Source organism: Calonectris borealis, chromosome 3 (genome assembly GCF_964195595.1).
Source record: "Calonectris borealis chromosome 3, bCalBor7.hap1.2, whole genome shotgun sequence".
NCBI classification, from domain to species: Eukaryota; Metazoa; Chordata; class Aves; order Procellariiformes; family Procellariidae; genus Calonectris; species Calonectris borealis.
Window position 1 is genome coordinate 52,942,098 of NC_134314.1, and position 51,684 is coordinate 52,993,781.

At 40.0% G+C, this 51,684-nt stretch overlaps 2 protein-coding genes across 5 annotated transcripts; both read left to right on the plus strand.

Annotated features, from left to right (window-relative positions):
- Positions 1-2,202: 2,202 nt before the first annotated feature.
- Positions 2,203-10,668, plus strand: GTF3C6 (general transcription factor IIIC subunit 6). 2 transcript variants are annotated; one of them, XM_075145673.1, is made up of 6 exons: positions 2,203-2,388; positions 3,621-3,701; positions 6,571-6,634; positions 7,211-7,255; positions 7,387-7,500; positions 10,017-10,668. In XM_075145673.1, the coding sequence occupies exons 1-6, from the start codon at positions 2,323-2,325 to the stop codon at positions 10,310-10,312; spliced, it is 666 nt and encodes a 221-aa protein (XP_075001774.1). In that variant the 5' UTR covers positions 2,203-2,322; the 3' UTR covers positions 10,313-10,668. The 2 variants fall into 2 exon arrangements, with proteins under 2 accessions (XP_075001774.1, XP_075001775.1); XM_075145674.1 differs by having other exon boundaries at positions 2,204-2,388; positions 7,390-7,500.
- RPF2 (ribosome production factor 2 homolog) lies at positions 10,036-27,731 on the plus strand. 3 transcript variants are annotated; one of them, XM_075145671.1, is made up of 10 exons: positions 10,036-10,159; positions 14,987-15,119; positions 15,986-16,023; positions 16,740-16,779; positions 19,810-19,891; positions 19,984-20,060; positions 21,259-21,358; positions 25,737-25,839; positions 26,836-26,980; positions 27,340-27,731. In XM_075145671.1, the coding sequence occupies exons 2-10, from the start codon at positions 15,063-15,065 to the stop codon at positions 27,517-27,519; spliced, it is 822 nt and encodes a 273-aa protein (XP_075001772.1). In that variant the 5' UTR covers positions 10,036-10,159; positions 14,987-15,062; the 3' UTR covers positions 27,520-27,731. The 3 variants fall into 3 exon arrangements, with proteins under 3 accessions (XP_075001772.1, XP_075001771.1, XP_075001773.1); XM_075145670.1 differs by lacking the exon at positions 10,036-10,159 and adding an exon at positions 13,789-14,012; XM_075145672.1 differs by lacking the exon at positions 10,036-10,159 and adding an exon at positions 14,083-14,240.
- The last annotated feature ends 23,953 nt before the right edge of the window (positions 27,732-51,684 follow it).

The following is a 51,684-nucleotide window of genomic DNA, read 5'->3' on the forward strand; positions in this document are numbered from 1 at the left end:
TCCCATCATCCAACTGCACACCCTGACTCATGATAACTAGGAGACTGAGATGACCCTGGATACTTCATGACACTTAGGCTGGTATAAAAGCAAAGAAATGTACTGGCTCTTTCATCAGCAGTTCATGGCAGTCTATGATTTACACAGGCTGATCTGGCACACATTTATGTTCTTGTAAGGGCTTTCTGTAGTTTTAAGTAAGTCACGTAACCTCCTCCCATCTATAAAAAGAGAATGATGGTATTGATGTAACGATACAGTAGCACTGTCAGTTCTGACAATTAATTTTAAAATATATATTTAGAATAGAGAGTTTATTCTGCTTTATTCAGGCAGAACTTTGTTAAAACAACAAAAATGTTATCTAAAGACAGGAAAACCTGGTGGAAAAATGTAATTGCCAAATACAGCGATTTAATAAATAGAAACCAGTAGTTAAGAACTATTAGAAGACTGGGTTTACTACACATATACTCATATTATACAGCATAAGATCAACTAGCTAAAGTTACCAACGTTTACATACAGCTTTAAAAGTTAGAAGCTCATTGAAAACATCTATCAGAAATGTTGAACAAGCTCTCAGAGCATAATTTCATTTATCTATCTCCTTCTAGTGGCAGAACATGAAATCAAATACTCAAAAACTTATTTTTCTTATTTTCTAAAACCATGAAATACAGCAGCCCACCCTAAGCAAATGATACAGACTATTATTTTAGAATATCTGATAATTAACACTTGTAATATACCAAACATCTATTCCACAGCTATTATCCCCTGCAGTCAAAATTCAAGCCTTTGCAATTTGCCTGACTAAAAGGTAACATACCCCAGCATGTTTTTTCTGTATTTAGAACTAATCCAAATTTAGAGGCTGTTCTTACCATAGCAGTATGCAATATTCTAAAACAAGCTCTAAGAAAAGAATAATTAAAAACATGAAGCTTAACAGAAAATGACATGAAGCCTAATGCTGGCTTCCCAAAGAAAAATCCTACTAAACTTACTTGATATGTTTAAAATCAGTGATTTTTCTAGGAAAAGGAGAAACACATTAGATTACACATATCTGGACATTGTTAAACACTTGATTTGGTGCTATACTGTCATTTATGTTTATCTTATATAAGATGGAGTATAGTAGTAGTATATAAGTAGAGGCTGGAAGAAAATCTACAGTGAACTCCCTTGGGATCAGTTTTTATTTAACATTTTAATTAATGACTTTGACACAATGAGCAGGAAGACACTTTTGGCACAAAATCAGAAACATAGCATACAGAAGGAAAACAAGGGACAATTACATTACAAAAAACAGTATGAGGATTATGGAGTGCAACGTCCTGCACTTATAAAGAAGCAAATTAATACGTTATCTCAGAAATCCTTATAAGGTGGAAATCAGACAGGAGAGTATTTGAACCTGACAAGATAACCAGAAAGCATCAGGCACAGGCCACAAAAATAGCAAATACAATTTAACCACACACAAAGCAAAACATTTCCCTTTTTTCCACTAAAGAAGGGTCTGGCAAGATTTAATCTGCAATGGTGCATACAAGGCTAGCACATAAGAAGGGAGATGACTGGAACAGGTGCAGAGATGGACTCTTAGGATGAAGAGGGAAACCAGGACTCTGCCTAGCAGTGATGATGCGCCTTGTTCAACCTGGAAAACGAGGACTGAGCAATGGGGCGTGACTCCACTCTGGCAAACTGCCGGGGCTGTGGAAAACTTCTGAGGTGCAAAGCTTCGGGGACACGAAGCCCGTTTGAAAGAGAGCTGCTCAGGCCCTCAAGGCGCTTCCTGACCCAGCCGCCCCGCCCCAGCCTAGCCCTCCCGGTGAGCCCTCCTCCCCGCGGGCCGCCACTCCTCCTTTCCCCCACCCCTCTGTCGCTGCCCCTCCCTCCTCCCGCTCCCACATCCCCGCATCTTACCCCCGACGCGCGCCCCGGCCTCGCGCTCCTCCTTGGCCGAGCTTCACCCTCTTCCCCAGGGCCCTGCGCGCCGCCGCGCACCCCGGCACCGCCAGACTCCGGCCTCTCCCCGCAACCCCCGGGACCGCTCCTCACGTCCCACCGCTTAACGGTCGCTCAGGCACGCGCCTCACTCCCGCCTCCTGCTGGGGGCGGCTGGCGCGAGCGGCAGCTCGCGGGCGGGGGCGGGGCCGCCGCTGCTGTTGGCGCCGTTTCCAGCCGCCGCCGCAGGGAAGGGAGAGAAGCAGCGCGGGCGGGACCGGTCGCCCTCTAAGATGGCGGCGCCGGGGCCACGTGGTGCGCGCTGAGGCGAGGGGGGGAAGCGGGGCCTTCGCTGGCGACATGGCGGCGGCAGAGGGCATGGAGGAGGGCGAGAGGAAAGATGAAGCAGAGGAAGAGGAGGTGGAGGTTGGTGGATGCCGACATCGGGACGTGCTCCCCGGGCGTTCCCCTTCCTTGGAGCAGCGTTAGGGGAAGGGACGCAGCCCCGCCGGCCCGGCCCCCCTCGGGGCGTGTCCCGCCTGTGGACCCGGCCCGGCCCCCGCTGCGGGGCCCGGGTCAGGCTGCCTGCCGGGTGGCAGCGAAGGGTGCTGCGCCCGGTCTCCTGTGAGCTGCCAGGGCCAAGCACGCGCTCCAGAGCACCGGCTCTAGGGCCCCAGTGAAGGAGGGGGTGGCCTTTCTCCTTTCACCGTATCTCTGTAAGGCCTCCCCCGGGAACCGGTGCCTGCGGTCCGGTGCTTGCAGGAGGGCCGGCGGGACAGGCCGGACGCGAGGAGAGGCGGGCGCGGGGGCCGCCACGGCTGCCCCCGGGCCGCCGGTGGGGTCGGGCGCAGAGCGAGGGCGTTTCCCGGGGCCTGTCGGGTTTCTCTGCCCCCGCAGCGGTCGTGTCCCGAAAGCTGTATCGGTTTGGCTGTTCTGCTTCAGGTTTTCTGGAAAACGGCGTTGTCAGAAAGCACTCTTCCAGTTTTAGTTGCTTCCTACCCCCATAACATCCGAAAACACAAACTATGACTCTTCTGTTATCATGGATGCTTAGTAGGTGGTGATTCTTGAAAACTCTTCTTTTCCTTGAATAAAAGTTTTTTCAAGGTGGCTGTTTTTTGTTTTTGCATTTTCCTCACCCAGAGTTGTAAGGAATTGCAAACAGGAATTGATTTTGAAGCAGTATGTTTTAAAGAGTTGAAAGTTAACCATTTCAAGCAACATGTTGCTTAACTTAACCTCTCGCTATGGTGTCTTATTTAAGTAGGTACTAAAGCTTTGGAAAAATGTATTTTGGAATATGTGGTCATATTGTTATAATTCAGAAATCATTTACCCATATCGATCCTTCAAGGGTGAAAAAAGAGCTCCCTTCCTAGCTAGGAAGAAAAGGCCTGGAAATTCAGGTGTGAAACAGGTGTCTGATGGAGTAGTGGGTCACTGCATTTCCCTGGGTATTGCAATATCTGTCTGCCATTTTCTCTGGACAAAATGCAGAATAAGTCAGATTTGGGTTCTGTTTATTCTGAAGGTCTGGGTCTTTGTATGCTGTTCTTTTTGTTTTGGGTTGGTTGTTGAGGTTTGGGAGGGGGGCTTTTTTTTTCCCCCTGAGTTCAGATATATCAATTACAGATGTACATGATAAACTTATCTTGTAGGAGCAACTGGTCATGGTGGAACTATCAGGAATTATTGATTCAGACTTCTTAGAAAAATGTGAAAACAAATGCAAGATTTTGGTGAGTGATTACAGCACAATAGGAAAGGGGTAAGTCAGTACACGTGTGAACAAGGGACTGAGGCTGTTTCTAAATTCCTTGAAGTCAATAACATTTAGATTAAATCTTTGATAGAGAATTAATGTGCACTGTCTTGGCCGTATTTGGCTGCATGTTGTGGGCTCCCTCTATTTCAGAAAAGGCATATGGTCTTTGAACATAGTAGTATGTAAATATAAGGAAGTATTTTTAGAAGTATTTATAAGCTAGGACCATTATCCCCTCTGATTTCAAGCTCTAAGTTCATTTTTTTAAGTGACGTATTTTATACATTCAACAAAAATATTGTTAAGCACACTTCTTCAAATAACTTGAATACAGCTGACAGGTAAAGCCAAAATCTTTCTGAATTGCATTGTATTTACAACGTTTTTTTTCCAGATACTGCCTGGCAAGTTCAAGTGTTGCAAGTGTAAAGGATAACTGGGTATTAAGCATTTGGTAAACAGTTTCGGATGTTGTTTGGTGCACTGTGAGGTTATTGTAAGAATCTGGCTTACCTGTCCTTTTCCTTTTGAGTTGTTTAATCACTTTTTCTGTATGGGACAAATTTTACTTGCCCTTCAAAACCTACGTGGACTATGAGAACGGTATAGATAGTACAAGTACTATTGATTTGCAAATACTTTCTGAAACTAGACCTTTATTATAAACTGAAAAGATGGAAGAGAACGTCTCAGAGTATGCCACAGATCAGAATATATGTGAGGTGGTAAAGTCAATTCTGAAAATCTCAAACGTAGAAATGCAATTAAAATTCATAAATTATCCATCACAGGATGGATATATGCTTTTATAAGGAGATTTGCTTCCTGGATCTGACCTAAGTCGCTTGAAATGTATTACACAGATGATTCATTACTGGTGGCTGAATGGCTACATATTTTTCAATAGTCTTAATGGAATTCTTTTAAATTTTGTGCTTTGAGATTCTCTTGTAATGTTACTAGAAAAACTTTTAAGTATCTGTACTGTATCCTACTCATATCCAAATCTACCTGTGCTCACTCCACAGAGTAAGCATTCCTTGAGATTTTTCGTAATGGACAACTGTTGTTAAAACTCCAATAAAAGATTCTGCTTTGTGTAACTCTGTTTAGCAAGTTTTCTGTGATGCTAGTCACATAAGGGGAAGACAGTCTCCATTTTTGCATAGTCCAAAAAGGAATGCAAGTCAGCCAAAGAAATAAAGTTTTGAATATTAAAAACCTTAATGCTGTTGCCTAGTACTGATGTGTTCATTTTTTTATTAATTTCCTGTAATAAAAAACAACCAAAAATGTGTTCTGTGTTAGCTTAATGCTACTGATGTTCTCAACTTATGCAGCAGAAAGAGAATCCCAGAGCTTAAATCTTGCTGATCTTAGATACTTTTGTTCTAAAAAAGTACGAGACGAAAATTGCACAAATTCCTATTAACCTGTGTGATATTCTGTATTTTCCGCAATTTACCACAGTGCCTCATCTTCAAAACTTTTAGTATGTGCTTATCTTCATGTCCTGAATAATTTTGATGTTCACGATGTACTATTAAAAGACATTTTGTCTTAATTAGTGTATTCTGTTCAGGCATTAATTTTTATCAAAATTCAGTTTATAGGTATATCTTATATTAAGAATAATGGGATCCTGGCCTGTGTATTTGGAAAAGCTCTGCTGTAGAGGAAGGGAATGAGCTGATAGAACTGCTGCCTTATTCTCCCACTCCTTGTTTAAAAAAATAAAATTAAATAACAACAATTTCCAACTCCTTCACAATGTAGACACACCGTAATCACAGAAGCTTCTGTGACCCTGCAGTTGCACTTCCGGTGCTAGTGTAATGCTTTATGCCGGACTTCATCCCCTTGTGTATTTTCCAAAGACTTTTGAAAGTTATTCCACTTTATAGAACTTGTAATAATTGGAGCTTAGAAAATAACATCTTTTTTCATGCAAATATATATATTTTTATTTGTTAATTTAAAATGGAGGTTAAATTAATTTCCTAGAGGAAATAATTTAAAGCACTTTAAAGTTATGTACTGTAACCTAAATAGACCGTTGGCTGCAGTTTGATCTAAATTTCTTTGATCGTTTTTAACATACTAGAGCATTTGCTGTACCAGTTCAGCATTGTTGGTTTTGTTGTGATTACGAGAACAGTATTATCTGGTATATTCTTTGTATTTAATATACTTAAAGCAACGTGTATGATGATAGACTGAAAAATTGTCATTACTCTTTTTTTTTTTTTTTTTTAACAGTACACTGATTCTACAGTAAGATTAGCTAAACCCTTTGTAACCGCTGTTACCACTGCTTAACTAAGCGGCCTACAAAAATGGAAAGAAAACTCCTTCTCCCCCTGCCCCCAATGTTTAACACTGCAGGAGGCCTCAGGGTCAATTGTAAAGACTAAAACTACTTTTATTATGTGTTTTGAAAACTAATAAATATTAATTTAATTGCATGTCTTGACATTTTTTCAGGAGTCTGCTAGCTTCTGTAAAATCATATCCTCTGCAGAACTCTCTTATCCACTTCCATAAATCCTATTTTAAAGATGTACTTTTCTTCATATGAAGCTGACAGTTTGAGAAAGCTTTATAGTCTGGCATCCATTCCTTTTCTTTAATACCAAAAGAAACTTTTTATTTCACATTTACCATGTTATGGAATACTTATTTTACTGTTGTTACCTTATGTTGGTTTTTTTAACTATTTATCTTTTCAAGGAATTTATGTAATCTGGACTCTGCTATACCTATCTTCTCTGGTCTTACAGCAAGAAATTTGCCTGGGCTAATAAAGACCTAACATCTGTGCAATTTTGTCCCTCTTTTTGTAGGGAATAGAGACAGAGAGGCCCATTTTACAAGTGGACAGATATGTATTTGCAGGAGAATATGAAGGTAGGAAAAATGACGTGGATACAATCTCTCCTTTTTCATGTGACCCAAAGAACTTTCTTAACATCAGTTAATTGCACTGTGAATGGAGAACATGGTCTTCTGAGGTGCTGAAGTTCTGGGTGGTGTTTGTATAACACCATATAGAGCAGCACCAGTCTGAGTTCACTGCTAAACTAGCCATGCATCCATGTTACTTACTGGAAAGAATACCTGGAAGCCGACTTTGGGGTGCACCAGCTGGTTTTTCTGCAGAGAAAAATGTGGGACATAAAATGCTTTAAAGTAAGGGCTTGTTGTCTCCTGTATAAGCAAGACTGACATGTGCAATCTGTAGTTTTCCCATTTGCCTTACGGTGACAACATTGGTCTCGAAGAAAATTATCTGGAATCCTCCCTTGGAGTGACTTTCAATGACCGTGATACTCCTGTCTGTTCCTGAGTTGGCAGTGTGGTTACCAGTGCTGGGTCTTTGCGAGGGGCTGGAAATCAGAACGTTCCCAGAGCTGTGCCAGTGGGTGCAGTATCTACAGTTGATATACATTAGTCTCTAAGACATTTTTGCTTTGTTTTCCGTAGATACCTTGGGAACCTGTGTGGTTTTTGAAGAAAACACAGAGCATGGTAATTGTCATTTGATGTCCTGTTTGTTGTGGTAGCCTGGGAGGTTAAAAATACTTACCTTGTTTCAGTTTATAGTGGAATTCACTATAATGATTGGGGTTTGGGTATTGTTTTTTCTCCTCTTTTCATAGTAGATGCAGAAGGCAACCAAAAAGTACAGCTGAAATACAAGTGCCACACAATGAAGAAGTTGAACATGACACGGACACTTTTGACAGAAAAGAAGGAAGGAGAAGAGAATGTTGGTTAGTGCCTCTGCTCTTATGCATAGGGACATGGATGGATTATGCTTAGGAGTGTCAGCCTTGATTAAGTGTTTGATTCAAGAGCATGCAGGAAGTTAGAGGAACTTTCTTTTTTAGACAACAAATGTGTATATTTAAATACCAAAATACAAAACAAAACACACAAAAAAAAGAGAGAGAGATTCCTTCTGACCAGTGCTGCCTCCAAAAGTGGCTAATAGGAGATTCCTACAGAAGAGTGTCAGAGCAGGGCAAACATATGCTGATGTTCCCTGGTATGTTTTTCTGTCATCTAAAAGTTTTGGCACTAGTTCTGAAATCAGAGGTGCTGTTTAGTAGTTCTTAATTGATTTTTTTTTTTTTTTTTACTTCCATCAATTTTTCTGATGACTTTTTAAGTCTCTGTAATTGTTGAAAATCTATAATATCCTTAGTAAGAAGTTCCATGTTGTATGTACTACAACTGAATTGTTCTTATGAATTTACAGTTAACTGTAAATGAATTTAAGTTACTTGCAAAGACACACCTAGCAGACCATTCATATTGATTTTCATTCTGTAGGCAGAACTCAGTGCTCGTATGTTTGCTTTATTTCAGTGGTATTTTTTCGTACGGAAGTCAATGCTTTTACATAGTCAGCTATTGAGTATTTTACTGTATATAGTAGTATTCATTAGCAGTATCCTATTTCCTATTGCTTTTAGATGCTATTTTTCACTCAAATCAGTGTTACTGCTTCATATTTTCAGAATATGTAGCCATTTTACATTAGATATGTCAGCTGGACATTGGTCATAGGAGGTGCAACATGAAATGTCATCTGGAATCTAACCAAACATCAGCATTCTTATCAACACTATGTATCATTTCTTCTCTCCATATAATTAAGTAGGTAATACTAAACAGAAACTATTATTTTTAAAGTACAATAGAATATGTTGCTTAATACAAAGGCCTATTTTGTTCTGGAGGAACAAAAATGATGATACCTGCTGAAAAACAGTTTGTTTCTGTACCCTGACAGAAGTTTAATGTTGTGCATACAAAGTAACTGCAACATCTTGTGAATTGGCAATATGTACTGCCTAAAAATCTAAGTGGGAGAGGAATCCCAGTTCTATTTGTAGTCCGTTCGATACGTGTTGTAAGAGCTTGATATACTTGAGTTCAGGAGATGACACAAATTCTTACACTATCTCTGATGTCATTCCCTATCAGATGTTCTAAGATTTAGGTGAACAAACATTTTTTTCTCTTTATTGCATTTGTAAAGTATTTTCTCAGCATTTTGAATTATATTTAAATTATTTTAAGAGTCTAAGGGTGGTGTCTGACACCTAAATACAACAGGAACTGCCATACTGGATTGGACCAAAGGTGTTTTAGTCCTGTATTGTATTTCTGACTATGGACAGCAGTAAATGGGTATGTGGAAAGTAGGAGGAGGGGGACATATACATGAGTAATCTTTTCTTTTGGCTATCCTTCTGGTGTTCAGCAGTTCATTAATGTCCTGACAAGAGATTTCATCTGGACTACTATGCCTTTAGTCCATAAAGGCTCTGTCATCCTCACTTGCTTTTTGAACTTGTCTATACTTTTGACTTCTACCACTTTTTATGGCAGTTACTTTTCAAATCACATTTCTGTTGTATGGAAAAAGTACAACTTTACTGTGGGTTTTCTTGATAGATTGCTTTTGTGGTTGTTACAGATGTAATATCTGGGGCTTCTAATGAGTGCGAGTTACTTCGTTTGTTATCAGAATTAGGAGATAAGTCAATCCCTACTTGTTTTCCCAGTACAGCCTTATAAACATCTGCCCCCTCTAAGCTGTCTCCTCCAAGTAGAATTCCTGTCTCTGTCGGGTTTTTGTTGCTTTTTGTTTTTGTGGTTTTTGTTGTTGGTGGTTGGTTGGTTGTTTTTCAAGTCTCTTCCCATGTAGAGCTAACTTTACTTTCACCCATTCTTGTTTCTTTTTTCTAGTTTTACAGTATGGATTGAGCAGGACATAGTACTCGTGACACTGAAGGAGCATAGTTTTGTATCTTGACATTCCTGCTTTTCATTACTTTCCTAATAATTTTATCTCCATTGTGGCTGCTCTTTAGAGACCAAGCTGGTGACGTCACTGAACCACACACAGTGCCTCCAGTATCTGGATAAAAACCTGTAGCTATATGTCTCGGTTAAGTTATTTTAGCCTATGCATGTTGTTGTTAATTTATCAACAGTTAACTTTCTCTTAATTTTAAGCTGGTCTTTCTTTATCAAATGCCTTTCTGTTACTCATAGCCTTATTTTTCAAGGAAAATTAACGGTTTAAGCCCCATGGTGAGACTCACCACAAAAATTAGTGTTGGTCTAAATTCTTGAAAGACATCTTTCTATCCCAAGTGGTTCTTTTACTTAAATTTTGGTCAGGCTCAGCCTTAGTAACAGTGAACTAAGAAAAAACTGCTGTTAACTCTCAACTCCTTTTGTCACCAATATAAATTTTCCTTCTTTGCATCAGGTGGAGTGGAGTGGTTACAGATCAAGGACAGAGATTTTTCCTACAGCAGGCCTAATATGATTTGCAGCTTTCTGCGTGAAAAAGAAGATTCTGAGGAGTCAGCTCAGGCCCAAGACAAATTGACTGAGGAGTCAGAGGGAGAGGTGAGTGGCGGAGGAAATTCTGACGTGAATTGTGATCTGGAGAAGCAGCACAGCTTGGAAATAGATGCCTCTATTCCTCTGCCTGACAGCCCTGCTTCTGGGGCAGAGGATTCTCCTTCTGCAAGTGTTGCCTTAGATGATGCCCCTCCATGATATCAGCTGTGATCTTTTCAGGATTTCTTCATGGAGTTAATGGGCCAACTTCTAAATGCCAACTTTTATAGGCCATGACATGCTTTCCAATTTGTCTGAGCAATTAATAGTGGAAAAACGGACATTGTGTTCTTGTGCATTGCTTTTATGTTTGGATTATAGTGGGGAGGGCTTAAGTGTTTTTTAAAAATACTGATAGAAAATGTGTGTATCTCTACCTCAAAATTGAAGACGAGGAAATCGTTACATAATTTAAAAAAACCTACCTTAGAAAAATGTTGATGTATTGCAGAGTCTGGAACATTTTGTAAAAAGGAAAAAAAAAATTGTTTAAAATAAAGTCCTGAATTTTTCAAGTATAGTTTCACCTTGTGTGTCATATTCAGCCATATACTATGTCTGGTCTTGTACTGCAGTTATTGAAAGAAAAATTCAAGTAAGTGTGGCTTTTATTACTTGTTTGATTACTCATCAAATTGCTTAGTTTGGATTTTCTCTGGATCCTTTGTCCCCTTGACAGATTTTAGAAATCCTTCATGTGGGAAGGGACTTCAGGAGGTGTCTCGTCCAGCTTCCTACTTAGAATAGGGTCAAGACTGAATTTGGGCCCAGTTACTCAGGGCTTTGTCCGGTCAAATCTTGAAAACCCCTGTGGCCTAGTCAACAACTGAAATCTAGGTCTTAATGAGACATCTGTCACTCTTCCTTCCCCCATTTGGTATATAATATAATGTATGTTATAGAAAAGGAAGTATCTTCCCCTCTCTCCCCCCCGTAACTTCTTGGCTCTGATCTTCTCCTCTGGCATTTTTCTGAAGGTTTTTATGCCTATGTTCCTGTAACCGTGTGTCAGTGGTTCCCAAATGGATCCACCTGGCTGTATTTGTAGCTAGTCTGTGGGTTGATACTACATACTGCTACATCATTTATATCGTCACGTAGTATTTTGTATAAAAGTTGAGTATATGGTGCATTCATGGTAATGTTTTTAGAAGCACAGTGTTTTTTTAAACATAAAACGGTCTCTTCCTGACCTTTCTTCCTTCCTACCTTTCTCTGCTTCCCTTAAAATAGTTTAATTGCAACAATGCAGGGAGGATGGGAATGCCTAATTAATTCCAGTATAATTATGTAATACTTTAATTAGTATGATCAGAAGAGAAGTTTACCCCCAGCATTGTTCACAGCACAGGACCAGTGAAGAGAAGTCATCAAAACAGTGCAACAGTTTCAGACCATCAATCCCACTATTCTGTTTTCCTATGTAGCAGCAAGCAACTTGAATCATGGGGAGAGGGGAGGCAGGGAGAGGAAGGTGAGGAAGAAGAGAGATCATGTTCTGTAACGCCTCCAGCCTGGGTACGGATCTTTCACATGGTAGTGTCTGTGCTTCGGCTTTCAGGGAGACCGCTCAGCCTTCCCTCTGGATTTAACTGCAATCGTGGAAGTTTAAAAGCATTGTTGAAACTTGATTTGTGTGGTGTTGATAGACAGAGGATAATTATATCTGGAATAACAATCTTGGGAATATTATGAACTGGTATAATGTAAGCTCTTGTCTGCAGTGGGGAGCATTTGCGGTGCTGGGCTGCACTTGCTGACAGCTGAACCTCCTGCTAGAGAGACGGGGTGTGCTGTAGACAAAGCGCTCGCTATCGTAGCTTCTGCCGCTGAGAATGGAGAGGTGCCTCCAAGAGTTTATTCTCTGTCAGCGTGCGAACGTAGCAGCTCTCTCTTATGTTTTGTTAACCAATTGCTAAATCTGTCACTATATATGTGTAAATTTTTTTATTATGTGCGAGGAGTATTCTAGCAGAATTGGTTTCTGACCTTTTTCAGCTTTTTTTTTTTCAGTAGTATACTGAAGCTGTTTCTTTGTTCTAGTTTACCTGGGAATCAGGGTTTTTTTTAAATGTTTTACGTATATCATAAACTATGAGTACCTTCATAATAATGTTTTTTAGATTTTAAATGTTATTTGTAATGCTCAAACTTTTGTTTCTATCATTATTAGCCCTGACTTTTGCAACCATACTCACTCTTTACCCATCTTTTCCCCCTTCCTCCTAGAAAGCAGATACTATGAGTCCACTGCTACTGATAGCAAATTCTTCAGCTTTACTGATTTTTGCCCAAAAAAGCCCAACAAGTGTTTACTTCAAGTACAATTCAAAATTGGTGGGTGGGGGTGTGTGGAGTAAAAAGGGTATTGGGTGAGTATGATAGCTGGACTAGGATTACTGCCGTAAGCATCCTTGCCTGGTTATTAGTATGGTTCATGTCCTTGTGCCTAGACACTAGACCATCTCGGTAGTTCCTTGCCATGTCTGGTATTCAACACTTTTTCTTTGCGCATTGTGACAGTTACCAGAGTATATGATGTTCAGACTACTGATAAAATAAGAGTTCATTTTCAGTGTTAGCACTTAAAAAAAAAAAGATTTTAAAAAAACTTTGGAAAAGATTCAGAGACAAGCGGACTCACAGCAGCAGAGTGCAGCACATGAAGTGTTTAGCTTACAGGAAGGCTGGGAGGTGGGCATATTCCGAATTAGATGTAGGCAGGCAGGGGATGATTTTTCTTCTTTAGGTCTTTGGATTTTGATGGGTAGTTTGGCTTTCTTGTACCTTCAATTTTCAAGTCGCGATCAAATGACTTGTCTTCTTTAGAGAGGTTACAGAAAAGCTCTTTGTCTAATTAAAATCAAAGGCAGTATGTCAAATATCCAAGATCTATTAAATCAGCTTTCAGCATTTCATGCTATTTTATATACTCTACGATGTGTAAATCTCGGAGGAGAGAAAACAGAAATATTTTTCTTGCCGTGTGAAGACACAGGACTGAAACTGGAAGGGGATGCAAGTAAACAAAAATTGGACAGAAGTTCCTGACCAGGCTGCTGATTCTGATCTGTTCTAAACACCAACCTGAGGAGCAAATGCAACAGCTTTGAACAGCTCTGACCAACTGACTGAAGGCCTGCAGGCTTTGATACAACCGGGAGCTTTTTAGGTTAAGCGTAGGTACCAGTTTAACAGTGACGCTACCACATTAGGGATTTTAGGCAGAGATAAGTCTTGGCATTTGGCTTCTATTACGTATCAGGTCATGTTCTTCAGTCATAATAGTTGCATCGGTCTTTCCAAATAAGTAAATTTTGGGGGAAACTGGGTTTAAAATGGCATGTTTTAGCTGTACAACTTTAACGTGGTTCCCCACGTGCCAGGGATGAGAGGAGGGTAAGCAAAAAGCTCAGAAACAAGTTGATCAGCTACTGCTGCAGTTACGTACAGTTGCGCAACTGCATCATTACTTGTGCGTTAATTGATTTGCACGCACTACTTAGCGGGGAGTCGTCATTTAGGTACGGGACAGCAGCATGTAACTCAGATACCAAAGGTGCAGGAGCACGGCAACGCCTACCGCGCCTCCCTAAGCGGGAAGAATGATTGCGCAAGGCGGCCCCCACCCGACGGGAAAGGAGAATGCTCACAGGGGGAGGCACACCAACACGCGCCCCTGGCGGGGCGGGGCTTGCTCCGCGCATGCTCACTGCCCGAACCCGAGCGCTTTCTGGCGCCCGCCTGCCCTCTCCCCCTTCCCGCGGCGGATGTGAGGTACCGGATGATGTTGCCTGACGGCGGCGGGGCCGCGCACGTGAGGCGACTCGGCAGGGATGGACGCGCTGGACCGGGTGGTGTGAGTGCGGCGGGGGGGCCGGTACCGGGCGGGGCGTGCTGCGCGGCTTCCCCGGGCGCTGGGAAGCGTGAGCGGGCCCTGCGGGCAGCCGGGGACGCCGAGCGGCTGTGAGGCCCGGGCGGCGCCGGTCCGGGGAGGGTTGCCAGGGGGGAGGCCGGCAGAGAGGAAAGTTTTACGGAAAAGCGGCGGGAAGGAGGGAAACGGAGCGGTGCCGTCTTTTTATGGGTGGTAAGAGAGCCCTTACTCGGTCGGTAACTTGAAGGAACCGTGGTGACCAGCTGGTATGGAATTTATGTATTTTCCTGTACGCTGGAAAAAACTGTCTTCACTTGGAGTTGGAAGTGCCTGGGTGGGGTTTTCTGTTTGGTTGGTTTTTGAAAAGAAAATAATGCTTCACGGAGAAGATACTAAAAGCTTTACATTCATCTAGTGGAGAAGCGTAATTCTTAAGCCATGTAGTTATTAACTCGTGTAAGCTCTGTGCCCTGCTAAGGCCGGTGTATCTCACCCCAGTAACGCACGGCGCTGCTCGCTGGCTCGTGCCGACAGGTGTGCCCTACCTGAGCCTTCCTTTCGGGTGCCGTTGATGGTCTTGAGGGACTTTGTTTCCTCTCACATGCGAGTCTCTGACTTGGGGAGGGAGCTGGTGTGAGGGAAGCTTTCAGCCTGTCAGTAGTCTGTGGGAATTCTGGTATAGCTTAAGCTCTAAACTAGCCGAAACTGAAAAGCCCAAGACTGTAAAATCACCTTTGCTAGCTTGGGGGGACAGAGGGGAAGAGGAGTGGCAGTAAAACACATTCATCCGAGACCGGGCTTTTAGCATTGATTGTAATTCTGCAGGTTGGGAAGTTCGAGTCACTGAAACGAGTTATTTGAACATGACTTGTTCCAATTCTTGTTTTGTTTTACTATTTTCTGCGGTGTCGGGTGTTGTTACTAATATTAAGTTTTTAACTGTTAATTTATTGTTACAGAAAACCTAAAACTAAGAGAGCAAAAAGATTTCTTGAGAAGAGAGAACCCAAACTTAAAGAAAATACAAAAAATGCTATGCTTATAAAAGGAGGAAATGCAAACTTAAGAGTGACTGAAGTGCTTAAAGACATTGTAAGTTGTTGGACATATGTACGCGACCTTTAATTGTACTACCTTTTGTGCTATACCAAGGGTACCTCCTTTCTCTTTTTGTTACAGTTTGCATATTGTCTGCTGTAAGATTTTCTTTTCATACTCTTTCTGTTCCCCAGATTTCAGATTGACTGGTATTCCAAAGGTGTCATTACCTACCCCTTTATAGAAATTATTTTTTTCCTATTTCCTCTTTGCCAGAAGTTTTGAGCTTATTCTCTTCATTATTATTTTTTCTGTGGTTATCCAGTATATAAGGTGAAGTGTTGCAAATCAATTTGAGAACAAGAGAATTAGGTACAGAATTGGGACTGGATCATACAGCTGAAGTCATATCCCAGAATCCTGTAAATTGCTTGTGTGTGTTGATACGGAGCTTTCAGCCTTTCCCAAAAATTAAACTTACCAATCCTGTCTCCTCACTCCATACCTGAAAATGTTATAGCAGTTCCTACACTTTTTTCTCTCCTTGCTTTGTTGTTTTCTTACCATCTTATGCTGATGATAATCAGGTGGTTGTTCACTCCCTGGTTTTCCTCATGCCACTAGAAGTGGAGGAAAAAAAGCCATTACATGGCTTTGATTTCAGCTGTTTCTCAGTTACTTTGTTATTTCTTAGTTTCTAGAAATAAGTCCTCCTGCAATTAATTTGGAACCAAGCTTAGTACTACTAACTTGAAGAGTATTACTGTGAGCCGACCTTTTGAAGTGACTTTTTTTCTAGACTGGTTTGCACAAACAATTACTCTATTTCATGTGATTGTGTAAGTTGTAGGGTTTTAGAAAAAACAGTGCTGTGTACTTAAATGTATTAGAACTAATGTGTTTAACTTTGTCTTTTGCAGTATGCTGTGAAGAAGCCTTTTGCTGTACTGTATAAAAAGTAAGTGGTCTCACTTTGACATCTTTGAGTCTTCTGACGAGACAGCATTTGGGAATTTCAAACCATGAATAGAGATGCTGGCTAGCGTTAGGGCTTGAACAACAGAAAGGGTTGCAGAAGGTGACTGAGATTCATCATACGTTTCAGTGGACTGGAAACAAGCTACATGTGATCGGTGTTGGTGCTGAGCCCAGCTCTGTGCCAAGTGTTACGGAGCAGGATTCAGCAAACTTGAACAGTTGGCTTCTCTGACTCTGATCCGTGCAAACAGTTAGCGAGGTTCTGTGTCCAGTGGGTAGACTGGAGTTCTTATATCCGAATTCTTACGAATTTGAGTTACAGATTATAATGATAGATAAGTCTTGCTCAAAATGGGTACCCAATATCTGCATGGATGTAGTGCAGAGGCATTAACTGTAATAGCTAAATTTAACGTTGGATGAACAAGCAAGGGCAGTTGTTTCTGAAGTGTCACTGGTGGCGGTCTGGAAGTCAGGCTTCGGGAAACGTGGAGGAAGGTACTTAAAGTGGCAACTGTGGCACTAAGGAACTCCTGGTAGTATTAATATGACTTATGCTTTGAACTAAAACTGAACCTCTACTTGCTGGAGTTTTCAGTAGAATGCAGAATTTTAATGTTATCAGAGAACTAATTAGAAGTGCTTATCTGGGTCTGTTCTTTTTTTTTTTTTTTAATTTTTTTTTCCTTCTCTCAGGAAAAATATTACTAGGCCTTTTGAGGATCAAACATCATTGGTAAGTATAAACCACATCTTCTTTTATGACATTTTACAGCCTTAAAGTCATGAAGAACTTTATTGGAGGATAATTTGCTATTACTCCGTGAGGAACTAGATGAGAAACAAAGTTTATAGGGAGTTTGAATAAGTTGAAGATGGGGGCTATGTCTAGATTCGTGGTGTCATCAGTGGGCATATTTTTCCTCTGGCTGCAAGACAGAATTGTCATGTTGTGAGGACTTCGTCTTTACCTTAATGCATGTTTCTGTAAACTGATAGGCAAATGTAGGAGTCTGTAACACTATTATAAGTAACAATGCTTAATAGGAAAGGAAGAATAAAGCGTTTTATTTTGTTTTTTTTAAAAGTCAGTCCTCTAAAGTGCCATAGCTTATGAAAAACTTGTTTTCAATTTGGTGAATTCATGGGTAAAAATAGTTAAATGGAGGGGTCATGGCTTTCTGTGACTTCCTCATGTTTGAATAGAGGGAGAAAAGGCCAGCAGCGTACCACAGGCAAACACGTGCGTCAGCTGTGCAAGTGTGAGATGGTCGCTGAGAGTTCTGTTCCAACATTCAGTCAAGAACTGTCAGAAAAATGTGCAATTTCAGTTAAATATGTGTATTTGGCCTGCGAAGAGGTTGCAGAAGTGGCTCTTCAGAGGCTTGGAGGGTATTTTGGAAGGGGGTGTGTGTTTGGAAATACATTTGGTGATATGCCCTGTCTGGATTTGGTGTTGATTCAGTGCTTTAAGGTCAAGATAATTTATGAGCAGGAAGGCAAAAAATAGAGGGGCTAATCCTAAGATTATACCTCACATGTTTGCACTTCAATCGAAGCATTACTTTAAGTGCTGAAATATGTCTGTCATAAAAGCAGTATATGTATTTCCTTCAACAAAATGAGAGAAAGGAGATAGCGATGTACAGCTGTCGTTTTACAATAAAGACAAAAATGAATTATCCCAAAATAAGTTATTTCGTTCCCAGTGATCATGATTTGGTAATGTTTGCTCTGTGCCACTGCTGACTCACATAGGGAAATAAGGGTCAGCTTTCCAATATGTGAGGCAGTTGTTGAAATAACTCACTGAAAATGCACACTGAAGTTGGGAATTTGGGGGTGAAGAAAAAAAAATTCATGTATACACACAGGACACAAATGCACTTTCTTGACTGAAAGGGATTGTGAAATTGAAGGGGAAACATATCTAAGGAATTTTCTGTAAATAAAAAGGGAGAGGAGGGGAGAGATGGCTAAGGATCCTTAATGATCGCTAATGATCCTTTTTAAAAAAGCGAAGGCAGCCAATAGGGAGTGCTAGAGGAGTTGCTGAAGTTGTATTGAACAGTTGAGTTAAAGTATTTTTAATGTGTTAGGAACAAAAAATCATTGTGGTTGCAGTATAGATACACCAACATAGAAAGGTACTTAATCTGCATTAAATCTGATGCTGAGGATTTGCACTATGTGCTTCTGTTCTGTTCTTGGCATGAAGCACAGTAATGCAGCCATCCCTAAAATATTGTGAGTGGAATGGAAAACTTACTGTAGGCAGTGAGGAAAGATTTGCGACATTATTTGCTGAAACTAAACCTCTTACAATCTCATAGCTAGATGACTTAGTTTCACAGTCACAGGAACTAGCTGATCGTTAGCTGACGACTGGTTTAAACTTCTGATAATTTCTGGGAAAATGTGGCAGCTAAAATCATTCTTATATTTTAAAATAAGTTCCTTCAGGGAACTTTAATTCTTGTACTCAAAACAATGGGGTTGGGTCATTGAGAACAGTGTCAACAAATAATCAGAGCCTAGAAAAATATGGAAAATCAAATCAAGTCCGGTTGTTTTTTTTTTTAACTTTGGTTACAGACATTTTTTTAAAAGGGCAATTTTGCAATGTATGCGATGTTGCAGTATATGCAGGACACACTTGAGGCATTTGAGTTTGTTGCATCTTTTTAATATCATACAGCCGATAGAGAATTTACGTATATCCACACGCAGTGATTAACAGAGCTGTATGAGCAAGTGTTTCAAGGGGATGGTTCTGTTCTTGATCTGTCTGCAGTGATTTCTACGTGCAATTAATCCAGCCTAGGATTGCTCCTGGGGGTGTCTCTCCTGACCTCCCAGAGGGGCAGAGCTGCAAAGTCCTCTCTGAGCTGCTGCTGTTGCAGGGGTGGGAGGAGATGCAGCGGCTCTTTCCGCTTCACAACTGCTAAGTGCAGGTATAGAAACTCTGGTGCTTTGGGAAGTACTGGGTAGATAGCGTGTGTGTGTATCTAGAACTGGTTGATACACAGAACGAGGGGCTGCCTTGAGAAACAAGAAGTGCATAAAAAGGCTTTGGAGTTGGACATCCTCAGAAAGAACTGCTGTAATGTTGGCTCTGAACATAATATCATAATAGGTCTACTCCACCTGGAGAAAAGATCTCCTCTATGATAGTCACCACTGGCTTGGTTTTAAGTTGCATCTTAGTCTTAAATAATAAATTGACGTGAAGTTGCTCTGTAGTAGGACTCTCGTGCCCAAGTGTGAGAACATTAGATATTTGCAGATGTTCCTAGGCTTGCTGTCAAGGGAATTAACTGGTTGTTCAGAAGCTGTTAGGCAAAGCTGACATGGTGCATAAAGCTTAGCTGGGTAACTAAAATGAGGCATTACAACTGCAGCCAACTTGCAAATACTTACCCTTCAGGCAAGGAGAAGTGGTTGAAGGTATCTTACGTAAAAACAAATAATGAGGAATTATGAAAAAGGGCATTACAGATAAAATGGCAAGAAAAAATTGCCTGGTTTGATCTTTAAAATTGCAGTGGGAAATAAAAAAAGAAATTAATTGTTATTTGAACCTTGAATCCAGCTGTCAATTTTAGCTTATGTGGACCTGGACATGCTCAAAACTCTTCTGGTAAGTGTAGTTGCTCTTCTCGTTAAGCAGCTCCTAACCTCACGTGTTTGTGACGTATACCTTCACCAAATATTTTAAACACTACAAACTGGAACTCATGAGTTTTGTTCTTTCCCTCAATTGTAGGAATTTTTTTCCAAGAAATCGGATTGTTCCTTGTTTCTGTTTGGCTCTCATAACAAGAAGCGACCTAACAACCTGATAATAGGTAATATGTCTCACTTGGGTTTTTATTTGGATGAAAGATCTAGTTTTCAATGAATATTCAAATAGCTCGATTTTCTTTTTTTACTTTCACAGGTCGCATGTTTGACTATCACGTCCTAGACATGATTGAGCTAGGCATTGAGAAGTTTGTATCCCTAAAAGATGTCAAGGTAAGGAATCATTAGTTCAGTATTTCAGTGACACCTACTGGTGGATTTTTTTGGTGCATTGGCTTTTTCTGTGCTTTGCAGTAAGGACAGGAGTTGTTTAAAAAAGCGTTTCATGCAGTATATGAGGACTGCTAATTTGTGTACCCCAGAATGTTATTTTTATGCTCTGCTTTTTATTTTATTTTGGTTGTTTTGAGCAAGTTTGCAACTTTCTTTGCAAATTCTTTTTTTAGACTTGGTTTATTCCTAATGTTTTGCTTTTTAATTCAAGAGTTACATTTACAAAATTCCTTAGTCAAGTTCTGCTCATGGTAGGTTCCTATATAAACTGGTGTAGGCTTTGAAAACTGAAATCCCTCTTCTCAAATTATAACCAAAGAGGGTCACTCTGCTGCCTGAGATGATTCTGAAACTTGCTTTAGCTTTCAGTAGCACATAAATGCCAGTTTTCAGGGAACTATACTTAAATCAGACAGGGAGCTAACATCTTGATTATTTAAACCTGGAGAAAATTCACCTTTTATGGCTATGTTAGGCTTATTTTGGCAAGACTTAAGACATTTTGTATGTGTATACTTTTGTATCAAGCAGTTCATACACTGCAAAAATAAGGAATTTTTATGGTCCTTATTCTCATCACAGTGTATAAATTGGCAGGACACTCTAGAGGGATAGTGAAGACATTACGGTTTATAAAGGTGAATCTTCCCCTTGAAGTCAGATTGTAGTGTGTATCTTCATAACACTGTCTATAGCAGGGAAGTTATAGTTAAGTAAATGTATTTGTTGGCCAGAATTAAAATTAGGTGATTGACTAAACTATTCTTTTAGCCTTTTTCATGTATTCTCCAGTGTCAGAAGTACAATAGACTTGTTTGCTTCTAATTTTAATTTTCTTGTTAGTAGTTGCAGTCAAATTCACTCATTTTTACCGGAAGGTGTTATCTTACACATTTTATAGTAAAGAATCTCTCTTTTTTAATCCAGCACAAAGAATAATACAATTCACCCATCTAAAACCAAAGTCCTTTGATACACATACAGTGTTGTTCAGTGAAACAAAAGTGTCTATTCTGTCCATATTGATCACAGGTCACAACAATTTTTCATTCAATATTGAATGGCTAACCAGCTATTAATAATATGTTTCCTAACATGGGCTGAATTTTTATTCTGTTTTAAAATTCTTATTCCGCAGAACAGTAAATGTCCTGAAGGAACAAAACCTATGTTGATATTTGCTGGTGACATGTTTGATGTAAATGAAGAATACAGAAGACTGAAGAGCCTTCTTATTGGTCAGTATTTTGATTATTTGAGCAGTAGGATTGCATAAATTTGTAGTAATATGATCTTTTGGGAAATGCTGGTTTGTCAATACATGTTTGCTAATGTTCAGCACAGAAAGAAAATAAGAACAGGCATTTGTAAGTTTCATGTCACATGAAATTAAAGTTAACTAATCATCGTGACTGTTAGAGGGGGGAAAAAAGACTAGCCTAAAAGACTGCGAAATTGAGACTTTGTGTTCACAAAAATTCATGACTTTGTGGGAAAATTCTGGCATTTTTTCAAAAAGTCTTTACCTTGTAATTGTACTGGATCATCACTTTTCTAACCAAAAAAATATTTTTGAAGTATCTAATTTGAAATCAGTGGATTAAGTTCAGAAAGTGGGATATTTTTGCTTACAAAAAAGTCAGATCGGTATAATTGAGCTTGTGTTTTTATAATGAAAGCATTTTCTGTTGGAAATTTGACCAATTCTAACAAAAGTGCCATTGATTAGAGTGCTTGGAAAGAACACGTGCAGTAAAACATCAGCTGTAGATAATAGGCTCCAAGGCAGGCTTGGAGCTTAGTAAACAAACTGGTGTAAAGTTTTTCATTATCTCAAGGTTGGAGGCTCTGGAAGATAAAGCACATTGTGGGTTTTTTCTGGGGAACTACAAAAAACGATTATACTTTTCTTAGGGTAGCTTTTTGGGACATAGAAGTCATATGGTACTGTATCTCTTGACACAATAAAAGCGTCTTGCTTGGTAGAACTAGATCCAGTAAGTAGGGTGGTGGTGTTTTTCTTTTTAATAGGTTTCCTAAAAGTAGATTACTTTTTTTTTTCTTTCTTTAGGCTCTGGTAAAATACAGAAACTGGCCCAATAAGAACAGTCTTGTTCTTTCAGTTCCATTCTTGGGTTGTACCAATTCATAATCTTACAGCTTTGCAAGATCTCCCTTTCATACAAAATAAATATTGGTTGGGCTCTTTTTTCCTAGGCAAATGGATAAATGATTGCTCTTTAGAAACAGATCTTAAAAATGAGATTTTTTTTCCCTCAGTATTATAATTCCTTAAGGTAAGATGTTTCATCTGGAATGAGACTGAAAAGGGAGCAGGAGAGGAGAAAATTTGCATCCTCTCAATACAGCTGACTGGTTCTTGAGGATAGATGAAAGGCTAGTAACTGCTTATAAACCTTTGAAGGTGGGTGAATATGGAATGTGAAGATAAGTGAGTTTTAATACTGCACGTTTGTGTATGAATGAATACACGATGAATATTTACTCTGTAGGAAGCAGGTGCATTATTTTCTGAAGTGTATCTTGTTCAGGCATCTGCACAGTGTTGGTGATTGGCATCCAGATGTGCTCATGCATCCCATGATCTAACAGCTTGATACCTTAAATGGAAGACATGCATCGTTAGATAGTTGCCAAATAACTAACTAGTCTTTCCTGTCCTATTGCTTTTGATGTTCATCTGTCTTTTCTCCTCTCCTATTTATTTGCCTTTAATGACTCTGCAATCAAATGTACTCAAATTGACACCCAATCTTTTTTCTTGAATGTACTCCAAGTACTCCAGGTCTTAATGTTCTGCTGACTTCTATGAAACACCTAGATGCAAAACAATAGACAAAGGAAAAGGTTAAGGAGTGTAAAGGCTTGAAGGTATCACTAACCAATTAAAATTGTTTAAGTAATAATTTGACCTTCTTCAAACCTGTCCTTAACTGATAGGGAAGAACTGATTCTTTTTGTTCCTGCAAAAGATAGTGCTTTTAAGCTGCCACTCTATTGCTAAGAAAGGTGGAAAAATGTCTTTATAACAACAGCAAATATTTTGTTACTGTGGCAGTATTGTTGGGATCCCAGAGAGAATATTAGATAACTAACAGCTTCTTGTTGCCAAAGCAATGTGATGCTGGTGAACAACCAAGCTTTCGTTGGCTTTTCTGGTGTCAAAAGGGTTTCTGCATGTTTGGAATATCATCTTACAGCAGTTTCTTTGTAAAATTAAAAGCAAGGGTGAATTATTGTCTTCATGGTAACCAAACCCTATAGTCCGCTTAAATTGTGAAGTGGAAGAAGTTATTTAGGAGAAATAAATGGCAGCTGTATTTTTCTTTAGAGACCTGGAAGACAGAGACATCCCATTCTTTCTTTTCTGGTTTTTGTTGCCTGCTGATGTGGTAGTGTAGGAATTCATTTACGATGCAAGTCCCTGGAATGCAGTTCATGAAATTCTAATAACTTTTTATGCTTGTATTTATAAAATGTTTCATCTCTTACAACACTTCCTGCTGGCTAGTTCTGTTATTGCATACCCATTTCATCCTAAAAATGGCTAGGCGCTAGGCGACTTGCTTATACACTTTCTAAAATGTTGGTTTCCAGGAGACCTCTACAATTTTAGATTGAGCATCAGCTTGTTCTTCATACAGCTTTGCTTACGCAGACTTTTTTGAGTGTCTCAAAAGATTTGTGGGTTCCTTCTGGCCAAGCAAGGGGATGGCTGGGAAATGTCTGAACTCCCCTAATGCTAACCATACCTACATAGGTAACAGTGTTACCAGCTTTTGGATACGAATTGATGCAAAAAGAAGTGTATAGACTCCTGTTCCAAAATAACTTAGGAATTTAATCTGGAAATGAAAAGGTCTTGTGAAGCTCTCTGCAGGAAGAAGTGAGTTAGAGGTTCTGGAAACATGTTGAGGACAAGGGGGAGAAAGAACTAGGAATGGAAAGAAAGGAGAAAGCAAGTCTCTAGTCCAACCAAAGCAAGAGTTGTAAATTAAGAGTACATTAAAAAAACTTCAACTCTCTGGGTGTACTGAAGTGTAAGGTTTCTGCAGCTGTTCAGCATTGCCAGGAAACAGAAATTCCTGACCACCTGCATTTGTTGGAAGAGATCATCCTGTGGGTAAAAAGATGTATGATGCCACAGGAAAATACGAAAGGGAGATGTTGCCAGTAAAACCACTGTAAATGTAAGCTTGTGTACCCGCAGAGAACTAGTCGAAGGGAAAATATATGCCAGAAGCAAACAAAATATTTTATTTGCAACTTTTACTCTAACTACAAGCTCAACCCACAAGAGGAGAGAGAGTATTTCATTGACTAAGGAAATTTCCTGGCTAGACTCCAGCTGATATCTGCCAGCAAGACTTTGTTTTGGATGTCACTCCAGTGCTGATACTCCTGAAAAAAGGTAGTGGAGGAAAAGACAACTAGCTGAGGGATCTGAAAATGGGACAGAAAGGAAAAGACTGTGTTTTGCATCTGTCAGCAGTTTCAGCATTGCCCTGTCGTGTTTATTAGCACACCTTGTTCCCTCAGTCAAGGTCACATTCTTTCTCCACCCTCTGCATATGTTGGACAGATTGCTCTGCTTATTGCAAGCTTTCTGATTGCACAGTATTTTTTTCGTAGCCTGATATAAGAACCTCACTAGAGACGGCTCATTTTGTATTTAGCCTGTATTTCAGTGTTCTCTTTGCAAACTAAGCAAGTATTTCAAGTGTCTTATTTTTATAGTTATGTGTTGCTTATTAAATGGAGAAAACATTAATTGTAATGACGAATACTGCTTTACCTAAAGGACAGAAGTGCTTTGTTGTGGGGGAGGTATGAAAGAAACGGTATATCTAAACTTTTTCCCCAAGTCAGTGACAGAAAATGTAGGTAAGAGTTGACAAGATACAGTTTCAATCTGTTTTGTACTGGTTTTGATCCTTCTTTGTACTTGCGCAAATCTGGCTCTGATTAAGACTCTTAAATATCAGTTTGTTGAATGATGTCTTTAAACAGATATCTGAACTAATGGCTTCTCTGTATTGATCTATGTTTAGCTGAGCGTGAACTGGCCTAAACACAAAATAAAATACATTTCATTTTTCTGACTTTAGAGCTGAATATTTAGAAGAATAGAAAATGCAATTATCCCAGTTTGCTTAATAAAACTAAGTTACTGCTCTGAAAGTATATTTGCACTTCTCCATGCACTTATTTTTAGATAGCATGTATATTGCTACCAAATTATCTCTGGGAAGTCAGTGTGTTCCTGTCAGGAGTTCTACACGCGTTTGGTGTCATCAGTGCAGGAGCTAATACCTGTAATGTTAAGTTTCTCTCCCATGTTTTGGCAGGGCTGCAGTTTTAAGTAGCGGCTATTGCATGAGATTCCCATTAAACATATGGATTCGGCTTTTCTAGAGCCATCCTATGTATAGCCTTGCTTAGTTAGATGCAATAAAAATACCTAGATAGGTAAGGAGTTCACATCAGTGAAATAAACCGATTTGTTATGAAATAAACCAATTTGTTATAGCCATCTGTTGGTTCGGTTTTCAGTCAAGAAACCTGGCATTTATTCTTTTTAAAATATTCTTTCAGATTTCTTCAGAGGTCCTAGTGTGCCCAGTATTCGTCTGGCTGGTTTAGAGTATGTTTTGCATTTCACAGCTGTAGATGGGAAAATTTACATGCGAAGCTATAAGTGAGTATGCGTTTTATCTATTTGTTTGCTTTTTGGTACACTTGTCAACCTTTCCTCAAATTTAGCCTGTAGTTGTGTAATTGAACTGGCTTGAGCAATAGTTTGCTGCATTTAAAACACGTAATGTGTAGAGGTGTTCCAGCATAACACAGAGTAACTTGTACAGCAGAAGAAAAACACTTAAGCCCTAAACCTGCTGCTTCTTACTTGTTGAGCTTCCCCTTCTAGCTAGGATTGCTCTTTCATATGGTTGGATTAGCAAGGTGGCGTGAATTAACTGGGTGGATTCAAAGTACAGTCTCAGACTTCATAGACTTAGTCTGTTCTCCGGCTGATTTCTAGGACTCTCCTCGCTTAGGTGTTTGTCAGAGAACGACAGGCGGTAGGCTGCAGCCAGCGATACACAAGGAGAAACAGGAAAAGGCAGAACAAGACAATCCTTCTTGCTGCATTGGTATTCACCCTCACAGTTCATGGCCTTGCCTTAGCAGGCTGTGAGCATTCATAGCTTGTGTTCCATGTGATTTTGATTTCTCTTTCAACAAAATCACTTTTATCAGTCTCATTCGGCAAAACAAACAAACAAACAAAACTTTCTTGGTTAGCGCTCAGGTTATTTTGCTGTAAATGATAGGAAATATTTTTCATGTCTATTAATATCCAGGGCAGTAGTCTGAATTTGAGGAGTGATACGGCTTTCAGGGTACTGGGACTGAGTTTCAACAGTAATACTGATAATACTGGTCTCATTTTAAAAAAAAAAAAAAAAAAAGGTTACCTTAGCCAGGTTATATTTTGGGTGTGTTCATATTGTGATGGAACAGATTTAATATATTGTAAATTGTTATTGACAGACATCTTTCTCAATAATAGAGTTAGCAGTAGTAATTGTTTTTAATAGTCTTCCAAATTACAGGATTGAACCTGCCCTTTAGGAAGACAGATAAATCTTTATCACAGAGGACAATGTTGATTTTGGTTGTTTTTCCCTTCTAGGGTGCTTCTGAAGAAATCTGGCTGTAAAATACCGAGAATTGAACTGGAAGAGATGGGACCTTCATTAGATCTGGTTATGAGGAGGACACATTTAGCTTCAGATGACCTTTATAAGCTGTCTTTAAAACAACCAAAAGCCCTGAAGGTACATACCTTGGAAAGTATATTACTTCCAGATCTATATGTGAAGAAGAGCAAAAGCTGAAGTATTAATTCTTGTATATGCGACCAAAGCTTACTTTTATATAGGCCAACTAATATTTCTGGGGCCTTAGCACTTTTGTGGTGATCAGCTGGCATACAAACTCTCCTCTGGTAGCGTATAAGAGCAGAACAAATCTTAATCTCTAAGCTCAAACAATGTATGCGGCCTTGCTTTTAGACACTTGATTCGGTAGTTTAATTACTGATGAACACGGTGATGGTAAGGCCAAATATCTGGCTTCTCACCAGAGCTCCTGGCACTTTCTACTCAGAAATACCAATGTTGTTCTTCCCTTACAGCCTAAGAAGAAAAAGAATATCTCCCATGATGTGTTCGGTACAACTTATGGTCGAATCCACATGCAGAAGCAAGATCTTGGTAAACTGCAGACACGAAAAATGAAAGGGTTAAAAAAGAGGCCAGCAGAGAACTCAGCTGAAGATGGTGGGGTTAGTCCCAAAAAGTCAAAATCAGCTTGATAGTCTGGAACAGTTTTGAAAACTCTTTGTACTTCAAATTTAGTATATATATTGTAACATAAGTTTGCCAGACATGAAAGATTCAGCTGCTGTTAGCTTTAGTTTTATAAAAAAAATCTTCTTAATGATTTGTCCTTTTAAAGGGAACATGGGGGTATTGAGCTTTAACATGGAACTTGGTTATTTAAAATAAAAAATGTGATATAACTTGCTTAGTTTTCCGAAGCTGAGTATTTATTCTCTTGGTGTTAGCAAACATATGCTAGTCAAGCAGGTGACTCATTTCCCTGAACAGTTTTATGGCTATTATGTTGGGAACCCTTGATCAGTCAACTCATCTTACAAATTCTATGCAGGACCAGAATAGTGTATGTACATAACACAGGCAACACAACTTCCCTGTTCATTTATTGTTTATGTATTTCAGTTTTTGCACAACTCAATAAACTATAAAACATTTTATAAAGTGTAAAATCACAATACGTGTCTGATGCCAGACTATGTTTTTAACTATTGCACCAAGCCCTACTTTACACTTGCAGAATCAGGAGTGATTAAGGTGTTTTTACTGTGTTCATCACCATGGTAGCAAAGTACCTAATGTTTGCTTTAGGCATAAATGAAACCTTTACAGTTTGAATTTCAATCATTGATGCTTGATTTGCGCCCAGAATGGAAATACGTGAAGCAACCATGAAAGGTACAAGTCTTTTCTTCTTACCCTGCTTTCCTCCTACGTTTGTGCTCATGAGTTAGTGAAGACTCAGTAAAGAGTTGGGTAAAGGGAATGAGAATTTAAGAGCTTAGTGAGACTTTGGTGTGATGTTCTATGTTTTGGAACATATTGGAAAACCTTGCTTTTTTTCTTCTGCTTGTCTCTGGAAAATATTACTCTGCCCTTTAGCATAATTATGATAAAAGCGTATACATTTTATCAATCAACACAGCAAGCTTGCTCATCCTAGTTACGTTTTTAATACCTTTATCTTTTCTTATTAGTTTTCTCAGTGTAATCAGCTGAAGGGTCACATTAGAAATAAGCGGTTTGTTATTTTTACTTGTCTCCTGCATCCTGGATGGAAGCAGTTGGGCAGCTTTGCTCTCCTTATGTGAGAGCTGAGCTGTAACTGCGGCTGTGCAAATGCCACACCTGATGTTCTTGCTGTGCTGGTTTGATAAAACTTGTAGTGTGAAAAAGAAAGGGCTTTAAAAGTTTGGGACAAACATATTTATCTTCAATGTATTACCTGATATTTTTTTTTGGTATGACCACACAAAATAAATTGCATGGCTCTCTCTAAATCCTTTTCTCCGATCTATAACCATGTGTTTGAGAAATTGATAATTCCATAAGCTACTTCAGGTATCTTTCTGAAATACAAATCACTACGCTTTTGACCGAAAGCCATGTTTGGTAATAGCTGTAGAAGAATTGTACTAATAGGCATGCTGTCTTTTATGAACTTCTAGTCAAACTTAGTCGTAAAAGTCTGTAAGTCATATTTTCCTAATTTGGAAGCTAATTTTGGTGCTTAATTTGGTGTTTAAAAATTGAATTTTGAATGTAGACTGTCTAACATCCTGTTACATCTTAATGCTAAAAGTGAGACAGTTATTCGGTAGCAGTCCTCAGAGATAAGCTGTTGCATCCTGGCATTGGTTTTGTTTAATGCTGCTGCTGGGTTTGCTCCTTGCGTGAAGAGGAAGCTTGGACGGGGGAGGGCTACTACACCTGCTGACAAGGGAGTCTCTAGCCCCTGCAGTTATCACAGCTTCAGGGAGATGCAAAGTCCTCGAGTGCAGGAGATTGGTCAATGGGGAGAACCCCGGTGCATTTATTCACCCTTTGCAGGGTCTTTTGTCTCTGCTCACTAGAAGTGGAACCTGAAGTGCCTGATGTCCTATACTTGTGGCTGTTTGTGTGAATACCCTTTTATTCTTACCGTTTGTACTTGTGAAATACAGCCACGTAGTAAACAAAATGCATTAGATGTGTGAGGCAAGGAGAAATTCACCTGGATATAGTGTAAGGATATTTAGGCTATGCTTTTTCATACTCATCATTTTAAAGTTGAGTTGTTAGCAAGGATTAAAACTTGCTTCATTTCTAGTAAATACTTTGTACTACTCAAAGCGGTGCCATTTTGGTGCAAACTCTGAGTGGGAAGTGGAGATGCTGTCTTGTTTTGTTCTCATGGCAGAAATGATCCACTCTGATCTCTGTATGACGAGATAGGATGAAGCCAAATTAGCAACCTAGTTCACCCCATTTCTTTCAGAGAAGTTGCAACCTTGCTGTGAAGCATTGATTAAGCCACAAGACTGGTGGCTGCTGTGATTTCAGATGTACAGCGTGTACAACTGCACCTCTGCGTGGTAGGCAGTTGCTGCATTTTGAGTATCTGATTTAACTCAAGGTGAATGGAGATAGGAGGGCTAAATATAACCTTTCTCGTGGCATGTTCTTATTTCTCACAGTCTTCTAAAGTGTGAGGAAATTCGTCAGGTGCTGCAACGTAGCTGCGTGCATGGGGAACGGAACATGCGGTGCTCAAAGGGCAGCTGATGGCAAGGCAAGCCCCTTTCTCAATTGCCCCGTGCTTCCAGAATTCACCAGGCTCTGAAAACACGTAAACATGGCCCCAGGGTCTGCGTGGCACAGGCAGGGCATAACTGGCACGTTCACCCCTTTCCTTTCTTCTCCTTACCTCCCAACACACTGGAGATAGCTTTATTTACAGGTTGAGCATAGTAATAAAGTTGGTTTCAAGAAAATCCCTGTGGGCACAGCATGGTTCTGGAGGCTGTACTGTGTGGTAAAATGGAGGTGGAGTTGCAAATCAGCAGTCAAGCCTGTGCTGTCTTCAGTCTAGCTGGCAGGATGGCAATGGCAGGGAGGGTACGATTTGTGCCTTCTGTGGACCCTCGGTTTGTATGCTGATGTTGCCCAGCTGTGCTGCTGGCATCTTCATTGCTACTGTCAGGTTACTGTCATGGGTGACTAATGATACACATAGAATTTATGTTCTCCTTGCGCTGTAAACTCTTCTTATGTGTGGTGTGATTAGGAGAGGAGGAAGAGAGGTAGATATTGTTCAGCGGTGCGATGTGCTGCCTTCTTGGGATTCCCATGTTTTGGGGAATCAGTCCTGGGCACGTATAATCACAGCCTTAGCTCTGTGCTCGTATAACGTGACAGACTGAGCGCTGGGGGGACTGAGTGGTGTGTGTTTAAAAAGAGCGTACGAACTCCTTTCTATTTCCTGGATTTTGTGGGTTTGAGTTTATCTTTACGGTACCTTAGCAACCTTACTTGTTTTCACTAAGTGCTTTCTGGGTTTGACTGTGAGGGTTTCCCTCCCCCACTGGCTTGGTTGCAGCTGGGGAGGGTTAGAAAAGAGTGTGAAGGGAGGAGAGTTAAACATCGCAGACATAGCGGGTCTCGCACTGACTGCGGCGTCCCCCAGCCAGGGGAGAAGAGGCTGACCATTGCTTATTCTATATGCTATCAAATATAAGGGGGGGTAAGGAGAGTAGAGCAGAACTGTGTTAGAGGCATTTTCAATATTAAAGAGAGGGAAGTGGAAAATGTGCATAATATATGTAACGTAGCCATACATAATACATATTAACATGTATATTACATGTGGTGCAGATAGTTCTCCCCTGTCTCCAGTGCAATTTATCTCCTCCTTTTGGACTGCGCTAAAGTGCCTCTAGCAGGGCTGGCACATGGTAGTTGCAATCCAAAGATACAGCTGAGAAATAGGTTAGTTGTATCAGAAGTCAGGTTTCCTAAAAACATACAAGGAAAAGAGACATGAGGCTCCTGAATGTGAAGCCTGTGTAGGACTGCCTTCCTAAATGGATGAATGTTCAAAGTGAACAGTATGGCTAACCCTGTGCAGGAAGAATAGCTTTGCTGTCATGCATTTATGCCGAAGATAGTGAGGAGGAGCTGGAAAAGACATTTTGGGGAGATGTGGGAGAAGTGAGAAGGTTGGGAATTGGTTATCTCTGAGATCATGGTAGGCAGGAGGGACCTAAGTGCTGTTTGGGCAGAGAAATGAAGATGGGCGTTGGGAGAAGAAAAATCTACAGGTAATCTGGGATTAAGCCCTATCCTGAATAACATGGGAATCATCTACTCGGAGCAATCAGTGAACGCAGTAGACGTATGCTGATTGAGAAAGTTCTAAGGTGTCTGTTCCTCATTCGTTCTTGTTTTCTTTGACTTTCAGGCATATTCTGTCTACTTGATCTTTTTTTTTTTTTCCCTGCTCCTCTAAGATAAGCAAAAAGTAATTCAGGGGAAGTAGAGGTAAAGTTTTGAGCAGAACTTAACAGAAAGCATGGGTGGTTAATGACATTCCCCCAAATTCTCATTATGTTCCTCTTTCCCCTTTGATAATCCCATAATTCTTCCCGTGATGCAACACAACATCTATAAAATTTGGATTTCTCACTCCGTCCATGATACCGAAGTACACCCATATGGGCCCTAACTGTCTTCTGTTTTGATTGCTGCAATTTTCTCCTCTTGACTTCCTATATTCTCACAGCCTCCAAACCAAACCAGACACAGCTGCAGTGACCCATTTCCTACTGTTTGTCCAGATCATCTCTTTGTGCTGGCAAGAAGTTGAGTTTCTTGTCCTTTATTGCTCATGGTGATTGTTACATTAATTTCTTCTGCTCTACTAGTGGTCACAATTTTGGTCTCCTCATCTTTCTCAGTTATCTTCTGCACTCTGCACTGACCATTATTTGCTTAATTCTCTGTTCAGTTGATCACTACAACAGTCAAGGCACTTACTGAGAGCATCCGGGCAAACTGGAACAAGGAATCAAGAGCCACGTTGAGCATCAGGAGTCAAACTCCAAAGCCAGAGGTCAGGAGCCAGAATCAAAAGGGGATGAGATGAAGAGCTGTCCTGTCAACCACAGTATTGGGCATCTCAGGCAGGCAGGGAAATCTGCAGGAAAGGTCTAACCAGGCCCGTTTCTCCAGTAGTTACCAAAGTGGGAAAGTGTGAGCAAGAGCACTGACCTGTTGGTGCCGGTGGAAGGGATGCCAGGCTTTGCTCAGCAAATTTGGAAGGAGATTCTTGGTTGATTATCCCCTGCCAGGGGGTTACGTACATTTGCCTTGTGCTACATTGCCTGCAAAGATCTGAGCAATGCACAATAAACTGGATTTTTTACATATACAGTGCTGCAATGCAAAGTAAGATTAATTTAAAATCTATCTCTATCTCCCTCTTTCCTAACATTAATGTGTACTCCATGGAGAAGGTAGTGCTCAGCTCACATGCAGTGAAGGGGCCTTCACTTAGGACTGAGCCCTGTGTGATCAATTCTAAGGCTGTTTTAGGTGCTGGCGTTATTTCTCCCCTTTTTAAATCTGCAAAATTAAACCATTGATTGCTGCTGCTGGCCTCTAGGCAGGAGGATTACTGACGCTGCTTTATGCTCTGGAATTATTGCTGCAACAGCGACTATCTACGTCAGCTATAGACAGGCACGCGGGGGCCTAATATCAGCTGTTGCCAAGAGATAGTTTAAAAGCCTCTTCCCTCCCTGCCTGTTTTTCAGATAAAGGCGTATTCCTTGTACGAAGTCAGGGTTTCTGTTTTCTAATCCAAAAAAGTCCACGAGTAGTTACTTCTTTTCAGTTTTTGTTGCGAGTTGCCCACATTTTTCTCCAGTGGGAATTGAGCTCCTCGGCTCAGCAGTTGCTCTCTCCTCTGGGGGAAGGCGAGGAAGGGAATACAAGCGAGGGGGAAGAAAAGATTCAGGCAAAAGATCTCCTCTCTCTCCTGCTGTGTCATGCTCTTGCATGTGACAGAAACTAGTCCCACTGCAACAAAGAAATGTTAAGGTATTTAGCAGTATAAATGCACACCAAACATCTCTAAGCAAAGCTGAGCTCTCTTGGTTCTCACGAGCGAACAGCTGTTTGGCATGCATCACTGCCAAAAGACGGGCAGTCACATCTGCTGTATCAAGAAGTTTGTACTGGGATGGTTTGCTGCAAAAAGTGCGATGCAGAACTTGCATTCACCTCCCATCGCAGCCATTTAATTTTTTTAATTGAAACCAGATTATTATGAAGAATTAATGAGACCCTCCAAAGTGCACATGCAGCAGGCCAATAAACGGTAATAAGCTGCTAATTCATAAGAGGTGATAGATTTCAGCTCCTGTTGGCTTAATTTGCACATGGGAATAATTGCTTGCTCATTAGGATTACTTGAATGAAATATCAGGCAGGCTTTATTTTTTATGTCATGAAACAAGGTCTGTAGGTGCTTTTTTTTTTTCCTTCTCCTTTCTTCTCTGAACATACCTGAGATACCTAAGGGCTTCTACGATACTGTAGCACAGAAAGGCAAACAGCTGTTCAACTCAAGTGCACTCTGTAGTTGATGAGCGAGGGGTTTCTGTTTGTGTTCCAGATGCTCGGCTCTTCAGGGCTGAGCGGAAAGGCTCACGTGAAGAAAGATTCAAAGACGTGGTAACTGCTGAGCATTTCCTTCTCGCTTTCCTTCCAGAGAGAGAGGGATACTCACCCTTCCTGCCATTAGCCTCCTCCAGTTTCTCAAAGGCAGCAGGTCATATATAATGGTATTTCTTTAAAAAAAAAAAAAACCGCAAACCCAACACTTTATAGATAACACCATGTGGGGAGTTCAGCAGCAGTGCTGATGTAAGGAGTCACGAAGGTGCAGCTGTTTGTGGGCCTGGCAACCAGATCAGGGAATTAAAAGGCAGGAGGTGGGGGGTAAAAAGAGGGGGGCTCTTTGTTTTGAAGCTAGATCAGTTCCCCGATCTGGCTCACAGCGCTGGGGAGGAAGCAAAAGGCTGGGAGCGGGATGGGAGACGTGAGGGAACTCCTGCCGCTTGTATTGCTGCTTACAGTAATATCTGTAAGACCGTGCCCGAGTTTGAGAATTACTATGGTTCTGAGTCTGTTCTTAAGGAAACCAATGGTTTTTGGGACCTATGTTTGCCAGCAAGCTTCATCACAACTTTCCCTGTGAAGAAGATCACTTTTAACACCATTTTACAGATGTGACTGCGAAGGTTAACTGACGTTTCAGAAGGGATTTGCTTTAGGAACAAAGGTAAAATGTGAAAGCTGTGAGTTCCCTGCCCGTGTGGCGTCTCTTGGTGGCTTTCCCATACCTTCCTGTGGCCGGAGTCTGTGCTGTCTGTGCTGTGATGGAGCAGCTGTCAACAGTGCTTGGCCAGAAAGAAGTTGACCTAAGTGGAACCACTCACAACTTGTGATTTTCTCTGCAAAGAAAACCCCTCAGAAATTTTGAGGTTTATCAACAAAGACCAACACCACCCAGCCCTGATCAGTGGTAAGAGAGACACTAGTTCCTCTGTGTGCCTTTTAGCAAAACACGAAGAAATTTGTTCAGATTGGTTTTAAGGCAATCTTCAAAATAATACTCAGGAAAATTCTCCTTTCCATCAGGAGTAACCTTCTGACAAAATTCCTTATGTGGCTTCTGTTTTAGCTGGAAGGATTTTCTCTGCTATGAAGATTTTTCAACAGACGACTTTTCCCTCTGACGCTATGGCAATGAATAAGACTTTTTGAGCTGCATTGAATGCTTTTGTTTAATGAACTTGAATAAGATTCATTTGTGCTTGTTCTAGTCTGAGCATGATCAGAAATACTGCATGGTGGTATGTTATGTTTGGAAAGCTAACACTGCATCTTAGCACCAGCCTCAAAACTTTTGAAGACAGAGTTAGTTATTTTCTCCAGTTATGAAAAATATTTTAAATTTCATTTAAATTCCATTAGACCCATGTTGCTGTTTTTAGGAGGTAATAGCTGATTAGGTTCTCAGTTACTTTTCTTTCAATTCCTGGAAGGAAATCTATTCTGTGGCTTACGTGGTAAAGTGACTGAAGAGTTTAAGTGCATATAGACAAAGCTGTCCCTGTTAAGGAAAAAGTATGGTTAAAGGCATACTATGAAAAAGTGAAAAGTGAAATGCTTTTTCAGCATGTGGGCTGCATAGGACACGATAAATCTACCCTAAAGATGGTCTCATGCATGAGATTCTATCAAGGGTAAATCTTGTTCCTTTAGAGACTCATGTTTGTGGCGGGAGATTTATGCTACCTGACTGGTATGCCTGGAGGAAAAGATGTATTAAATGCTAGCAGAGAAGAAGGAAAAAACTTGTCAAAATTTGTGGTTTATTAAAATGGTGCCAGCATTTGGTCAGAGCCAGCTACACCAGCCTTGTAATCGATTCTGGGAGCTGAGTTTACAGGAAAGTTTTGTTGTTCTGTTAAAAAGTAGAACAGGATGAACTTTTCAACCTAGTAGGTAAAGAGCTAGTTTCCATGGGACTAACTGTCAGCAAAACAAATGAGTGTTAAGAAAGAACAGGCAAACTATTAAGACAAGGCATTAGTGAAGGTGTTTTCTCACAGCGAAAGCCAGATGACTGAAATTAGAAACTTTCTGGTCTTCTAAGTGCCTTCTTGGACACTGAACTAAAGATCTGACTTGGAAAATAGGAAAAGGAGAGATAAAAACTTGTATGATACTTATTCATATCTGCAAAAAACCAATTTTGAAACCTGTATGAAAAGTGGTTTTTTGCAGGGGAGAAAGAATAATCAATTATAAAATGAAAGTTGGAGCAGGATCTTTAAGACCTTTTCCCATATGTCACACAGAGAAAGCCATCCCCTCCCCACACGAATATAGCTGCATGGCTCTCCATAAGTGCATTGCAGTATAAAGTGACATATCATTCCTACCTAAGGATCATGAATCATGTTCCATTTGTAAAAGATCTTAGACCCCATTGAGACTTACTAAAAAAAGAAACTCAAACCACAACTTCCCAACTTTATATTTACTTGACACAGTCTGTTTTATAGCAGACTTGTTGGAGAGGTTTGTGTTAAATCTTATTCTGTTCTTATCCGAATCACAGTCCAACCTTTAAGAAGAACAAGTTTTGAATGCTTACGTTTATTTATTTATTTTAGGACAGTAATAGCCAGGTTCCTCTGAGAAGGGTCCCAGAACCCTGTTGTGCTGGGCATAGTAAAAAACACAGAGAAAGTCCTCACCAAGATTTGAAGTAGCACATGGCTCTTCAGAGACTGAACATGGCTTTCCTGCATTGCAGCAGCTTCTTTTTAAAAAACAAAAAACAAGGTGCCTTAAGATCTTATCCTTCGAGGGCTCCTGTTTACTTGCAATCGCACATCACAGAAGAGTGTTGAACAGTCTCCCTGGAGAACCCTGTTTCTTACCGCTGCTGAGTAAAATTCAAGGGAAACCCCTAATGAGAACAAGCATTCCTGTTTCTTTGTGTGGAGAATCGTTACTCCTCTTTTGTATTTTGTGCTTGCCAAGAAGTACTTGTGTGATTAAAGTGGTTTGTTGTTTTAGATCGATAGTTCAGGTGTCGGATACGAGAGTTGCTGGATCCAGCTCCCATGGGCCAGAAAATATAAGTGAGCTCACTGCTGCTCTGGCTTCCTGCTGAGGGAGAGATCTTAGTGGGATCACTAAGGATTAGCAGTTGTATGAATAAAGACATCTATGAGGTGAATGTTTGTAAGTGACATGAACCTTCCTTTTCCAGATAAACACGCTGGTGTTTCATAGTCAGTCTATGGTGAGGAACAAGCTGTTAGGAAAATGGAATTTCTGGGAATTGCAACATTTGCAAACCTTGTGTTGTTCCAAAACAGAATGGAAAGACAAAACTTCCCATTGAACGAAAACTCTGGGGACAGAAGAAAGTTGATTTGTGACCATGGAAACATTTCATACCTTTATATTCAGTCTAACATGCTGATAATGCAAACATCAATGCTAACATTTTGTAAGTTGAAGAAAAGAAATTCAGTTAACAGGAAGCGCATCGCTTTACTTTTACTTCTACCCATTTCAAATTTTCACCCCTGTCACAAGATCAAAAGAACAACCACGCTCAATTCACATCAAGAGTTCTTTTCATCTAGACCATCTGACATGGTCTAGAGAGCGACTTTTCCAAAGGTAAGACTCACCCCTTATGTACTGGATGGGTCGTCCGTGCAATTTCCCCAAACATGGGAAAATAAACTGCAACATCTGTGGTGGTCGCAGGGAACCGCATTTCTGCTTCACCCTGGAAGTTTAAAATGAGTATAAATGTCCTGTTCCAGGTGCTTTGGGAAAGAGCATGAGAACAGGGAGAAGCTCAACAGAGCTTTATATCAATACCTCTCCCATTGTTTCCTAGTATAAGGATACCTGCAGTTTATGAAGTTCTTGAGGTAGGAATAATCTCTAGTTTGTTGTGTTTTGTTATTACTGCATCTTTCTCTCATGACTTTTCCTATTGGTTTGTTAAGTATATAATTTTGGCATCTTAAACACTTTTTATTGATTAGTTCCATAATACAATTTTGTTGAGTGAAATGGTAATTATTGGGTTAAACTTGAGGCCTGATATTCTTGGGTCTCCCTTAGGTCTGTCATTTGAGAGTTAGCAGATAAACATTTCCCTTCACCTGTTTCGTGCCAGTCATGATTTTACAGGCCTCAGTTTCCTTACTGATTTCTTTCCCAAGATTGATCAATTTAAATGTTTTTCACATGGAAGCTGTATCATATTGCTAGTTTGTCCTCTTTACACTTTTTCCTAGTTCTGTTATATTCTTTCTGAGAACAGAATTGTATGTAGTATCAAAGGTATTGTTGCATGACTAATTCTGACGTGGGTAACATTTTCTTTTTTATTTTCTCTTCTTAATAATGATTAATGTTCTGTGTGCCTGTTAGATATTATTGTTTAGGGAGCTATTGCTGCCAGAGAAGGAGCCAAATTAAGGCCAAGATCTCTCTTCTCTAATGAACTTTCTAATGAAAATAACATACTAGAGACCATTATTTTATGTACCTAGAGAAGGTTTTTGTCACATTTATCTTTTTCGGTATGGAATTTAACCTCTATTTTGCTTCCTAGTTACTGGCTATATTCAAATTCTTCCACAGCTTGTAGTTTGATAACACAATGATATGACAACGTTTGCTGATGATGTTGGATAAGTTGATGTTGTAAAGATGAGTGCCCCCCACAAAGATATCCAGAAGACTCTTCTGCAAAAGCCATTTTAATGCCAGTCTAATTTCAGTGTTCAATTTAAGTGATGAACAAACCTGACATCAGCTTAAAAAAAAAATGTGTTCTGAATTAACCATGGCTATTTGGGAATGAGATCTTACGATTATATTAGAGAGTGAAAAAGTCACTCTGATACTCACAGTCAAAAAAGCAAATCAAATGTTAAGAATTAGTGTGGGAGGAGGAAAATGAAATAGAGTGCAAACATTTGCTGTTGTATAAATTCAAAGTGTGCCCATACCCTGACTGCTGTGTGCAGTTCAGCTACCCCTGGCCCCTACCTTGAAAAGAGCTGTAACAGAACTAGTTTTAGAGATTCGGATAGACTAGAAAGCTGGGCAATTGCCAACCGTGTGAAATTTAACAAGAGCAAGTGCCGGATTCTCCACCTGGGACAGTGTAATCCTGGTTATACGTGCAAACTGGGGGACGAGAGGCTGGAGAGCAGTCCTGCGGAAGGAGATCTGGGGGTTTGGGCTGATGGCAAGTTGAATATGAGTCAACAGTGTGCCCTGGCAGCCAAAAGGGCCAACCGTGCCCTGGGGTGCATCAAGCACATCTTAGCTAGCCGGTCGAGGGAGGTGATTGTCCCACTCTACACGGCACTGGTGTGGCCCCACCTCGAGTACACCTGGGGCACCTCAGTATAAGAAGGACATCAAACTACTAGAGTGTGTCCAGAGGAGGGTGACCAAAATGGTGAAAGGCCTCAAGGGCAAGACTTACGAGGAGCGGCTGAGGTAATTTGATTTGTTCAGCTTGCGGAAGCGAAGGCTGAGGGGTGACCTCATCACAGTCTACAGCTTCCTCATGGGGGGCAGCGGAGGGGGAGGTGCTGATCTCCTCTCTCTGGTGACCAGCGACAGGACACGAGCAAATGGAATGAAGCTGCATCAGGGGAAGTTCAGACTGGACATTAGGAAAAGGTTCTTCCCTGAGAGGGTGGTCGGTCACTGGAACAGCCTCCCCAGGGAAGTGGTCACAATGCCGAGCCTGTCAGAGTTCAAGGAGGGTCTGGATGACGCTCTTAGTCGTATGGTTTAGTTTTAGGTAGTCCTGCGAGGAGCAGGGAGTTGGACTCAATGATCCTTATTGGGTCCCTTCCAACTTGAGATATTCTATGATTCTAGTTCAGAGGAGGGCAAAAGTGATCAAAAGATATGGAATGGCTTGTACAGGAAGAATGTCTGAATCAGCTTTTCTGCCTGGGAAAGATACAACTGAAAGGGAATATAGCAAAGATATATGAATTAATGGATGATATGGAGATGGTTAACTCTCCATATGGTGTTCTTGTATGGGAAGAGACAGTTAATTTGGGACTATCCAATGAAACTTACAGGAAATAGGTGGCGGATAAAGGGATGCGTTTTTTTCACACATGCAGTTAAGCTATGGAACTCCTGCCAGAAAATACTGCGTGATAGAACAAGTCCATTGATTGTAATTCCACTAAGGTCGGGGAATGCTAAAAGGAAGCTACTACTTTACTTCTTTAGCAACTACCTCTGCGGTGGGATGGTCGGCACCTTTGTGAAGCTCATGGATGACACTGAATTGGAGAAAGCAGTCAATCTACTGGAGGGCAGGATGGATCATTCCTCCAGCTTAGCAAGTCCCTTCTGAATGGCCAACGAGTTCAATAAAGCTAAATGCAAAATCCTGCATCTAGGATGTCATAACTCCATGCACCAGCGCAGGCTGGGGATACACAGGATAAAAAACAGCTTTGCAGAAAGGTGCTGGTGAGCAACCAGCTGCATAAGCACCTGCAATTTCTCTTGCAGCAATGAGGACTAACCACATACTGGTCGGCATTAGGAAGAGTATGGCCAGCAGGTTGAGGGAAGCGATTATTCCTCTGTATTTGACACTTATGGGGCCATGTCTGGTTTGGGCCACCCCAGAGCAAAAGGGATATTTACAAACTGGAGAGGGCCCAGGGAAGATCACCAAGATTGTCAGGATGCTGGAGAACATACTGCATGAGCAGAGGCTGAAAGGGCTGGGTTTGTTCAGCCTGCAGGTGAGAAGACTAAGAGGGGGCTCTAATTCCTGTTTTCTACCACCTAATGGGTAGTTATCAAGTATTCAAATAAACCTAGACTACACCTGTGTTTCCCAAGACTTGTCATGCCTTTCTGCCTCCTGTGTCATATCCAGGTTGACTTTAGAGAGGTAGACTTGTTCTGAGCAGGCAGAGCAGGAGAAGTCAAGCAGCTGGGGCAGATGTGAGGGCCTGCACTGAGGACTGGGGGCAAGAGGTGTGCCCTATGGTCTGGGGCTTCTTGGGGTAGGAAGGTTGGGCATGGGAAGGATTGTGAGAGTAGGGGAAAAGGAGGAAGTCTTGGGAAGAAAGAGAAATTAGGGAAGGATGGGAAAAAAAGATGGAAAATGTTGGGGGCTCTGAATTGAAATGATGAGGAGAAATGGCTTGACTCTGAGAGTTGGGGCAGGTTGCAAAATGAGTTTGGAGACAGAAGGGCTTGGGAGATAAGAAGTCACAGCTGGGAAAAAGCAGCTGAGAGGGGAGAGTCAGGGGGTGAGCATGCTGTGCTGCACAGGAGTTGGGGTGAGAATGGGCAGGTACGACTGCGGTGCCTCCCTGCTGCCTCTAACAGCTCTTATCTGGAGACAGAAATTTGCAGAGACCTGGCCTTCCTCTCCCAACAACAAGGGTTTTGTCTCCCCTACATTCTCTTTTTGTCACTCAAAAGTATAAAAGTTAAAGTTTAATTTCCAGACGAGAAGATAACAATAATTTTGCTGGCTATCTATTTTTAAATCAACACCTCAACAAACCATAGTAATGTCATGGATCCCCTAAACTCACCTCCTCCTCTAGAGTTTTTCTCCTCCTTTTCCAGCGTCAGGCGGGGAAGTACGCGCACGCTTCTGTCCCAGTGTGCAGACTCAGCTGCCGGTTGCACTGTCCCGCTCCCACATTGCACTGTCTCCTTTCCTCAAATCCATTTCCAAATTTAGCCAGAGAGATGAAGAAATAAATTGTGGACAAAGACCATTCCCGGCTTGGCCGGCAGATGGCAATTACTGCTCTTTAAGAGATCCTTAGGCGACCTTTAAAGCTTACGGAAATAGGAGTTTGCAGTAGATGAGTCCCCGTAATACTATATTGAGTGTAAAAACACCTCTGGAAATTGAGTTCAGCTTTCCTGTCATGTACTAACAGATCAGATATCGGAGCTTCTCAGTCTGTGAAATAAGTGCTGTTATACATCAAGGAGAAAAGCACTTAATGTTGTTCTGAGTTGTTCACTCAGCACTTAACTGTTACGCTGTCATAACATGCAGTACAGGAACTTTTGGTCCCTTTTTAGAGGTATTGTAAGATCTATGTTGTTTCTGGGATGCTTCCTGTCACATCAAAGGATCCTGATCAACACAGAGAGTTGAAATTAAAGAAAAATTTAATATATGTGTGTGTTTCCTATTGTTGTTACAGATGTAGGGGAAATGAGCTGTTTAATTTCAGAAGGAAAAAAAAGCAGAGTGTGCAGGTAAGGATAATATATGTCATAAATGACAAACTTCTGGAACAGGTTAGCAGAGAAAGCTGCTGCAGGAAAATAATGTAAACTTGGGTTAGGTTTTTTGCTGAATAAGGAGAATGTTTCAGGGATGATGTAAAAAGACAACAAGACAGAAAGTTGGAACTATGGTTAGTAGACAAATATACCAACATTATCCTTTTCCTTGCCTGAATTCCTTTTTCATTTTCACAGTGAAATGGCTCTGTGCAGGTAACTACAATGTGGTAGTTAGGGAATGCTGTGGTAACTCCCAATGGGGGGAGGAGGAAGGGTTAAGAAGGAGGTCCAAGCTGGCATTACAATTTGATTCCTAGCTATCATGCTGACTGGGCCAGAAAGTACAGAGGTCCTGAGTAAGCGTGGAGGAAAACCTTTCTTAAATCATTCTCTGCTGACCTTTTTACCTCGAGAAGCATGAATAGGATATGAAGCAAGCTTTATCTAGCTTTGCGTGGCTCAAAGTTTAGTTGCCCTGACGTGACACTGAGGGCTGAAAGGAGCAAAGAAGGAAAATTAGTGGGAAGAGGAACTCGGGGTCCTGCCAAAAAGGCTGGTTTACTTTTAAACACTTAATATTTCAGACTGGCTGAAATAATGTTTTATTTTCCAGTCATACCGATATGATCAAACTATAACGAGAGAATGAATTCCTAGACTGAGAGTATGATTAACAGTTTTTAACTCAAGGTCCTTTCCCGAGCTATTGGAGAAGCGTGCGATACCTGCCCTTCTATTTCTATCGTCAGTGGTGAAACCCCGAGTCAGAAGCCCTCTCATTGTCAAAAAAGAAAGTGCCTCCTTGAGTAAGAAAGAGTCTGTACCACCAGAAACAAGACGGAGCGGAAGTCTGGAGGGGCTGTCTGGCCTTGGGCTTCAAAGGAAGCCCGGGATTTGCTGGTGGTGAATAGTTTAAGCAGACCGCAGGGACTGTGTTCAAAAGTTTGTTTTTAAACAAACAAACCTGTAACTCTTACATGTTCATGGGTAAGAAATTCCTGTACTAAGCCTGTGCCCCTTGCTTTAACACCAAAGTTGTTTCTGAAAACTGTTGTTAGGAAACCATGTTATTAGGAAACAGCAAGGTAGACTGAGAAGGAATTTATTAAAGTAATTAGGAGGGTTGGTCTGGGGGCAAGAGACAGAAGAGTCTCATGGTGGCGAGAATGGCATCTGTACCTGGTAATTTGCTTGTGAAATCCGGGTCTATCTGCGTCAGCGAGTCTTTGAAACGTGCGAGACTGAGGTTGGACACAATCACAACAAATCGATGTCTAACCAGAGAACAGAAATCAACCCACCTGTGACAATTAGTACTTCCAGTTAATATCTCATACATATATTGCTCCCCAAAATGAGCTTGACATCTCATCTTTCTAAGAAGTACACATCTCGGCTAGAAAAAATCAGAAGTCTAGCTGTCTCACATTGTTCCTGCATATCAGGAAGAGCAAAATGAGAAAAAATGGCACTCAAATCCCCTTGTAGGTTACCCTCAAGTATCAGTGCTACTGTGAAAGCTGAAGTCAAACACAAGATTGGGGTTTTATGTTTGTGTCTTCAATTCCTGGCTACGATTGGATTCATTGCACAACCAGTAAACTGCTTTTTTTCCAACTGATAGCCTTGCAAAGTCATACTGGAAAGAGAAAACAGTGTGTACTTTGGCTGAGGTATTACCAGCCATAAAGATCTGGCAACTGCAGCCTGCATAACAATTTTGCTAAATATATTTAAATTGGAGTGAATCAATCCTTCTAACACTGAATAAAAAACAACTTTATTTTTCCCAAGGAGAAAAGCAGATAAGGGACTGATGTATTCAGGTGAGCAGGTTTTTAACAAGTGTTTCCACACTAAGATTTAACACCACTTTAACTATACCCATTCGTTAGGCCGCTGCAAGTTATTACACTGTGTAAAGTAAAAGATGGTCTTAAGTTAAAGCTCTGTAGTTACTCCACAATAGTTCATGTGTGAACAGAAGTTAAAGCTCTGTAGTTCTTCCACAACAGTTCGTACGTGAATAGTCTTATATCAGAACAATTTTTTTTCTTCTTGTTCAACTTTTTCCATATGTCCGTGATATATTAAGCTAATTCATGAAAAAGTAAACCCTCTTCTATAGGTGGATATACATCAGTATGTATAAGAAAGGGCCGGTAGTCCTTTATCTTCTGCCTTCCTACTGACTGGTGGCAGTATATCAGGTATCTTGCAGAAGTACAATTAGCAAAACGCCTTAAGATCAAAGGAACTACAGAATTACAATGTCTGGGAACAAAGTGGGTCATAAAAGGTCAGAAAGCATTCTTTCTGTGAAAATAATTTTTAAGATCACCTTCTTATGTCAGTGGTGACTGACTTAGAATACTAAGCATGTTTGGACAGAGAGATAGAAATCTGAGATGACTTAATGACTAATAATGCTATTCTCCATAGCAAATTTACCTCAAATACAAGAATTGTACATCATCTAGTGCACAGTTTTCATGCCCAGTCAGTAGCATTATAGGTCTTATTAATTGTAAAATCCTGTTAGTGCACAGTAGTATCCTGCAGTAAATGCCATCAAAGTGAATTTTGAAACTATGATCCTGCTGCTTGCATATGGTTATAAATCAGATTCCTAAGCGTTCAGGAATCATTCATGTGGTTTAAGTGGCTTGGTTTTATATCATCTTATTGCTTATTTGGCCCAATTTGAGCACACGATCTTTCCCTTAAAGGGTGGTACTCTGTGTACTATATTATGCAAACAGTTGGCAACTTCTTAAAGGTTTAGAAGGTGCTACTTGGAGAGCTTAGAAGAGTTGAAGGCTTTTAGTAAAATACTTTAGATGGAGTGTCATTTAATTTTAAATATTACTATCTCAGGGAGAATTAACTCTTAAATAAGATGACCTTGATTTCACCCTGGTGAGAGAAGGAGGGAAGACTCACCTTTTTCTTTAAAATGTTTGTAACTAAAATATAAGGCACAGCCAGCCACCTATAGTTACACATTTTATATACTGAATAATTCTGCCTGAAAACTGATACTGCATCTGTTGTGTCACATCTCTGTGATCACATGCTGCTGTAATGCAGAATCTTTTCATAGTCTTTCTTTTAAATAATTGGGAGGATCATTATGATGATAAAGCAAATTGATTATTAATTTTATCCATCTTAGGGAGTGCAATCTAGGTTTCCCAGGGAAGAATCTTAGTCTATTTGCATCCCTTGGGTTACCAAAAATGCTATTTCAGAGGGAGTGCAACTAGCGCTTGGGAGCTACTGAATCTGGACGATATACATCTGGCTTTCAAGTGCGTGCTGCAGCTATTTGGTAACCTGCTAGTCCTTGTCAGTGAGGCTAGCCAGGGGTAGCGCATTGTCTTTCTCAACCTAAGCAATGCGGGAGGCAACAATAGTGAAATTTAGGATCCCTTTACGAAATTGACTTGTGTCATATATGCGTGAATATATGCGTGAATATGTGTCATATATGTGTGAATATATGCTATACTACAGATCCTGTTTTTCTGTATTCATTTATTTTATTTATATATCTAAAGCAAGGGTTATCCCATTGATCTGGTAGGGATGGATTTTTATCAGAGTATAAATAGAAAGTGCAGAGCCTATGTCTGTGCTTACTTGTAAGCAAGTGGTATATTTTTACTTAGCCACTAAGTAAATATGTATTTAGAGGAAGAGCATTAATATGGGATTTATTTAACGTAAAAAAAAAAATCCCTGTCAATTCAAGGATTAATTTAGTACTGCTTTTGAGAGAGAGGAGATATTTGATGGTACTATCAAGAATTGTTATGTTTATTTCACAAAATACAGTCGTCGCAAACTGAATGAGGAATTTCCATATGCTTTTTTCTGAAATCTGTTTTATCTACATTACCAGATATGGAATGAATTGTGTGTTAAATAATCTATCAATTGGAGAAAATTGAACCAGAGAGAATATGTAAATTTTGTTCTGAACTGAGCTGCAACAGCCTGGATTTTTTGCTGTAGGATACCCAACTTTAAATTCAGGATTTCGGATAATAGTTAAGAAATAGATGTAGACCTAGCACAATAGTCTAAAAAAAAGATTGAAAAAAGATTGCCTTTGTGTTATTCTTTCATATATTAAAGCAACTCTTTGTGAATAGAAAAGTAGAATGAAATTAAGCTCTTTTGTGCCAGCTGCAAGGTAATATGCTATATGAAGTGATTTATCATATATTTAATATGTCCTATGTAGTTTAAGTATTTCAATGCAAATATGTACAACCTGAAAATATTCCTTGATATATTTAGTACCCTTATACTACTCTTAAAATGTCAGCGTTTTTTAATGTTTGTATTATTTCTCGACATGAATCTGTTCAATTTGCAAAGGCAAGTAGACTTTCTACATGGAAGACTTTGTTAACAGTTTTCATATGCCTTAATATTTGAATTGACTCACTTGGATACACAGTTTTGCTTATCTAGTAAATAAAATGCTGACAGTGTTGTAAATCATACCTTGAAATGGGGCCACTAACACCTGCTAACCCTTGCTATAGCCTCTAATACAGAAGCACTTTCAAAGTGACAAAAAGAAAATGGTGATAAAGTTAATTTAACTTGAATATAAATTAGAATTCTTAAAAAGCAAGCAAGCAAGATTAGTGTCACTTCTATTCTTGGTGGTTTGTTACTTAGGTGGTATTGGCGGAGGTAGTAGCTCTTTGCTTTTTTGGACTTTTCGCAACCTGAATAGTCAATTGAATATCAACTGAGCAGACAACCAAAATCTGTTTCTAGACAACAATCGGATTGGGTTTATTTGATAACACATTTGCTTCTCTGATGCTCTGAACTTTTGTTGAAAACAAAATTGAGTTCTTGAGATTGCAAAGGTGATCTGGAAGATATCAAATCTATGTAAACAAAGGAAGGAACTTTGAGGTGCTTAGATCCTATGATAATGGATGCAATATGAAATACTTGACCTGGATAGTGGTATCAAACCAAGCCTGAAGACAGCCTAAAACAATGGCTTGAAGCAGTTCCTGCTCATTTGAAAGAGATGTTAACTTTGAAGCTGAATGAGAATGTTGCCAACAGTGTTAGTTATTTCACTGCCAAGAAAGAGGTGAATGATCATGCTAGGACAATGTATTCTTTGTGCTTTCTCATTTAGCAATGGGATCAAAACAAATTCCATGTTTGGGGTCTGAATAAAAATTATCTTAAGATGTTCTTCAACTTGATATCCAAGGGTGGGATTAATTCCACCAAATTTTAGGTGCCTAGAGTTCTCATGTCTACATCTAAGCTAGTCATCTGGGCTCCTTTAATATCACTTATCTCATCACAAATGTTAATGTTTAAAGTAATTTGTCCCCTGGAATTCCCTATTCCCTCCTACCAACACTATGTAGATGACCAGCTCTGATCAGATGTTCACAGCAGAGACAGTGACAGTGTAGGCTAGAGGAATCCTACACTAGAAGTCCGCCATCAGAAACTTAGCTTTGTGCATCTGGAGATTTGCAGGGGGCAGAGGCCTTTTACAGCTAATAACTACCACTTTCTTTCAGTTGCCTACCTTTAATAACAGCAGTTAGATGTTAACTATGTCCTGGATAACAGCCTGTCAAGTCCCATCTACACTTCGTTAAATAAAAAACTAAAACCAAATTTAATTTGTAAAGGAGCCATAACCTGTGCTTTAGGTGAACCTAAAAGAGGAAAATGTTAAGTCTGGAACTGTTGTTTTAAATAAATGTAGAAGTGGGAATCGGACCTGTTGCTTACCCTCAGCTTCAGCAGTTAGACATTTAGGGTACTCTCTTTCCCTCTCTCATTCTGCTCGCTCTTTCAAAAGGACAAAAAAGAAAATTCTCTAGCTATTGGTGAAGTAGGAGGGAACCTATATTTTGACAAATAATAACACTTTAGGAAACTTTTACTGTAGGTATTATGAAATGCTAAAACTAAGGTTAGAGGCTCCCAATGTTCCCCACAGTAAACAAGTAAAATCTGTGCTTTTTATCTTTGAAAATGTGACTCATTTGCTTCAGCAGTGAGACGCAGTCCCTGTACTTCATACCACCCAGCTGGAGCCCAGTCTGAAACATCAGGAGAACATCCTGTCTGGCTGAGAGATGCATAAACACTGCTTACTGAATGGGATTTAATCTAATGTTGATCTTCACGCAGTTGGTGATACCATATGTTTTTGTGTTTTAATGGTTATCCTGTTTATCTCATCTTTCTGACTTAAGGCCAAATCCTTCTGTTGAATAGGTGCATTATTAATACTAGCTGAAAACTAAACAACAAAAAGGCTTAATCATTAAGAGCATGCATTAGTCTAAGTGGTCACATAATTTTGTGTTAGTCTCATGTCCTCTCTGTATACTGCCTATCTTTCTTGAGTTTGCATCTGTTGTACTGCTTGTTGCAAATTTGTGACAAAGTTAGGCGTTTTACTGAAGACCTTTTTTTTTCCTGGATGATGTCGGCATAACCTTTTCATTGATTACTGTATAAATTCTAATCAGATCAACAGAGGAAGGAAGAATTAAACTCTCTGAACATGTACCCTTCAGGCTTGGCATCTTGTTCACTTTACCTTTGCAGAATACTACATAATTTTGAAATGCTCTACAAATAAAATTATTTACGGAAAAAGCTGTCTTGGTGTGTCACTAACAGCATACTTCAATTATAGAGGTAAATTTTTTTAAAAGTAGTTGGCAATCGAAATATTCCTTATGCTTGAAGAAAATGCTGCATGTGAGAGCTACTGAAGTATTGGTCTATTTTCAATAGCTTGTGAGAAAGCGAGTGAATGTTTAATAGGGAGCTGGCACCCTATCTGGGTGTCAGATAGGGTTGCAGAAGATGCCATTTCCTGGTCTGTGGCTTTTGAGAGCCCACAGATGACAGGGCAAGTCCCTCCTTTGGCAGTGGCATTTTATATATTGATCCTAAAATAGGCATAATCTAAGTACCACCATAATAGATGTCTGTCACGACCATTATGTCTTTTGCATGCACAGTTGCTGTTCATTTGTTTTACCAGCTGTAGGGTACTTTTAAAACATGTATAATAAGTAAATTACTATCAACAGGAACAAATCTTAGGTTTTGTGTTAGACAAAACCAAGGTGTTTCTCACATCACATTTATCAGCTTATCCATTCTCAGTTGATTTTTTCACTTTTCGCTCTGTTTTGGTGTTGGTTTTATGATTTTTTTTTCCCCCTTGCTTGTAACAACAATTTAACTGAAACAGATACAGTTACCTGTACACAAGTCTGTAATCTCTTTATTTTTGCTATTTTTATGGCAATTCTCTCATGTCTGTCTTCCTTCTTTTTCCCCTTCTTCTTTAACTATTTTTCTTGTGATCATACAGGACTTAAATAACAGAGCCACAAGCGTGGCTTTCCTTTTACATATCTTTCCAGAGTTAGTGTTTTTCTTCTAGTTTCAAATAGTCTTTTTTTTTTTTTTAATTCTTTGATAGCAGGAATTTAAAAGCCAATACTTTTATTGTGAATTATTGGGGTTACAAAAACTTTGGAAATCAAACTGAAGTAAAACCTGCCCATATTCTGCTTACCAAGTATATTTTCTATGGAAGGTGGGGATTGAAAATTATCTGACTATAAAGAGTGAGCCTTTATTGTTCTTGTTCTTCGGAACTACTAGGGAAATAGCTGAGATCTCAAGAGACCTCTCTTGAAAGGGAAGAGGCTTAGTTCTTGACAGGAGCAGAGTGTACCAAAGAGCAAAGAGGTACAAAGTTTCCCTGGATATCTACTTAAGGCTTCTAGAAAGAGCCTGTAAAGGAAGGCCGCGTGTGCCATAATTTTTTGATAATATAAACCCTTTTTTTTTAGTTTAGATAAATAGCAATAGGACCAAAAGATACAGAATGCTGAAGGAACATTCAGAATAGTTATAGCCATCAAATTTATAAAAATTGTATGTGCTGGAGAATCAGATTTTGTGACTCTCCAACAATGTGAGGAGAAAGGGAAAATAGTTATTTTGCACTAATTGGGGGCAAAGAAACACTTAACAACTGGAAAATAGAATCTATTTTTAAAAATGTCCAGAAGTAGAAGTTGCACACAATATATTCACAATGTTTTTTTAAAGAAACACATCCTTTATCTTAAAAAAAGAGGGGGGGGGGGGCAGTCATTGACAGTGTTCAATGGAAACAGGGAAATGAAACTGCAGTACATAAATATTACATTGAAAAACATGCAAAGAAGGAATTAGTCTTGTGCTTAACTGAATGCTGTCCAAACCAGAAAAAATACATGGTTCTTCCCTCAAGCTGATTTGACTATCTGTCACACAGTTCGCAGCCCCCCCATTCAGGAAGGTAGCTGAAGTAATCTGAGGAGTCTGACTAAAAGTTAGAAAGACATTTAAGCACTTGCAGAACTGGGCCCCTTCTGATCAGTCATATTAAGATCCAATCTTGGATTTTGCCCTTGTTTATTCCTATGCAACCGAAAGTTTTATTAAGTTAATAATTGCTGGCAAACGTAATGAAGATTGAATATGGTTCCAAAAAAGGTTCGCTCTGTCATAACTGTTCAAAAATGTTATATTGTGGTGAGCGAAGCTTGATTTATTGTAAAAAAGCTCAACAGATTTGGACAACGGCCTCTGGACAAAGACTTGCTGGAGAATGTGAAGTGTTAACTTTCGCATGTTAAATTGCTTACGAAATATTCTGAGCATATTTAAGCTCATGATAGGCTTGGGGTTTTTCATAAGCATTGAAACTTGTTCCTTGGGGGGAACAGATGTGTGTTTCAGTGGTCGGCCAAAAGTTCTCTCTTTGCTTTGACAATTATTGTGTATTTCATACAGCTATATTGTGGTTTTTTGTGGACTTTTATTTTTTCTGTATTCTACTGCTGTATGTTTACGTGTACATGTAATGTTTTTATGTTTAACTTAATGGGCATGGTTAACAAGACAAAGGGAGTATGCAGCAAGATTAGCGTATCTATAAAATGCACTTCATTATTATCATAAATGTATTCGTAAAATTTTTAAAAAATTAACTTATTTTAAAACAAATTGGAGGACACTAAGCATGCAAAATTAAAAGGTCAATTAATTCCTAAAGCCAAGCATTCTTAAAGCTGACACTCATTCAGTGTGCATTATTACACAGGCTTTCATTACATCATTATATGGTTTTCTTTCTCGAGCTACTACTTTTCATGTGGAGACTGATTGAGTAATTTGTGCTCAACAAGGTATGGTCTTAAGAATCTGTGCTTTATTTTGGACTAAGTTTTGCTTCCTCATGTGGCCACTGGTAGGTACGCAGGAGAAGGTGATTCAGGGTCAAAAAAGGAGGAAGAGGCTTTAACAGGCAGGCGCGGGAGTTGGATGGCACAACAGATACAGCAGAAGCAGCCCAGGTTCTGACA

Excerpts from the sequence above, each read along its gene's own strand:
- RPF2 (XM_075145670.1), top strand. The coding sequence starts at position 13,990 with ATGGACGCGCTGGACCGGGTGGT. Across the intron at positions 20,061-21,258 it reads TATCCCTAAAAGATGTCAAG|AACAGTAAATGTCCTGAAGG; the intron begins GTAAGGAATCAT and ends CTTATTCCGCAG. Across the intron at positions 25,840-26,835 it reads ATTTACATGCGAAGCTATAA|GGTGCTTCTGAAGAAATCTG; the intron begins GTGAGTATGCGT and ends TTTCCCTTCTAG.
- GTF3C6 (XM_075145673.1), top strand. The coding sequence starts at position 2,323 with ATGGCGGCGGCAGAGGGCATGGAGGAGGGCGAGAGGAAAGATGAAGCA. Across the intron at positions 3,702-6,570 it reads AAAACAAATGCAAGATTTTG|GGAATAGAGACAGAGAGGCC; the intron begins GTGAGTGATTAC and ends CTCTTTTTGTAG. Across the intron at positions 6,635-7,210 it reads ATTTGCAGGAGAATATGAAG|ATACCTTGGGAACCTGTGTG; the intron begins GTAGGAAAAATG and ends TGTTTTCCGTAG.